This window comes from Stegostoma tigrinum, chromosome 4 (genome assembly GCF_030684315.1).
Source record: "Stegostoma tigrinum isolate sSteTig4 chromosome 4, sSteTig4.hap1, whole genome shotgun sequence".
NCBI classification, from domain to species: Eukaryota; Metazoa; Chordata; class Chondrichthyes; order Orectolobiformes; family Stegostomatidae; genus Stegostoma; species Stegostoma tigrinum.
Window position 1 is genome coordinate 1518341 of NC_081357.1, and position 71244 is coordinate 1589584.

Sequence of the window (71244 nt, forward strand, 5' to 3'; positions counted from 1 at the left end):
GATGCTTAATATCAAATAATGTTAATTACTCTAGGGTTCTTATTCCTGGTCCTATATCACTATAGAATTTAGTCCTTACAAACTATAAGCCACAGACAACAAAAAAAAAATCAATTAAAGCACCTCCCCTCACCCCAGCACTGAATTCCCATTGTGCTCCAATATCCCAGAAATACACACGCACCGTCTATCTGGTAGTCTCTCACTGAGGATGTGTTCTCTCCCAACTGTACCTGCTACCCATGTCCCTCGAGATAGAAGTGGTCACGGGTTTGGTAGGTGCTAAGGAACCTTGGTGAATCCCTGCACAGCATCTTGTAGATGATCCACACTGCTGCTACTGAGTATTGGTGGTAAAGGGAGAGAAGAGGTGAGCTGCAGGAATCCTAACCCCTCACTTCAGCAATTAAGAATGCACAATATCCATCAACTGGGGGGGGGGGGGGGGGGGGGAATTAGCACAAATATCAATAATAATCATTCTAAATTATAACAAAAACAAGTAGGCAACTGTTGAAATTAAATTTGGATGTTAGCCGTCATATTGATATTTCCTTGTGAATCTTTCAGTGCTGACATCTAGATGGTGACAGACACAAGCAAGCAGTGGATGTTTGACAAAACAAAAGTTCGCTCAATTCCAATTGAAAAGTTGTTTTGCTCTCTGTACAGATGCTGGCAAATGTGATGAGATTCTACACTTTTGTTTGTACCTCAGCTCTCCAGCATCTCCTGCAGTGTTTTGCCTTTGTTTTACATCAGTGGAGTTTGCAGGCTCACATTCCAAGGGCCATAGATAGCTAGGCTGAATGAACCCTTTGGTCAAAACATTGAGAAAACTGTGCAACTTGCTTGTGTCTTGAAGGCACTGTGTGGTCAGTGAGCAGGAGCCATGGGGTATGGAGTGCAACTCAAAGCTGAGCTGCTGGGCCTTCGGTGATCGAAGACCTGAACATGGATTGGAGGAGATGCAAGATCTGGGTCTGGTAATGGATAGGGACTGGACATGGGCACAGATTGCAGGGGGAGCTCTGTCCCTGGCAATGTTGGGAGGGTTGTGGGGTAGGGCTGCAGGCTGAGCCTGGAGGCAGCTTTCACTCTCTCTGAAGGGCCGAGGGTTCCCTCTCTGGGAGGGGATCGGGGTCTCTCTTTCTCCATCCCCATCAGGACTGGGCTCAGGATCAATCTCCCTCACTCAGGTGGGCGGGTGGGGCATCAGATCTCTCCGTCTCTCTCTCAGGAGAAGCCATGGTCGTCTGTCTGTCTCTCTTTCTCTCTCTCTCTCTGGAAGAGGGGGATCAGGATTCCTCCATCTCTCTCTCTCTCTCTCTGGGAGAGGGGGATCAGGGTTTCTCACTGTCTCTCTCTGGGAGAGGGGTATCAGGGTTTCCTCTCTCTCACTCGGGGAGAGGGGAATCAGGGTTTCTCTCTCTCTCTCTCTGGGAGAGGGGGGTCAAGGTTTTTTTTTCTCTCTCTCTCTGGAAGAGGGGGGTCAGGATTTCTCCATCTCTCTCTCTCTCTCTGGGAGAGGGGGATCAGGGTTTCTCTCTCCGTCTCTCTCTGAGAAGGAGGGATCAGGGTTTCTCTCTCCCTCTCTGGGAGGGGGATCAGGAATTCTCTGTCTCTCAGAGAGGGGGATCAGGGTTTCTCCCTCTCTCTGGGAGAGGGGAATCAGGGTTTCCCGCTCTCTCTCTGGGAGAAGGGGATCAGGGTCTCTCACTCTCTGGGCTGGGAGAGGGGAATCAGGATTTCTCTCTCTCTCTCTGGGAGAAGGTGATCAGGGTCTCTCACTCTCTCTGGGAGAGGGAGATCAGGGTTTCTCACTCACTCTCTCTCTGGGAGAGGGGGATCAGGGTTTCTCTCTCACTCTCTCTCTGGGAGAGGGGGAGCAGGGTTTCTCTCTCCCTCTGGGAGGGGCGAATTAGGGTTTCTATCTCTCTCTGGGAGGGGGATCAGGGTTTCTCTCTCTCTCACTCTCTGGGTGGGGGAACAGGGTCGCTCTCTCTCGGGGAGAGGTGGATCAGGGTTTCTCTCTCTCTCTCTCTGGGAGAGGGGGATCAGGGTTTCTCTCGCTCTCTGGGAATGGGGATCAGGGTTTCTCTCTCTCTGGGAGAGGGGGATCAGGGTTTCTCTCTCTCTCTCTCTGGGAGAGAGGGATCAGGGTTTCTCTCTCTCTCTCTCTAGGAGAGGGGGATCAGGGTTTTTCTCTCTCTCTCTCTGGGAGAGGGGGATCAGGGTTTTTCTCTCTCTCTCTGGGAGAGGGGGATCAGGGTTTCTCTCTCTCTCTCTAGGAGAGGGGGATCAGGGTTTTTCTCTCTCTCTCTCTGGGAGAGGGGGATCAGGGTTTTTCTCTCTCTCTGGGAGAGGGGGATCAGGGTTTTTCTCTCTCTCTCTGGGAGAGGGGGATCAGGGTTTTTCTCTCTCTCTCTGGGAGAGAGGGATCAGGGTTTCTCTCTCTCTGGGAGAGGGGGATCAGGTTTCTATCACTCTCTGGGAGAGGGGAATCAGGGTTTCTCTCTCTCTCTCTCTCTCTCTCTGGGAGAGGGGGATCAGGGTTTGTCTCTCTCTCTCTCTGGGAGAGGGGGATCAGGGTTTCTCTCTCTCTCTGGGAGAGGGTGATCAGGGTTTTTCTCTCTCTCTCTGGGAGAGGGGGATCAGGGTCTCTCTCTCTCTCTGGGAGAGGGGGATCAGGGTTTCTATCAGTCTCTGGGAGAGGGGGATCAGGGTTTCTATCTCTCTCTCTGGGAGGGGGAACAGGGTTTGTCTCTCTCTCGTGGAGAGGGGGATCAGGGTTTTTCTCTCTCTCTCTGGGAGAGGGGGATCAGGGTTTCTCTCTCTCTTGTGGAGAGGGGGATCAGGGTTTCTATCAGTCTCTGGGAGAGGGGGATCAGGGTTTCTCTCTCTCTCTCTCTGGGAGAGAGGGATCAGGGTTTCTCTCTCTCTCTCTCTCTAGGAGAGGGGGATCAGGGTTTTTCTCTCTCTCTCTCTGGGAGAGGGGGATCAGGGTTTTTCTCTCTCTCTCTGGGAGAGGGGGATCAGGGTTTCTCTCTCTCTCTCTCTAGGAGAGGGGGATCAGGGTTTTTCTCTCTCTCTCTCTGGGAGAGGGGGATCAGGGTTTTTCTCTCTCTCTGGGAGAGGGGGATCAGGGTTTTTCTCTCTCTCTCTGGGAGAGGGGGATCAGGGTTTCTCTCTCTCTCTCTGGGAGAGGGGGATCAGGGTTTCTATCTCTCTCTCTGGGAGAGGGGGATCAGGGTTTCTCTCTCTCTCTCTGGGAGAGGGGGATCAGGGTTTCTCTCTCTCTGGGAGAGGGGGATCAGGGTTTCTCTCTCTCTCTCTCTGGGAGAGGGGGATCAGGGTTTTTCTCTCTCTCTCTCTGGGAGAGGGGGATCAGGGTTTCTCTCTCTCTCTCTCTCTGGGAGAGGGGGATCAGGGTTTCTCTCTCTCTCTGGGAGAGGGGGATCAGGGTTTCTCTCTCTCTCGTGGAGAGGGGGATCAGGGTTTCTCTCTCTCTCTGGGAGAGGGGGATCAGGGTTTCTCTCTCTCTCTCTCTCTCTGGGAGAGGGGGATCAGGGTCTCTCTCTCTCTCTGGGCGTCTTCCCGCCGCCATCACTTTTGCCTGCCGTCTCCTTGGTAACAAAGGCCCCGCCTTCCCCGCGACGTCCTTACGTCACCGCATAGAAAGTGCTGGAACAAACTGTGTAACCGCCCGCCCCCGCAGCATCTCCCTCCGCTCTAAGTAAATATCCCGCTGTTCCAGCCACCTTTCTGGGGCTTTGTGTGTCCCCCCCGGTTTGGTGTCGGGGACAGGGCCCTGTGCGGGTTGTGCTTGTGCAGTATAGGGAGGGCCACTTCCGGAGGTCCAGGTCTTACCGCCATAGCCCTCCACCGCGGATTGATCTGTTCATCCGCGTGGGCGGTCCGGGTGTGATCCGGTCAGGACCATCAGGCCTAGCGTCAGCTTCGGCATCGTGTCCGGTCACCGGTAAATCCTGTCAGAGAGAGAGAGAAACACGGTAATTATACCCGGTATCGTGTCCGGTCACCGGTAAATCCTGTCAGAGAGAGAGAGAGAAACACGGTAATTATACCCGGTATCGTGTCCGGTCACCGGTAAATCCTGTCAGAGAGAGAGAGAGAAACACGGTAATTACACCCGGTATCGTGTCCGGTCACCGGTAAATCCTGTCAGAGAGAGAAACACGGTAATTATACCCGGTATCGTGTCCGGTCACCGGTAAATCCTGTCAGAGAGAGAGAGAAACACGGTAATTATACCCGGTATCGTGTCCGGTCACCGGTAAATCCTGTCAGAGAGAGAGAGAGAAACACGGTAATTATACCCGGTATCGTGTCCGGTCACCGGTAAATCCTGTCAGAGAGAGAGAGAAACACGGTAATTATACCCGGTATCGTGTCCGGTCACCGGTAAATCCTGTCAGAGAGAGAGAGAAACACGGTAATTATACCCGGTATCGTGTCCGGTCACCGGTAAATCCTGTCAGAGAGAGAGAAACACGGTAATTATACCCGGTATCGTGTCCGGTCACCGGTAAATCCTGTCAGAGAGAGAGAAACACGGTAATTATACCCGGTATCGTGTCCGGTCACCGGTAAATCCTGTCAGAGAGAGAGAGAAACACGGTAATTATACCCGGTATCGTGTCCGGTCACCGGTAAATCCTGTCAGAGAGAGAGAGAAACACGGTAATTATACCCGGTATCGTGTCCGGTCACCGGTAAATCCTGTCAGAGAGAGAGAGAGAAACACGGTAATTATACCCGGTATCGTGTCCGGTCACCGGTAAATCCTGTCAGAGAGAGAGAGAGAAACACGGTAATTACACCCGGTATCGTGTCCGGTCACCGGTAAATCCTGTCAGAGAGAGAGAAACACGGTAATTATACCCGGTATCGTGTCCGGTCACCGGTAAATCCTGTCAGAGAGAGAGAGAGAAACACGGTAATTATACCCGGTATCGTGTCCGGTCACCGGTAAATCCTGTCAGAGAGAGAAACACGGTAATTATACCCGGTATCGTGTCCGGTCACCGGTAAATCCTGTCAGAGAGAGAGAGAAACACGGTAATTATACCCGGTATCGTGTCCGGTCACCGGTAAATCCTGTCAGAGAGAGAGAGAGAAACACGGTAATTATACCCGGTATCGTGTCCGGTCACCGGTAAATCCTGTCAGAGAGAGAGAGAAACACGGTAATTATACCCGGTATCGTGTCCGGTCACCGGTAAATCCTGTCAGAGAGAGAGAGAAACACGGTAATTATACCCGGTATCGTGTCCGGTCACCGGTAAATCCTGTCAGAGAGAGAGAAACACGGTAATTATACCCGGTATCGTGTCCGGTCACCGGTAAATCCTGTCAGAGAGAGAGAGAGAAACACGGTAATTATACCCGGTATCGTGTCCGGTCACCGGTAAATCCTGTCAGAGAGAGAGAGAGAAACACGGTAATTATACCCGGTATCGTGTCCGGTCACCGGTAAATCCTGTCAGAGAGAGAGAAACACGGTAATTATACCCGGTATCGTGTCCGGTCACCGGTAAATCCTGTCAGAGAGAGAGAGAGAAACACGGTAATTATACCCGGTATCGTGTCCGGTCACCGGTAAATCCTGTCAGAGAGAGAGAGAAACACGGTAATTATACCCGGTATCGTGTCCGGTCACCGGTAAATCCTGTCAGAGAGAGAAACACGGTAATTATACCCGGTATCGTGTCCGGTCACCGGTAAATCCTGTCAGAGAGAGAAACACGGTAATTATACCCGGTATCGTGTCCGGTCACCGGTAAATCCTGTCAGAGAGAGAGAGAAACACGGTAATTATACCCGGTATCGTGTCCGGTCACCGGTAAATCCTGTCAGAGAGAGAGAAACACGGTAATTATACCCGGTATCGTGTCCGGTCACCGGTAAATCCTGTCAGAGAGAGAGAGAGAAACACGGTAATTATACCCGGTATCGTGTCCGGTCACCGGTAAATCCTGTCAGAGAGAGAGAGAGAAACACGGTAATTATACCCGGTATCGTGTCCGGTCACCGGTAAATCCTGTCAGAGAGAGAGAGAAACACGGTAATTATACCCGGTATCGTGTCCGGTCACCGGTAAATCCTGTCAGAGAGAGAGAGAGAAACACGGTAATTATACCCGGTATCGTGTCCGGTCACCGGTAAATCCTGTCAGAGAGAGAGAGAGAAACACGGTAATTATACCCGGTATCGTGTCCGGTCACCGGTAAATCCTGTCAGAGAGAGAGAGAAACACGGTAATTATACCCGGTATCGTGTCCGGTCACCGGTAAATCCTGTCAGAGAGAGAGAGAAACACGGTAATTACACCTGGTATCGTGTCCGGTCACCGGTAAATCCTGTCAGAGAGAGAGAGAAACACGGTAATTATACCCGGTATCGTGTCCGGTCACCGGTAAATCCTGTCAGAGAGAGAGAAACACGGTAATTATACCCGGTATCGTGTCCGGTCACCGGTAAATCCTGTCAGAGAGAGAGAGAAACACGGTAATTATACCCGGTATCGTGTCCGGTCACCGGTAAATCCTGTCAGAGAGAGAGAGAAACACGGTAATTATACCCGGTATCGTGTCCGGTCACCGGTAAATCCTGTCAGAGAGAGAGAGAGAAACACGGTAATTACACCTGGTATCGTGTCCGGTCACCGGTAAATCCTGTCAGAGAGAGAGAGAGAAACACGGTAATTATACCCGGTATCGTGTCCGGTCACCGGTAAATCCTGTCAGAGAGAGAAACACGGTAATTATACCCGGTATCGTGTCCGGTCACCGGTAAATCCTGTCAGAGAGAGAGAGAAACACGGTAATTACACCCGGTATCGTGTCCGGTCACCGGTAAATCCTGTCAGAGAGAGAGAGAAACACGGTAATTATACCCGGTATCGTGTCCGGTCACCGGTAAATCCTGTCAGAGAGAGAGAGAAACACGGTAATTATACCCGGTATCGTGTCCGGTCACCGGTAAATCCTGTCAGAGAGAGAAACACGGTAATTATACCCGGTATCGTGTCCGGTCACCGGTAAATCCTGTCAGAGAGAGAAACACGGTAATTATACCCGGTATCGTGTCCGGTCACCGGTAAATCCTGTCAGAGAGAGAAACACGGTAATTATACCCGGTATCGTGTCCGGTCACCGGTAAATCCTGTCAGAGAGAGAGAGAAACACGGTAATTATACCCGGTATCGTGTCCGGTCACCGGTAAATCCTGTCAGAGAGAGAGAGAGAAACACGGTAATTATACCCGGTATCGTGTCCGGTCACCGGTAAATCCTGTCAGAGAGAGAGAAACACGGTAATTATACCCGGTATCGTGTCCGGTCACCGGTAAATCCTGTCAGAGAGAGAGAAACACGGTAATTATACCCGGTATCGTGTCCGGTCACCGGTAAATCCTGTCAGAGAGAGAGAAACACGGTAATTATACCCGGTATCGTGTCCGGTCACCGGTAAATCCTGTCAGAGTGAGAGAGAAACACGGTAATTATACCCGGTATCGTGTCCGGTCACCGGTAAATCCTGTCAGAGAGAGAGAAACACGGTAATTATACCCGGTATCGTGTCCGGTCACCGGTAAATCCTGTCAGAGAGAGAGAGAGAAACACGGTAATTATACCCGGTATCGTGTCCGGTCACCGGTAAATCCTGTCAGAGAGAGAGAAACACGGTAATTATACCCGGTATCGTGTCCGGTCACCGGTAAATCCTGTCAGAGAGAGAGAGAGAAACACGGTAATTACACCCGGTATCGTGTCCGGTCACCGGTAAATCCTGTCAGAGAGAGAAACACGGTAATTATACCCGGTATCGTGTCCGGTCACCGGTAAATCCTGTCAGAGAGAGAAACACGGTAATTATACCCGGTATCGTGTCCGGTCACCGGTAAATCCTGTCAGAGAGAGAAACACGGTAATTATACCCGGTATCGTGTCCGGTCACCGGTAAATCCTGTCAGAGAGAGAGAGAAACACGGTAATTATACCCGGTATCGTGTCCGGTCACCGGTAAATCCTGTCAGAGAGAGAGAGAGAAACACGGTAATTATACCCGGTATCGTGTCCGGTCACCGGTAAATCCTGTCAGAGAGAGAGAAACACGGTAATTATACCCGGTATCGTGTCCGGTCACCGGTAAATCCTGTCAGAGAGAGAGAAACACGGTAATTATACCCGGTATCGTGTCCGGTCACCGGTAAATCCTGTCAGAGAGAGAGAAACACGGTAATTATACCCGGTATCGTGTCCGGTCACCGGTAAATCCTGTCAGAGTGAGAGAGAAACACGGTAATTATACCCGGTATCGTGTCCGGTCACCGGTAAATCCTGTCAGAGAGAGAGAAACACGGTAATTATACCCGGTATCGTGTCCGGTCACCGGTAAATCCTGTCAGAGAGAGAGAGAGAAACACGGTAATTATACCCGGTATCGTGTCCGGTCACCGGTAAATCCTGTCAGAGAGAGAGAAACACGGTAATTATACCCGGTATCGTGTCCGGTCACCGGTAAATCCTGTCAGAGAGAGAGAGAGAAACATGGTAATTACACCCGGTATCGTGTCCGGTCACCGGTAAATCCTGTCAGAGAGAGAAACACGGTAATTATACCCGGTATCGTGTCCGGTCACCGGTAAATCCTGTCAGAGAGAGAAACACGGTAATTATACCCGGTATCGTGTCCGGTCACCGGTAAATCCTGTCAGAGAGAGAAACACGGTAATTATACCCGGTATCGTGTCCGGTCACCGGTAAATCCTGTCAGAGAGAGAGAGAAACACGGTAATTATACCCGGTATCGTGTCCGGTCACCGGTAAATCCTGTCAGAGAGAGAAACACGGTAATTATACCCGGTAGTAATGTTGTATATTCAATACCTGGGAGAGGTTCACGCCAGCATTACACCCCTATCCCAGGCCCCAAGATGACATTCCACATTAAGCAGAGGTTCACCTGCACATCTGCCAATGTGGTATACTGCATCCACTGTACCCGGTGTGGCTTCCTCTACATTGGGGAAACCAAGCGGAGGCTTGGGGACCGCTTTGCAGAACACCTACGCTCGGTTCGCAACAAACAACTGCACCTCCCAGTCGCAAACCATTTCCACTCCCCCTCCCATTCTCTTGATGACATGTCCATCATGGGCCTCCTGCAGTGCCACAATGATGCCACCCGAAGGTTGCAGGAACAGCAACTCATATTCCGCCTGGGAACCCTGCAGCCATATGGTATCAATGTGGACTTCACCAGTTTCAAAATCTCCCCTTCCCCAACTGCATCCCTAAACCAGCCCAGTTCTTCCCCTCCCCCCACTGCACCACACAACCAGCCCAGCTCTTCCCCCCCACCCACTGCATCCCAAAACCAGTCCAACCTGTCTCTGCCTCCCTAACCGGTTCTTCCTCTCACCCATCCCTTCCTCCCACCCCAAGCCGCACCCCCATCTACCTACTAACCTCATCCCACCTCCTTGACCTGTCCGTCTTCCCTGGACTGACCTATCCCCTCCCTACCTCCCCACCTATACTCTCTCCACCTATCTTCTTTACTCTCCATCTTCGGTCCGCCTCCCCCTCTCCCTATTTATTCCAGTTCCCTCTCCCCATCCCCCTCTCTGATGAAGGGTCTAGGCCTGAAACGTCAGCTTTTGTGCTCCTGAGATGCTGCTTGGCCTGCTGTGTTCATCCAGCCTCACACTTTGTTATCTTACACCCTTACATCTTAACCCTTGTGTGGAGGCAGGCCGTTTGGCCCATTGAGTCCGCTCTGACCCTCCCACGCAGAGCCACCCCATCGCCGGCACTCTGTGGGGGTAATTTCCCATGGCCAGTCCAGCCCAACCAGGACATCTTTTGGACTGAGAGTCACCCCAGGATAGGACTGAACCTGGATCCCTGCCGCCGTGGGACAGCGGTGCTAACCACTGAGCCATTCCAAAATAATCAGTAGCATCGACCAGGGGGAGACCCGGGATTGAAACATTTAACTCAAACGCAGCCAGGGATGGGGAGTGCGGGGGAAGAGGTCGGCAGCTTGATGGTGCCAGAGACAAGGTCACTGTACTCGCGGGGTGAAGAGACAAGGCCGGCAGCGAGGATGGGCCCTAACCCCTGCACGGTGTTTGTACCGGGAGGAGATACAGAGAGAGAGAGAAGGTGATCAGTGATACAGCGGGGTGCTTTACCCCCGGGAATAGTGAGCACTGTTCATGTCTGTCTGACCCCCTCCCCCATCGGGTGGAGGGCGGCTCTTTTGTGTCTCCCTGCAAGCCATGTGCGGAGGGCGCCGCCATTTTGTGACGGAAGCGGAAGTGCTCTCATCGCCTCGTTTCCGGTTACGTTTAACTGAACGTTTCCTCCGCAAGATTCTGTCTTAATTCACCTCCACCCGCTGTGTAAGGGGCAGTTTGTCGAGTTGCCCACCCAGTGTGCTCTTTTCCCCCAAATAAATAACTGGAGCTGATCTCTCTTCTTCAGGCAAAGTGGAATAGCTTCTTCATATGTACTGGCCATCTCATTGTCAACTGATAGCCAGTGGTCAGTGAGTTGGCAATTAACTGCTCTTTCTCATCTCTGCTTAGTTTTATGATCCTTTTCGAGTTTTCTGCTGATTAATCTGAATTGTGATATTTTTTGGGTATGTCCATTGGGGTGTTTACTGTGTTTATAATTTGGAGACGGAGGGCTTTGCTGGCATCAAAGTGTACCCATTCCACAGGTTTAGGGTTGTTTTCAGGTGACAGGTACCAAGAGCATTGTTTCGATGTGATAGTACTGCATTCTAATATGTGCTTCTTTAAAGTTCACAGATTTTGCAATTTGGAAAGTGTTCTCTGTTCATTTACTTACTAAGACCCTGGGTTAGTGAAGTATGAGCTTCTGATGTAGGATCACAGTTCTACAGAAGCTAAGCAGAGAGATGAGAAGACGGTTTTGAATGGAATGTTTTCAGCATTGTGTTCTGTTTTTCATCCAGATGCCTGAAGAAATTCGCACCATTGACGATGAGGTGGAAACCTTTGCCTTTCAGGCTGAGATTGCACAGCTTATGTCCTTGATCATTAACACCTTCTATTCTAACAAAGAAATCTTCCTCCGAGAACTGATCTCCAATGCTTCTGATGTGAGTTTCTTCACACGTTTGCTGTTTTGTTCTGAATTCTTGACAGAATGTCTTTGTCCTGGGAAGGAGGTTTTTCATCCCATTGTGTTCACAATTCTCTTCAGCTCCCGCTACTCTGCAGTTGTCTTCCTCTTTTGATTGTGTAGTTCCTTTTTTGACAGTGATGACTGAATCTGCCTCCATCAAAGTGCTTTCCAAATCCTAATCTTAGTTACCTGTTGCTACATGTTAAGTCTGACTCATCACGGTTTGTTACTATGTACTTTCTATACGCATCTATAAATCTGGAACCTTGAAACTGTGTTACCTTTGGCCTTCATGTTGTATTTGCTATCCTCTAGTTTTTAGAAATGATTCGTGTTTTAGACCAAGTGATGTAAATCGTTTTAACTCCCTTCACAGGTTGCTTTTAAGCTCTTGCTGTGCCAACAAAGCTGGCTTATGCTTTTGAGTTAACTTTTATTCTCTGTAGTCTCTCACTTTGTCTCTCCAAAACTGCATAAGTACTACCAACGGCGTAGTGGTCATGCCATTAGATTCTAGCAGTCCTGAGGCCCTGGTTAATGTTCTGGAGGTGGTGGTTTGGAATCCCACCATGGCAAAAATTAACTTTGAATGCTGTAAAATACGGAATTAAAACCTGTCTTAATGGTATCCATGTAACTACATGATGCCCATTTAGGTAGAAAATCTGCTGTCCTTTCTTGATTTGGCCTACCTGTGATTATCTGTTAACTATCCCCTGAAATGAACCAGCAAGCCACTTGGTATCATGCTGCTACAAAATGTAAAACAAATGAAATTAGACGGACCAGAGATGATGGGAACTGCAGATGCTGGAGAATCCAAGATAATAAAGTGTGAAGCTGGATGAAGGGTCTAGGCCCGAAACATCAGCTTTTGTGCTCCTGAGATGCTGCTTGGTCTGCTGTGTTCATCCAGCTGCACACTTTTTATTATCTTGAAATTAGACGGTCCGCCTGCAATCAACTTTGACATTTGAAACAGTGGCAACAGCCTGATACAGATACAATTGCAAATCATGCATGTCCTGTACACTCCTGTCACTGCCCCCAGACCCTCAGTTGTCAGTATTCCACAAATTTCATTCACTTGACATCTAAAAAGACCTTGCAATATCTAACGTCTTCAGCCTGTGACAACACTCTGGAAATAGGAGGAGGCTATTCCACCCATTGAGCCTGTTCCCCATTCAGTACAATCATGGTTCTACCCACACTATCCCCATAATCCTTTGTGCCTTTGGTAATCAAAAAAACTTGTCAAATATATTTTAGACATACTCAAAATACATTTCCACAACGCTCTGGAGTGGAGAATTCCTAAGATTCACCACCCTGTAATTTTTTTGAAAGAGAATATGTCCATTTTGGGATCTAATTGGCAACCCCCTTGTAAGTTTTAATGAGATTGTCCCTCTTTCTGTAACCTTATAGAGAATACAGGCCCAGTTGGCCAATCTCCCGTCATATGTTCCTGCCATTCTGGGAACAAAGTTGATGAGCCTTTGTTGCACTCTCTCAATGGCAGTGGTATACTTCCTGAGCTAACAGAGCAAAACTGTACATTGTGTAAGTGTGGTTGAGTCGTAACTGCCCTCTGGACAGTTAGGAACAGCAATAAATGGTGACCTAGCAGGCATTGATAACATTCAGTTAATAATTTTTTTTTCTTTGTAAAAGATGCAATCTAACCAAGCCTCTAAGTGGAAGCAAGGCTTCGCTCCTGTTCTTGAATCCTCTTGCAAGAAAGGCTAATGTTCCATTAGTCTTCCTAGTAACATGCTCAACCTGCTCTGCCTTTCTAAATGGCCTACTCAGTATCTGGAGACTGTGACCCCAGGTCTGGCTTGCTGTTCATGGGATAACCACAGGAAGGGTTTTGCCAGCCTCGTCTCTTTAGAATTTTGCAGGTTCCTATGTGAGTCCCAACCCCCATTCTGCTAAACACCAGTGAATATAGCCCTACCCGACCCAGTCTGTTTTCACATTTCTCCCATCTGTAGGCCTGCTTTCTGTAGCATCCGTTTGTTTTGGGGGTGAGGGTTATGATCTTTCTGTTTCTGCGCTGTACATCAGTTAACCCATCAGACTTGACCTGGAGCTTAGTCTCCTGTCCTCCACCGTTGGTAGGCTTGAGCACATCCCAAATTTGTCATGACTCATTTGCAATTGATTTCCTACTATTTACGCAATTCTCAGTTGCTTTTATTGACTTCTGTTCCCTGATTCCAGATCTGTGACTATTCACTATAAAAGTATTGAGTCAGCCTTTAGAGTGGTTCGCACAAATTCTGCCCCAAAAGTACTTGACTCTAATCTTGTTGAAGGTTGCTTTAGGAAGAGGAGTTTAGAGGAGCTACTGCTTTTTGCATAAAATGTTTTGAAGTGTTCCATCATTTCAGGAGAGCTCCAAGTACTGACACATACATGTAATATGCCACCTGATGTCTGTTGTTCAATTTTGATGCCTGATTTATGGTTGCATTTTAATTCATAGGCTCTGGATAAGATCCGATATGAAAGCTTGACTGATCCTTCAAAATTGGAGAGTGGCAAGGATCTGAAGATTGAAATCATCCCCAATCAGCATGACCATACTCTCACCATCATTGATACTGGGATTGGAATGACAAAGGCTGACCTGATCAACAACTTGGGCACCATTGCCAAGTCTGGTACCAAGGCTTTCATGGAAGCTCTGCAGGCTGGTGCAGATATTTCAATGATTGGCCAGTTTGGTGTTGGCTTCTATTCTGCCTACCTGGTTGCTGACAAGGTTACCGTCCTTACTAAGCACAATGATGATGAGGCATATGCCTGGGAATCTTCAGCTGGTGGCTCCTTCACAGTCAAAACCTATACTGGTAAGTCATGAATGGGGAGCCTAGTGACCGTTGCTGTTCAGAGGGAGAGCAGGCCAGGTTATTTTCTAATGGGAATTGAGATGTAGTCTGCAACTCTGAAAGGGTGCAAGGTAGTGCTGATCCCAATCGAAACAGTTGTTGCTTTGACTTCATTAGTTACAGGACAGCTTTCCTGTTGTGCTTGATGTTGGAAATGGGCTGTAATTTATTCTCCGTTTTACGTGCAGCACACGCACGCATGCGATGCACCACAGGCATTTTGAAGGTTACTTGAGTTGTACTGCAGTGCAAGAATCAACTCTTTGGGTAAATAAATTAGTTCAAAAGCATGTATGATCATAAATTAGGTGTGAGGTTTTTAAAACTGTCCCTTTTGTGTCAACTTGGCTCACTAGTAACACTGCGTAGAGTGTTTGGAATATATGACTACATGACCACAAGTAAACTATTTCCTTCCCAAATAATAACATTGTTACTGATGTATTTTACCTGCACTTTTGCTGCCTGCTGCTCATATCCTTCAAATCCCTGGGAGATCAAAATCTGTCATCCATGGTCTTCAATATACTCCATTATGGAGAACTCTCAGATTGTATTGGTGTTTTATAGCTGCATGTGTAGTGTGATGGTTGTATCCTTTAGCACTTCACTGAATGAGCTGCAAAAATGTTATGTAGATCTGCACTTTGCAAAGCTGGATTTTGAGGTTTGTCTTGAAATCTCATGTGCTGTGGAGAACCTCGATTCAATGCAAGAAGCAAGTAGACAAACTTTGGAGGTGATTTCGAAGTGGTCTATGATTAAAGAATGAATTTTTTTTAAAAATTCAGTTACAGGTCTAGTCTTTGGGTGGAGTATGTAGCATTTGTGATTTTGAATATGTCATCATGTGTTGCTGACAGGTGAAATCCCTTTTGATCTTATGCATTTTCCTTTAGCCTTATGTTATGTACTGGGTGCTGATCAAGTCTAACAAAAACAGTATTTTCTTAAATCTTTCTTTTATTTTTTTTATGAATTTAGTCAGTACAGTTCTTCATGGTTAAACACAGTAAGCACCACATAGGTTAACAAAAGTACTTGACTCTAATCTTGTTGAAGGTTGCTTTAGGAAGAGGAGCTACTGCTTTTTGCATAAAATGTTTTGAAGTGTTCCATCATTTCAGGAGAGCTCCAAGTACTGACAAAATATTTTAACTTGCAGCTAATAAACTTTTATTACTTTGTAACTCTTTCTGTCAGTCCAGTGGCACAGCACCAAGATGACAGCAGAGTAGCAGGGCTGCATGTGGGCTCTTGCCCAAAACTGATCCACTCCCATTTGCTTGCTGCCTTTTTAACTGTTTATTTTCTAAGACAGTTTTGCCTTAAAACGAAGGCAATATACTTATACGTTTGAAGATTAAACTCATTCTTCAATATTTTGGGGCAGGGTTAAGAAATTGAAATTGCCAGTGAGCTAATTTCCAAACAATAACTGGATCATGAGGCATTGAGTAAAGTGATCCCACCTGCTATCTTTGTTAGGGTTGTGTTCAGGACAAAAAAATACCATGCATGTTTACAAGGTCCTCATGCTAAAATATATATTGGAGTGCAATCAGTTTGTTAGTGACAGTAAATCTGCCATTAAAACTAGAAATTGTCACTTGTTGATGTTTTAGTGTCTGTATTTAAAGATCAATTGATGAAGTGATAGATTAGAAACTTAATGCATGAAGGAGTTTGCAGCTCACTTGGCAAAAGTCACTTCTTCCATAATCTGTGGTCCTGCTGTAATGTATTTTGTGCTGGCTGCATAGAAAACATGGTCTGGATCAGGGCTTGTAGTTGAATGACACTACCCTAAGGACTTGAAGCTTTGAAGACAGTGCAGAGAATGTTCACCCAGGATTTTGCCTGTCTTGAGGGCATTGTCTGAGAAAAGGTTAAAAAGACTAAAAGATTGCTTTCAACCAGAAAGACAGGGAGGGGAGATCTGATGGTTCTTTCTCACCCCCCCACCCCGTTTGAAGTTTCAATTATAAAGGGGGCACAGGTTCAAAACGTGAGGGGAGAGCAACTTAATGGAGATATGTCAGGAAATATGTCATGCAGAGTGTGGTAGGAGCCTGAAATGCACTGTCAGAAGAGGTGGAGGAAACATTGCATGCATAGGGGCAGAAGGCTTGGCTTGTTTTTAGTTTAGAGCATAATGATTCATACAGGCTTGGGACTGAAGGGCCTGTTCCTGTGCTGTACTTCTCTTTGTTTTGGCACTAAGCCAGAAAACAAACATATTCAGATTTTTTGTTTGTTTGCTGCTGATTGAACCTTGGGAAGTGTGATGACTGAATGGAGTAATTCACTAGCTCTGAAGTGGGAGAGTCTTACATTAAAAGATAACTGGAAGGTATATTTTCAGATATGGCTGGGACATGCATGAGAAAAATCCAGTAGTGGCTCTTGCAGTGTGAAGTCGCTGGTTGTTTTTTCCCCTCCTGTGCAGTTTAGAAGCACTACTGATATCCTATTGCAAGACTGTCGTCGTAGCAGGTCATTGAGAGTGTTTACCATTATGGGTTGTGTGTTGCAGGTTGCTGTGTTTGAGCTGTTGGAGTCTCTCATTGAAGTAATCTTCCAGAGTCTTGTCATTGAATTGTCCTGTGTTTTTATTGGAGTTTAGAAATGTGCTGTCGCCAGCCAATCCTGCAATGCTTTGGAATTGGAGACTCCATTGAACAAGGGATTGAATGGCTACTCTGTTCTCAGATTTTGGAGATGTGTTTTTCTTCCAGCTGGAGGTATTAAGAGCTGGGCTGGAATGAAGTCTTCCTGGTAAACACCTTGCAGACTGCAGTTAGGAATAGAATTAGGTCAGAATTAGTTAGCATGCCTTTGTATTTCTGAAGGGAGTCTTAGTGTGGAAGCTGCAAAGATTTCTAAAAAGTGGTAGCTGGAACAGAACAACCAGACAACTGTGGGATTTTCTTACATATTACAGTATCCCATTACGTGCCAAACCTCATGCTGTTGTTCATCAACAACTGTACAAGTCAGTGGGAGAGACTAGGTTACAGGGGTACAGACAATACTGTACATTGAGATTGAGCGGAATGTTTTTAGTCTAGTGACACTGGTGGTTAACTACTGGAGGTGGCAGTTAGTCATAAAAGATCAGTATTAGGCGTTTGACTGCGCTGTTCAGTTTTATTGACACCTTGCACTGAAGCAGCTGCAATCTTCTGCAAAGCCTGGAGAACATTCAGGCTTAGGCTTTAGCTTCTGGTGACATGTGCCTGGAAATGACCTTTTTTATTCGTGGGATAAGGGCGTCACTGGCTATTCCAGCATTTATTACCTGTCCCTGGGCAGTTAGGAGTCAACCACATTGCTGTGCGTCTGAAGTCACAAGGTATAGGAGCAGAAGTTAGACCATTCAGCCCGTAGAGTCTGCTCTGCCATTTAATCATGGATGATAAGTTTCTCAACCCCATTCTCCTGTTTTCTCCCCATAACCCTTGACAATCAAGGCCCTATCTATCTCAGTCTTAAATGTACGCAATGACCTGGCCTCCACAGCCTTGTGTGGCTGTGAATTCCATAGATTCACCACTCTGGTTAAAGTTTCTCCTTATCTCTGTTCTAAGAAGGTTTTCCCTTTACTCTAAGGCTGTGCCTTCAGGTCCTAGTCTCTCCAATGAAATGCTGTTCAGGCCACTTAGTATTCTGTAAGTTTCAATTAGATTCCTCCTCATCCTTCTAAACTTGAGTATAGACCTAGGGTCCTCAAATATTCCTAGTGTTAAGCTTTTCATTCCTGGGACCATTCTGGTGAGCCTCCTCTGAACCCACTGCAGGGCCAGTAGGTCTTTACTGAGATATAGGGCCTGAAACTTGCCACAATACACCCAAATGTGGCCTGACCAGAGCCTCAGAAGTCCATTCCTGTTTTTATATTCTCAATAAATTCCAACATCGCATTTTTCCTTCTAAACTACTGACTCAACCTGCATGTTTACAGAGAAAATTCTGGACTAGAATGTCCAAATCTCTTTTGCACTTTTTCTTCAGACTTCTGAATTTTCTCCCCGTTTAGAAAATAGTCCTTTCCCCACTCTACAAACTTGTCCAAATGCTACTTCAGCCTCCTCACATCTTGAGTACTACCTGCCCCTGTATTGTCTGTAGACTTTAACCAGAATGCCCACAGTTCCTTCATCTAGAAGAATACAAGAAAAGAAAAGTAGTGGTCCACAAGAGTCAGTGTTGGGAACACCCCTTGTCACCAACTGCTATTTTGAGCAAGACCCTTTTAACCCCATTCTCAGCTTTCTGCCAGAAAGCAACGTCTGCTATGCATGCTAGTATCTTGCCTCCAGCACAGTGGGCCCTTACTTTGCTCAGCAGCCTCTTGTGCAGCACCTTGTCAAAGGCCTTCTTAAAGTCCTGGTAGATAACATCTTTTGGCTCTCCTTGGTCTAACCTGCTTATTTCCTGAAAAGTTTCTAACCAATGCATGATCTCCCCTTGGTGAAGCTGTGCTGACAGTGCGCTATTTTACCATGTGGGTCAGACCAGGTAAGGTTGATAGTTCCCTTCCCTTAAGGAAGTTAGTGAACCAAATGAGTTCCTCCCTCCACCCTGATCAGAAACTTTACTTGGCCAAGCCTGTAAAATGAACCTAATCCCTTAGTTGTACTGCCAATTAAACTGAGACAGTCAGACACTGTTAGCTAACCAAGTGCAACAGTGCACATGAGAGCTATCATTTCGGAAGCCAATCTCAGGCATTCCAGATAGCTAGAGCACAGGAACAAGCCCTTCGGTCTATCATGTCTGTGCCAATTATGACACTTAACTAATCCCATATGTCTGCACTTGGGCTGGATCCCTTTATTTTCTGCCAATTCAATTGTCTGTCTAAAGGAATCAGACTGTGCTGTCATAAAAAAACATGCCTTGTTTATCTCCTTTAAACTTGCCATAAACAACCTAATTTGTCCAACCTTTCCTTATAGGTAGTGTGCTCCAATCCTGGTAGAGCTCCTCGGCACTCACCGAAGCCTTCCCTGTAGTGTGGCAACCAGATCTGCACATAGTATTCTGAATGTGGCTGAAATAAAAGTGTCTTGCACAGCTGCACTCTGGCATTTGCTTTCTCAAGTTTCCTTCAAGAGCAGTTGTTCTTTGGGAAGTTACTCCTCTAGTTAGATTCTAACCAGCATCTTTAAGTACTTTCAGCATTTTCTCCAAAAGCAAGCCACGTCTGCAACATAGTTGTTGGAGATAGTAAAGAGGGTTTGTAGCTCTAGAGTAAGTGAGTAAAACATGAAACCTACCTTGAGATCTTGGTAGCCTGGATACTCAGGAATGCTGGGCATAGGATCCATGCTAATGCTGTTGGATCGTCGCCTTGCTGAAGTTCTCTGTGAGTATGTAGAAACAGACTCGTTGTCTGTGCCACTCATGTTGAAAGCTGGTGTCCCTTGGAGCTAGTGTCTTTATCAATGCTATACTCAGCCTTGCCTTATATTGAAGATTTGTGGCATGCACGTGGTATTGCTAATCAGGAGCAGGTGCCTTAGCATGCTAAACCTGTTAGCTAATGGGATTAATTGCTGCTGTCCTGCTGGATAGGAGATTTGACTGAGATAAAACTCTTAATCCTTTTAAGGCTTCCTAGCAGGTAGGAGGTTTCATTAAGTAAATGTCTGATGACGCTGAATTGACAGAATAAGCCATCTGTATTGGGATTAACTCTGCATCTGCTGTCTCAAAAGTCTAAATATGAACAGGAAAATTTCAAATGTGTCAAACTGATAGTGGCTGAAATTCAAAGCATCATGGAGCATACTTGAATGTTCATTTGCTCAGCAGTATAACTCAGTGCTACTATGATATTCTTTTCTTCTCACCACCTTTATACTTGGTACTCACTGGTGTTGGCAGGCTGGAGGTAGACTTACGTTATTGATGTATTGCTACTGGCAGTGCAGCTGTTGTTTTTCACTGTATAATCCCAAAGTGTTTAATGCTGTTACTTTGCAGCAAGGTTCTCTAACTGCTGTTGTCTTAATTTAGCAGCTTTGGGTCATATCAGAAATGAGTTTGCTTCTGGTCGACATGCTTTCTGCTTTCACGTGGCATATTCCTGTTGGCTTTTACGTTGACAGTAAGTTCTGCAGCCACCAACATGGTGTGCTATAGCCAATTGACTCAAAACCTGACGGAGCATTGTTCTGGCTGAATATTAGCAGCTTTCATACAAATGCTTTCTGTTGAAATTGAGAGCATTCCTGAGCAGATTTATGCTGTGGTTTGTATTGAAATCCTTCCTTTTGGGGAGATGTTTCAAACTCCTGGCTAGACAGTATATTTGTCATTCAATGAATGAAGGACTTCTATGGGTTACAAAAATGAATCACATTTATTGAAGTGACACTACTTTGAAGTGCTTGAGTCAGCCTCCCCTTGACCTGTTCTGTTTGAATCCTGTTTCGTTTGTTTGTTTATTTTCCTGCTGTTTTTAATATTTGTCAGTCTGGAAAATTATACACTGTTTCATGAAACGGCAGTGTTCTTCGGTTTAAAAAAAGAGATTGGGGATCTTGGTTTGGGATAAATCTAATCAGTCAGTTATTGCATATTGGAACACTTTAAACCAGTACCTTCAGTATTACATATTCTTTAACCAGCACTGTTAGCTAATCTTGGCAGAAAGGATCTCCAGGAGAGAGAATGCTGGCTGTTGAGTGGTCAGGTATTTGACTAAACCTGTCTCTGGATACTGGAGTGACTTTTAGCTCTGAACTCATGTTGCCAAGACCGGTCACCCAGATTCCTCCTCAATCAGGATTAATGTGGGCACTAATAAAAACAGACCCGAAATGTTAACTCTGGTTTTTTTACTTCACGGGTGCTGCTAGACCTGCTGAGCTTTTGCAGCAACTTCAGTTTTTATTCCTGATTTACAGCATCCGCAGTTCTTTCAGTTTTTAAAGTGCGTTTTTATAGATGGTGCTGACATTGCTAGTAATGTTGATAGAGTGGCTGTTTCCTAATTTTTTTAACATTGCTTAGATAATTGTGAAATTATGGCTCTGAGAACAGGCTGTTTAGGGACCTTTTATTTCCAGTTATTAATCCCTTTTATGTTCTTGCCTTCAGGAAAGGGTGATGGGGACAATGCTACTGATGCAATCAGTCGTGGTACAAAGGTAGTCCTGCACCTGAAGGAAGATCAAACTGAGTATCTGGAGGAAAAGAGAATCAAGGAGATTGTGAAGAAACACTCTCAGTTCATCGGTTATCCCATCACACTCTTTGTAAGAACTGAAATGTCAATTCTACTCTTTAAATAATACCTGTTTTTATAAGTTTCCCTTCAAGGGATGGCATAGTCTGAGAAATAGTTGTTATTATTATGGCATTGTCCTTAGTGGAGTTCAGGGTGGATTTTACAGCTCTAGTAGTTGTATCGAAGCACCGGATCTTGGGTTGGGGTACAGAGACAGGGGTGAGAGCGAGAGAAAGAGGTGATTAAGCCTAGGTTGCCTTGCAGTATCGCTAATGACTTATTCTGAGAACGTGAGACCTGGCTTATATGGTGTAGTCTTGAGACATTTGCTGACTGTGATCACCTGTAGCACCAAACTTATTAGCTCATGATTATGACCATAGGTTACATTTTGCTTTGCCCAGTTAAATGGTCACACTTGATGCGGCTTTTGTGCCATTAGCTGCTTGAAACAGGTATAATTTTGCCTGGGCGCATGTTGCTTGTAGGCTTTTGGAAGAGGAATTGGTGGGCCCTATTCAACTAATCCAATCATTTTTCTTCAGGTTGAGAAGGAACGGGAAAAGGAGATCAGTGATGATGAGGCAGAGACAGAGGAAAAGCCTGAGAAAGAGGAAGGTACAGATATGGACGAAAGCGAGAGGCCCAAAATTGAAGATGTCGGGTCTGATGAGGAAGAAGATGGTGAAAAGAAGGACACAAAGAAGACTAAGAAGATCAAAGAGAAATATATAGATCAGGAGGAACTGAACAAAACAAAGCCCATTTGGACGCGTAATCCCGATGACATCACGCAGGAGGAGTATGGCGAGTTTTACAAGAGTCTTACTAATGATTGGGAGGATCATCTTGCTGTAAAGGTGAGTTGTTAATGGTCACTTGTGGAAGTGAGCCAAAGAATAAATGCTAGGTGAAGAGTGACATCTGCGCAAGCAAGACTGCTTTAGTACTCTCCCATGTAACTTTAATTCTGGGTCCCAGTTTTCCTCCCTCTTGTCTTATACCTAATTTACTTCTGCATTCAACTTCCCAGGACTTGAAAGGTTCGTTTTAGAACGGCTCATTCTACTAATTATCAAAGGATCTTACTTTCTTCATTGACACCTTCCCAACCTGTGACTTCTGCCACCTAGAACATGGGAGCACTGCCACTAGCTACCCCTTCAAGCCACATTTTCTGACTTGAAAAGATATTTTGTCATTCACTAATATATTCCATTGAACACTTGAATATTCCCAAATTTCTGGGAATTGTCCTATACTTATTTGCTTTTCAATAAGAGATCAGTGAGATTTAATCTGTGATTTTTTTTTTCCCCTCTTTAGCATTTCTCTGTAGAGGGCCAGTTAGAATTCCGTGCCCTTTTGTTCATTCCCAGACGTGCCCCCTTTGATCTGTTTGAGAACAAGAAGAAGAAGAACAATATTAAACTCTATGTTCGCAGAGTCTTCATCATGGATAGCTGTGAGGAGCTGATCCCAGAGTACCTCAGTGAGTATCTATTAATACAGCATGGCCTTTGGTTATTTGAGGTGACAGGAATTCTTGCACTGCATACTGTCCATGAGGCTCTTGCATTGGCTGCTGGGAATACCCTTCTGTTCTTGGGTTCGCTTGTGTTTTTAGTATTCTGTAGCTGCCTTTTGTTTTACTTCCTGCTTCATTGGAGTCTTGGGGTTTCTGCATTGCACGTGTACACTTGCAGTGCAGTGTATGGGCTCATTCTGTGTCCCACAAGCAAACTGCTGCTCATCCCACCAAATGTACTCTGCTTTTGTTATTGTATCCGGTATGATGTAGTAATTTTTGAGAATAAGCTCCTGGATGAACCTTACATGAAAGCTTCTGTGTCAACCCAGGATGTGACACTAAGGATAATTGGCAGAGATAACAAAGTGTGGAGCTGGATGAACACAGCTGGCAAAGCAGCATCTTAAAATAGATGCTTGATGACTGGCGTAGACACAGTGGGCCAAAAGGCGTTCAGTAGAACATAAAACAATACAGTGCAGAACAGGCCCTTTGGCCCTCTAAAGCTTCAAGTGTCCATTCACGTAGTGTTAGTAATTGTAAAGGAGGTCATTCTGTTTGTACTCAAGTTTGCCTTGATACTCTCATCTAGCCTTTTCTCCACAGCCCTGCCACACTTTTTTCTATTTCTGTAAATCACCCGTGTGCTCTTGAGTGCCTCCGTTGAAGGCGTCTCTTGTGTTCCAATGGTAATGTCCCTGCACCTGAGATGAGAGGCCCAGGTTCAAATCCCACCTGCTCCAGAGTTTGTAAATAACATCTCTGAACAGGTTAATTAGAAAAATAGGTTGAATTAAAACTTTTTATTTGTTTTTGATTTGAAATTGCCTCCAGCATGCTTCCAGGTAGTGCATTCCAGACCCAAATCACTTTGTCTAAAAGTGGCACAATTGGATTAACATGTCTCCTTTTTCTCAAGACCCTTTTCATTTCACATTTCTCCAACTTAGACTTTGTTCGTGGTGTGGTCGACTCCGAGGATCTGCCCTTGAATATTTCTCGAGAGATGCTGCAACAGAGCAAAATCTTGAAGGTTATCCGCAAGAATATTGTCAAGAAGTGCATGGAGTTGTTCTCTGAGCTGGCAGAGGACAAGGAGAACTACAAGAAATTCTACGAGCAGTTCTCGAAGAACCTGAAGGTAAGGTTAAAAGCAAGAGAAAGCTGCCGCATATGTAGCGGAGAAGGCTGTACACACATTGTTGGACTGTTCTAAGCAGAATCACATGGCGATCCTGTTTTTCAACAGGATTTTTCTGGGATCATAAAGAAACTTTGGAAATTTATTGTAAAATGGCTTGATTTCCGGGTACTTTTACTTTTAGAATGCATTTCCAGTAAAAGTGCTGCTGATTTGGTCCATTAATGTGAGACTGATACTGCTGTAGCTAGAGTGGAGCCAGCTAGGCCTCATACAGTGGGTTTCCTGGTGGAGGCTGCAAGAGATTAACAGTTGGAGAGCCCAGGCTGGCATATAGTGTGTCAGAGATACAGATACTCTGGTGCCTGACTGAGGTAGTACTAAAATCATGGACTGTTCATTTTGTAAATAAAAGCTAACTTGGTGATGGATACTGGGCTGTGTGGGTTTATTTCACTAGCCCTGCACATATTCATCATAGCCTGTGTGCTAATGCAAATGTGTCCTCTACATGCACTTATACTAGCGGCATCTTGTATGTTATTTTCTCTTCAAAAACACAGGCCCTAAATGTATGCTGTTTTAAGAAAGATTGAAATGCCCGGGGCGGGGGGGGGGGTGTATCACTACATCAAACACTAAAGAAGGGCAGCAGATGTGGGTTTGGATTAACCCTTTTCAGTGCATTGTTGGGAGAGGTTTGCCTCTGAGCTTGGGTAGACTTGAATTGTGCTGGAACATTGCCCTGGAAAGTTGAATAACCAAGGTTGCAAGAGAGGGCTTTAAACTCATTAGAGCAGCGAATGCTTTGGGAGAGGGGATGTGTAGGCTTCCAAAGCAAAAGGATATTGCAACATTGCAGGGCTGCTGTTCATAAAGTAATGATATCCGAAGTGGGATAAGTGTGCACATCTTTTAAAGCACCAAACAATCAAAGGGGAGGAAGAGAGGCAAAAATGCAAAGTGAATGCCTAATAGCTGTAGCTGTACTTAAGGACTAGGAGCAGGACTATGCCATCTGGCCCCTTGAGCCTGCCCTGCCATTTAATAAGATCATGGCTGATCTTTTGGAGACTCAGCTCTACTTACCTGCTCACTCACGATAACCCTTAATTCCTTTGCTGTTCAAAAATTTATCTCCCCTTGCATTAGAAACATTCAGTGAGGTAGCTTCAGTCACTTTACTGGGCAGGGAGTTCCACAGATTCTCAACCCCTTTGGGTGAAGAAGTTCCTCCTGACCTCAGTCCCACATCTGCTTCCCTTTATTTTGAGGCACTGCCCTCTAGTCCTAGTTTCACCTGCTAGCGGAAACAACCTCCCTGCCTCCACCTTATCTATTCCCTTCAAAAACTTCTATGCTTCTGCAGTGTAGATCAGAGAATAAATTAGTTAAAAATGGGGGTTTGTGAATTGGTGATGTATTAGTCACGGGTGACTTTAATCATAGTCTGTCCACAGTGCAGATGAATTTGGTCATTGGGAAAATCAAATTTGCAGAGGTGTTTTTTTTCTATTCATTTGTGGGATATGGGCATTGCTGCTTGGCCAGTTCAAATTGCCCGTGAGAAGGTAGGGGTGAGCTGCTTTCTTGATTCGCTGCAGTCCTCCTGCTGTGGGTTGACCCACATTGCCATTAGGGACAAAATTTCAGGAGTTTGACCCAGTGGCAGTGAAGGAACGGCGATATATTTCCAAGTCAAGATGGTAGGTGGCTTGGAGGATATCTTGAAGGTCGTAAGACATGGGAGCCGAAGTTAGGCTATTTGGCCCATCGAGTCTGCCCCGCCATTCAATTATGGCTGATAAGCTCCTCGAGCTCATTCTCCTGCTTTCTCCCCGTAACCCTTGATAATCAAAAACCTATCTATCTCTGTCTTAAATGTACTCAGTGACCTGGCCTCCCCAGCCTTCTGTGGCAGTGAATTCCACAGATTCACCACTCTCTGGCTGAAGAAGTTTCTCCTTAGCTCCATTCCAAAGAGTCTTCCCTTTACTCTAAGGCTGTGTCCTCGGTTCCTGGACTTGCCTACAAATGGAGCATCTTGTCAACATCCACTCTGTCCAGCCCATTCAGTATTTTGAAAGCTTCAATTCGATCCCTCCTCATCCTTCTAAACTCCAATGAGTATAGTCCCCAGACATTCCTCATATGTTAAGCTTTCCATTTCTGGGACCATTCAAGTCCTCTCAAAATAAATGCTAACGTTGCAATTGCCTTCCTGACTGCTGACTCAACCTGCAAATTTACCTTGAGAGAATCCAGGACTAGCTGGGTAATGAGCTGCTTTCTTGAACCATTGTAGTCCTCCCAGAGACTCGCAAGTCTCTGCACTTCAGACTTCTGAGTTTTCTCCCCATTTAGAAAATAGTCCATGCTTTTGTTCTTCTCACCAACGTGCATGATCTCACACTTTCCCATGTTGTATTCCATCTGCTGCTTCTTTGCCCACTCTCCTAAACCCGTCTAAGTCCTTCTGCAGCCTCGCCACCACCTCAATACTACCTGACTTCCCCTCTTTCTACCACCTCCAATCTGCACTCTTAGCCAGAATGCCCTCAGCCCCTTCAACTAGCTTGTTATTGTACAACATGAAGCGTTGTCATCCCAGCACTGACCCTTGTGGAATACCATTCGGCTGCCTTCCAGAGAAAGACCCCTTTATCCCTACTCTCTGCTTTCTGCTATAACTCAATCCTGTATCTATGCTAACAGCTTGCCTCTAACGCCATGGGCCCTTATCTTACTCAGCAGCCTCCTGTGCGGCACCTTATCACAGCCCCCCTTGAAGTCCAGGTAGAATAAGATTGATTGGCTCTCCTTGGTCTACCCTGCCCATTACTTCCTCAAAGAATTCAAGCAGATTTTTCAGGCATGACCTTCCCTTAATGAAACCATGCTGACTTTGCCCTATTTTACTGCACGCTTCCAAATATTCAGAAATCTCATCCTTTACAATGGACTGCAAAGTCTTGCCAATCGGCCTGTAATTTTGCCTTTTGCCTTACTCCCTTTTTAAACAAGGGTGTCGTGTTAGCGATTTTCCAGACCTCTGGGACCCTCCCTAACTCTAGTGATTCCTGAAAGATCACCTCTAATGCTTCCACTTTCTCTCCTTTAGAACTCTGGGGTGTAGTCCATCTGGTCCAGGTGAATTGTCTCCCTTCAGGCCAATCAGTTTTACTAGCACCTCTTTCCTTGGTGATGTCATGGTGTTCCCATATGTCTGCTGCCCTTTTCCTTCTAGATGAAAATGGCCTTGGGTTTTGGAATGTACTGTCTGAGGAGCTTTGGTGAATTTCTGCAGTACATGTGGTAGATTGATACTCAGTAGGAGCAGTGTGTACTGTGGTGGATGGAGTGAGTGCTTGTGGATGTGGTGCCAATCGAGCAGACTGCTTTGTCTTGGATAGTGTCAAGCTTCTTGAGTGTTGTTGGGGCTGCATCCATCCAGGCAAGTGAAGAATCCATGAAGAAGTAGTCATACCATATTCAGGACAGCTGTAGAACAGTATACTGTGGATTCAACCAGGGATCGGGCTATTTTGAATCTGGTAGTCACTAGGGAACAGTGACCGTAATGCAGACTTTCACATGCAGTTTGAAAATGACAAACTTGAATTGGAAATAAATATTAAACTAAAATTTTGAGGGTAATAACATAAGAATCAGGGTAGTGTGGACTGGGAAAGGAATTCAGAAAATTTGGTTGAGAGGGGACAATGGCAGATACTTAAGAGAATAACCCATAGCTCATTGCAAAGATGCATCCCAGTAAAGGAGGAGAATTTTGGGAATAAGATAACAGGCCATGGTTAACAGGGGGGAGTTACAAATAGTATCAGATTGAAAGGGAAAGAAAAATGCAGTGTGGGAAAGGTTAGTTGTGAGAACAAGGATTTGGGCAAATTTATTGAAACACATCAGAAAAAAGGAAGTGAAAATAAACCAGACTAAAGGTAAATCAGGAAATAACATCAAGATGGGTGACACAAGCTGCTTTAAATGTATGAAGAAAGAGGTGCTAAAATGAACATAGGCCCACTTATATTAAAGTTGAAGAAGTAATAATGCTTAGCCAGGAAACAGCAAAAAGAGTTAAATATTTTGCATCTCATGCAAAATGATAAATAGCTTTTCAAAATACTAAGTTTTTAAGGGAAAAAAGGCAGGGAGAAGAAAGCTTTCATGTAGGAATCAAGGGTTATAAAGGGAATGCAGGAAAGTGGAGTTAAAAATGATCAGATTAGCCATGATTTCATTGGCTTGCTTCTGCTCCCCCACCTTATGGTCTGTGCTTTGTGTTCTGTGTGAGGGTTTAAAAACTTTTTTTCATGTTTTGCTTTTACAGCTTGGTATCCATGAGGATTCTCAGAATCGCAAGAAGCTGTCTGAACTGCTGCGTTATCACACCTCACAATGTGGAGATGAACTCACTCCATTGGCAGACTATGTCTCCCGAATGAAAGAAAACCAGAAAAGTATCTACTATATAACTGGTAAGTTGTAGCTTAGTGCAACCCAGCTGAGTATTTGCAGCCCCTTTGGAAGACAGCATTCTTTCTAACTTTGGTACTGTATTTTGACCACGATTATAAAATAATTCTTCTGCCTATGATCATGACCCCACCCCCGAGCACCATACCATCATCTCCAACACCATTCATGACCTCATCACCTCAGGGGGCCTCCCACCCACAGCCTCCAACCTTATTATTCCCCAACCCCGCACGGCCTGTCTCCATCTCCTTCCCAAAATCCACAAACCTAGTTGACCCATTGTCTCAGCCTGTTCCTTCCCACCGAACTCATCTCCACCTATCTGGACTCCATTTTCTCCCCTTTGCTCCAAGAACTCCCTACCTACGTCCATGACACCACCCACGCCCTCCGCCTCCTCCAGAACTTCCAATTCCCTGGCCCTCAACACCTCATTTTCACCATGGACGTCCAGTCCCTATACACCTGTATTCTGCATGCAGATGGCCTCAAGGCCCTCCGCTTCTTCCTGTCCCGCAGGCCCAACCGGTCCGCCTAGCCGAACTCGTCCTCACCCTCAACAACTTCTCTTTCGATTCCTCCCACTTCCTACAGACAAAGGGGGTGGCCATGGGCCCCAGCTATGCCTGCCTCTTTGTAGGTTACGTGGAACGGTCCCTCTTCCGCACCTACACAGGCCCCAAACCCCACCTCTTCCTCCGTTACGTTGATGACTGTATCGGCACCGCCTCTTGCTCCCCAGAGGAGCTCGAACAGTTCATCCACTTCACCAACACCTTCCACCCCAACCTCAAGTTCACCTGGGCCACCTCCAGCACATCCCTCACCTTCCAGGACACCTCAGTCTCCATCTCAGGCAACCAGCTTGTAACTGATGTCCATTTCAAGCCCACCGACTCCCACAGCTACCTAGAAAACACAACCTCCCACCCACCCTCCTGTAAAAATTCCATCCCCTATTCCCAATTCCTCCGCCTCCGCCGCATCTGCTCCCAAGATGAGGCATTCCACTCCCGCACATCCCAGATGTCCAAGTTCTTCAAGGACCGCAACTTTCCCCCCACAGTGGTCGAGAACGCCCTTGACCGCATTTCCCGCAACACATCCCTCACACCCTGCCCCCGCCACAACCGCCCAAAGAGGATCCCTCTCATTCTCTCACACCACCCCACCAACCTTCGGATACAACGCATCATCCTCTGACACTTCCGCCATCTACAATCCGACCCCACCACCCAAGACATTTTTCCATCCCCACCCTTGACCATTCTCTCCCTGACTCTCTTGTTCGCTCCACACTGCCCTCCAACACCACCACACCCGGCACCTTCCCCTGCAACTGCAGGAAATGCTACGCTTGCCCCCACACCACCTCCCTCGCCCCTATCCCAGGCCCCAAGATGACTTTCCATATTAAGCAGAGGTTCACCTGCACATCTGCCAATATGGTTTACTGTATCCATTGTACCCGGTGTGGCTACCTCTACATTGGGGAAACCAAGCGGAGGCTTGGGGACTGCTTTGCAGAACACCTCCGCTTGGTTCACAATAAACAACTGCACCTCCCAGTCATGAACCATTTCAACTCCCCCTCCCATTTTTTAGACGACATGTCCATCATGGGCCTCCTGCAGTGCCACAATGATGTCACCCGAAGGTTGCAGGATCAGCAACTCATATTCCGCTTGGGAACCCTGCAGCCCGATGGTATCAATGTGGACTTCATCAGCTTCAAAATCTCCCCTTTCCCCACCGCATCCCAAAACCAGCCCAGCTCTTCCCCTGCCCCCACTGCATCCCAAAACCAGCCCAGCCTGTCTCTGCCTCCCTAACCTGTTCTTGCTCTCGCCCATCCCTTCCTCCCACCCCAAGCCGCACCTCCATTTCCTACCTACTAACCTCATCCCACCCCCTTGACCTGTCCGTCCTCCCTGGACTGACCTATCCCCTCCCTACCTCCCCACCTATACTCTCCTCTCCACCTACCTTCTTTTCTCTCCATCTTCGGTCCGCCTCCCCCTCTCTCCCTATTTATTCCAGAACCCTCACCCCATCCCCCTCTCTGATGAAGGGTCTAGGCCCGAAACGTCAGCTTTTGTGCTCCTGAGATGCTGCTTGGCCTGCTGTGTTCATCCAGCTCCACACTTTATTATCTTGGATTCTCCAGCATCTGCAGTTCCCATTATCGCTTCTGCCTATGAGTGGTCAGTTTTGGTTTAATTGTAGTTTGCCTCTGATTTCTGCTGGATATGATGCTAACAGCCTGCTGTTTACATGTTTGATGAGTTCACTGCTATAAAGCTGCATCCTGGGCTGACATCTCCAGTGGTATCTTGTGTTCTTCGTTTTAAACCATGAATCATGGTGCTCCTCTGACACGGACCACCTTCCACCTTCATAAACTTGCTTCATTTTTGAGATGCTGGAGAATTTGAGATAACAAGGTGTAGAGCTGGGTGAACACAGCAAGCCAAGCAGCATCAGAGGAACAGGAAAGCTAACGTTTCAGGCCTAGACCCTTCTTCAGAAAAATCGCTTCATTCCTGGCTGTTTTCATCATGGGGCCAAAGCAGGCTTGTTCTTGCACTTCTTCAGTTCCTGGATGTTTGGGATAGCTTATACATATTGCATCTATTTGGCTAGTGCATTTCCAAATAAATATTGTAACTATGATTTTTACACAATTTTCAGATACAAGCATTTGCTGGGTTTTTTAATCACTAGTACTGAGCAGCACAGGTTACATTCCCATCAGCACTGTTTTCAGTATCTTGAGGCATGCTGGTGATATTAGTCCTTGCTTAGAGTGTGATGCAGAACAAGCCCAGCCTCACAAGTTCAGTCCCTGTACCAGCTGTGGTAATTCAGCAGCTCACTCCTTGTCACATGCTCATGAAATGGTGCCACTTAGACGATGTATAACCAGGATCTCACTTGGAGAGATGCCAGTGGTCCTTGTATGGTCTAGGGCTAATCACTCATGATCAACTTAGTATTTTTTTGAGCTGTTCTATTGTGGTGGTATTCTAGTTCATCTTTACTACCATTCTACTAATGGACACTTCTAACAAATCTGGCATTTTTAATATACCTTTAACATGTCCCAAATACTTGAGTGCAGTGTTACAAAGCAAGAGAGCGTCCTAATTGGTTATGAGTACAGGTACTAAGCCAAGAGCTTAGTCAGAAAGCTCTCTTTCTGAGGTGCATTTTGGAGATTTGGGGAGGGAATTGGAGTTCTCAGCCCAAGCTACTGGGGTTGTGGCTGCCATTGGTGGGAATGCTGCAGGCCAGAATTAGTGAATACCAGTGCTGTGGGGTGAAAGAACTCTCTATGAAGAGTGCAGAGGTTTGAAAATAAGCTCCAGTATTTGATCCAGGCCACCATGAGTAAATCAGTGCAGGCGCGAAGGGTGAACACAACATGGATAGCACTGTTCTGGATGGTGATATCTATACAACTTAGTTTGTGATTAGGCAACAAAATATAAAATCTCTAAGTTTTCTGATTACACAAAGCTGGGGAGTGAACTGTGAGGAGGATGTAGAGATCCTTCATTCTGATTTGGAAAGGCTGAGTGAATAGACAAATGCATGGCAGATGCAGTATACTCTGGATGAATGTGACATTATCAACTTTGGTAACAAATAGGAGGGCAGATTATGATCTGAATGATGATGGGATTGGGAAGGTGGGAGGTGTAATGTGACCTGGGTGTCCTTATACACCAGTTGCTGAAAGTAAGCATGCAGGTGCAGCAGGAGGTGAAGAAGGTAAGTGGGATGTTGGCATCCATTGCGAGAGGATTTGAGTACAGGAGCAGGGATGTCTTGCTGCAGTTATACAGGGCCTTAGTGAGACCATACCTGGAGTACTGTGTGCTGTTTGGTCTCCTTTATCTGAGGATGGATGTTCTGGCATTACCAGACTGATTACAGGGATGGCAGCACTGATGTATGAAGAGGGAGTGGATTGGTTAGGACTATATTCACTGGAATTTAGAATGCAGGAAGAGTGTTCCCAATGACTGGGGAGTTTAGAATGGGCGGGGGGGGGGGCATTGTTTAAGGATATGGGGTAAGCCGTTTAACATTGAGGAGAAGCATCTCACCCATAGTGGTGAGCCTGTTGAATTTACTACCAGTGGTTGAGGCCAAAACACTTTGGGGGGAAAAAAAACTGTAGTTCTTTGGGTTTAAAGGGAGGAAGGGAAGAAAGCAGAAATAGGGGTGCCCACAGCAGTCAGTGTCACAGGTTCTAGAGGCTAGGACTATAGGACAAGTTGTCATGGCTCTAGAATAACCTATTGAGCAATTCCATCCCCATGTAGGTAAGTAAGACTGCGTATATCATTTCCTTTTCCTTCAGGTGAAAGCAAAGATCAAGTAGCTAACTCTGCCTTTGTGGAGCGTGTGAGGAAGCGGGGCTTTGAGGTGGTTTACATGACTGAGCCGATCGATGAATACTGTGTGCAGCAGCTGAAGGAGTTTGATGGTAAGCAGCTTGTCTCCGTCACAAAGGAGGGCCTTGAACTGCCTGAGGATGAGGAGGAGAAGAAGAAGCGTGAAGAAGACCGGGCCAAGTTTGACAACTTGTGCAAGCTCATGAAGGAGATCCTGGACAAGAAGGTGGAGAAGGTAAAGCTTTTTTCTGTGAGCAGCATTTGGGGATAATTTTTTTATTTGACTCGTGCCCTGTGCCATGTGTTGCTGGCCTCATCTGTCTGGTGTTTTCACCAGTTAAGATCTTCAGTTATCTCTCTCACTTATGCTGGAAGTACCTAAATTTAATTGCTGGTACAGATGTAAACTGTGCGGAAATTGTAATCAAATTATTTGATTTGGGAGAGAGAATTGAAATAGGCCTCATTGCCCAGTAACTCCTGGATAGTGTTTCCTCAAACTGGTTATTAACATTAAACTCTGAAAGAACTGCGTATGCTGTAAAGCAGGAACAAAAAGAAAAGTTGCTGGGAAAGCTCAGCAGGCCTGGCAGCATCTGTGGAGAGAAATCAGAGTTAATGTTTTGGATCCAACTCTGCGAAAGGGTCACTAAACCTGAAATGTAAACTTAGGACAATTCCTTGGCAAAGTGGAGACCCTTGGGAATTGTTAGTATTGTTCAGGGGGATACCAGCAGATGATTTACAACCTTGTTTAGCAGCAGCTATTAACTGCAGAAGCAATGTAAAATTGATATGTTTACTTTCTTCCCCGGTCTCCAGGTGACTGTTTCCAACCGCCTTGTATCGTCCCCATGCTGTATTGTGACCAGCACCTATGGCTGGACTGCAAACATGGAGAGGATCATGAAGGCTCAGGCTTTGCGAGACAACTCAACCATGGGTTACATGATGGCCAAGAAGCATCTGGAGATAAACCCTGACCACCCAATTGTGAACACCCTGAGGCAGAAGGCTGAGGCAGACAAGAATGACAAAGCTGTGAAGGACCTTGTGATCTTGCTGTTTGAGACTGCGCTTTTATCCTCAGGGTTCTCATTGGATGATCCTCAAACACATTCAAACCGTATCTACCGAATGATCAAGCTGGGTCTTGGTAAGTGGCTGTGAGTAAGTGGTTGAATCAGTTTACCGCCATGTTAGCTGTGGTTCACAGGAGATTGAAGCAACCTCTGTTGCAACTCCCCAGTAATCATTTTGATAGATGGTGCTGGTCTACCCCTGTCCACTGAGGTACTTAACCATCAAATCAGCTTACAACACAAGCTAGGATAGGGCAGTCCTGAGCAGCTGCCCTGGGAATTGAATCTGTTTCTGTGGTCTGTTGGCCTGAATAAGTTTTCCCCAAAGTTAGTTCCTGATAAAGCAGTGTTGGCTTTCAGATGGTGTTCCATCTCTGCTTTCAAGTGAAATATACTGGTACTTAGGCTAGAGGGAGGAGGGCTAGTGCATTGCTGAGTGTGTGTGCTTGAGGAGTCACAGAAAACCATTGTTGGAGGATCTGGATGTTGTGTATGTAGAGGTTGTGGACCCTTCTTCCTCTGGTCCCTACCTGAAACGCCAACTTTCTGTTCCACTGATGCTGCCCGACCTGCTGTGCTCCTCCAGCTCCTCGCTCTGTTATCTCTGGTACTTAGGCTGATGGCATTTGACATTTTGCAAAGATGTTAAATTTGTTTGTTTTTTGAAAGGCATTGATGATGAGGGATCGTTGGAAGAGACCAGCCCACAGGCTGTTGAAGAAATCCCACCTCTAGAGGGAGATGAAGATGCATCCCGCATGGAGGAAGTGGATTGAAGCTGCTCTTTTGCTTTGCTGTATTTGGCCTTGGTGTATTCAATTTGGACTGCTGTATTTAATTTGGACTGTTGTGCAGTATATGTAAAGTAATTATCTGATTGGATTCATACAGATTGGGCTTGGTTCCTTTTTGGAGGAACGAGCCTTGCACTTCAGCCATTATCAGATGTTATGTCCTTTTTTTTATTTTTAAAATGCATGTAATTTTTACTTTTACAGCTAAGTTCTGTAAAATAAAATCCAAAACCACTGGTGCAAATGCGGATCTGGTTGTGTTGAAAAGTTATTGAACAATTTTTAATGACTAAAGTTTCCATTCACTCCAAATCCACTGCAATTCAAATTGTGTTTCTCCTGTCTGCTATAGTCTGATTGGGAATTTTCAGTCCGGGCTGAATTTTGTGAAGTTGAACTACAGACATGGCTAATGAGCAAAATATTTAGTTGTGATGGCTGTTAACAGCTGATCATTTATTCTAGTTCACTATCTACCCTGGGAAACTGTTTGCAGCATCAACTTGATTTGAGCCCTCTTCAAATGAGATCACTTCTGAACTAGAGAATTGTGCTCATTTTACTCTGTCTCTCCTCCTAGAGCAAGGTTCTGACTGTAGAAGTGACTGGGGTGAGATTATAATAGTACCATCTCCAAGATGTGTGCATCTTTTGTTTGGGACAAGTAAGGAGAGCTGCTCAGTGCTTTTAAATGTGAGCCCACCAAAGTTCTGTATTATTACAGCAAGTCCTTATTCTTCTCACATTCAATCCCCTCCCTTCCCCCAGCAAGCTCCAAACAAATCATGTTTCTACTAGGGCTTCTGACCTAGGATCATAAATGAGGTAGCTGCATTTTTTAAAAGTGGTCTTCCCTAAATGTGACGTTAAGAAACTGAGGGTTAAAAGAAATACAGGCACTGGCTTGCTGCTTCCGTTAGAAGGCAATGGTGTAAGCCTACCACATGATGAGCAGGAACCTGTGGAGTGTTTCTGCTGTTTTTATATTGCCTCTCGAATGTGGAAAACTGAATGTAATGCAAACACCAGCACCTAGCTGAACGCCTAGTTACCATTACCACCACTATCAGCCAAATGGAAGGCTTTTTAGAGCAAGTAGCATATATGTAGTTGCCCCTTATAATGTATTGAATGTGTTCCTGGAAAGTGATATGCTTAGTCACGATAGTTTATGGTGCAGGAGACCATACAGCCTCTTTATGTCCACACTAGCCCAGAGATAACCTCGTGCATCTTCTCACTGCATTGGACGAGTGAGAGAGAACCAAATGCCTAAATTGAACCTGCCCCCACCACACGTGCTAATTTATTCCAGACCCTACTTGTATGAAAAGGTTTTCTTTTGCAGAACACGGTGCTGTCTGGTTTTTGATCAATTTTTGAGAGGAAATAATTTTTCCCTATTCGGGCACCTTCTATCAATTCTCCAAAGAAACCTGTCCCACCTTCTGTAATCTCAAAACTGAGGTGTGTCATCCCACAAACCATTCGAGTAAACTGTAGAAATTTTTAAAAATATTTATACTTAACTAATAATGAGACATGACTCCAGCTCCTGTTCGAAGCAGTTTATTTTCTTACCTGGTACCAAGGAGAGTGACTGCTGATCTCCACTGGCACACGACTCCACTGATACCGAGTATAACAATATCCTTTTATACCATTAACTTCAGAGCAGGGTGTTCCTGTGACATCTTGTATTTGTTGATTCATCCATTGCAAGTTTAAAGAAAACAGATGCTGCTGGAGGTAACAGGAATGCTGTTACAGATACCTTAATTATTATTTCTTCAAATGACCTTCAGCCTGCAGCTCGCATAGGGAGTGATATACAATTAGTTGAAGCTCTAGCTTATCAGTAACTAGGCTCCACAGGGATACAAGAGACATCTCTAATTCAGCCTAAAACCTTGCTATGGTGACATTATATCAAGAAATCCTCTAGTAGCTAAGATAACGTGCACATAGTGATAATACAGTCTGAGTAATTACCTCCTAACTTCAGCTCAGCTCATTCAAACCCCACATGCTAAACTAATTAAAAATTATTTTTCTGTGCCATTTGTTTCTTCCATGTCTGCCCAGTCTGTCTTGGCCTGAATTCCCATTTACCTTCGTGATGTAAAATATTTCTTCCACATAAACATATAGGCAGCACCGTCCTCAATCATCTTTATCACTCCCTCAATTCTCCACTCTCCCCCCCAACATACACACACACACATGATGACTATCCCTCACAAGTCCAGCTCTCTCTGCCTATCTGCCATCTTTAATTACTGGACTCCCTTCAGAACAGCACTCTATGCTGGCCCTCCATGCACTTCACTCCCCCTGCATTAAACTTTACCTGCTACCTAATTGCCATTTACACAAACATGTCGATGTTCTTTGCAAACTATGAAGACACTTTTTCAATTAGCCCAAGTTTTATGTCTTCCACAAACTTAGAAATTGTTCCCTGCGCACCATGAACATGTCAATAGTGACCTCTGGAGAACTGCACTAAAAACCATCCTCTGGCCTGAAAAATACACGTTTAAAAAAAAAACCATTTCTCATGGATAAAGACTTCAATCCCAGGAATCTGAACAACTGGTCAAATACTTCTGGGATTTCACTCATGGACTGCTTTCTCTAGCTGTTGTTTCTGTTGTCACATTGTCTATGGCCTCCATCCCACGTTCCCCTATGTCTGTCTGTCTCTCTCTCTCTACCACCTCCTCTTTCTCATTCACCCCTCCCTCTAGCATTCATTTTCACATCCTGCCTAAAAGCCCCACATTTGGCCACCCTCACACTGAAGGGTGTTTTTTATATATTTCCTAACCAGAAAGTCTTCCCACTTGCTTCCTTCACTAACAGAAACAGAAAAAGCCTTTAGGCCCATCAATACATCACCAAAACTACACTAAATCTCCACTAATCATATGTTACAGCACTCATTTCAACAAGAAAAGCACGAACTTAAAACAACCTAACAAAATAGTTATTGTTGTCAGCGTATCAGTTAGGCTGCAGCAACTCACTAAGGCTCCTCAGACAGCACCATTCAAACCCACGACCACTTCCATCCAGAAGGACAAGGGCAGCAGATTTGTACAAACAACAATCCCTGCAGTTCCCCTCTGAGTAATTCTCCATCCTGATATGGAAATATATCACTGCTCTTTTGCTGTTGCTAGGTCAAAATCCTGGAATACCACAGCACTGACCCTCCAACAGTGCGGCGCTCCCTCGGCACTGACCCTCTGACAGTGCGGCGCTCCCTCAGGACTGACCCACCAACAGTGCCCACTCCCTCAGCACTGACCCTCCGACAGTGCCTGCTCCCTCAGCATTGACCATCCGACAGTGCAGCGCTCCCTCAGCACTGACCCTCCGACAGTGCCGCTCCCTCAGCACTGACCCTCCGACAGTGCCCGCTCCCTCAGCACTGACCCACCGACAGTTCCCGCTCCCTCAGCACTGACCCTCTGACAGTGCCCACTCCCTCAGCACTGACCCTCTGATAGTGCGGCGCTCTCTCAGCACTGACCCTCCAACAGTGCGGCGCTCCCTCAGCACTGACCCTCCGACAGTGCGGTGCTCCCTCAGCACTGACCTTATGACAGTGCCCACTCCCTCAGCACTGACCATCCGACAGTGCCCACTCCCTCAGCACTGACCCTCTGACAGTGCCCACTCCCTCAGCACTGACCATCCGACAGTGCCTGCTCCCTCAGCACTGACCCTCCGACAGTGCGGCGCTCCCTCAGCACTGACCTTCCGACAGTGCCCACTCCCTCAGCACTGACCCTCCGATAGTGCGGCACTCCCTCAGCACTGACCTTCCGACAGTGTGGTGCTCCCTCAGCACTGACCTTCTGACAGTGCCCACTCCCTCAGCACTGACCATCCGACAGTGCCCACTCCCTCAGCACTGACCCTCCGACAGTGCCCACACCCTCAGCACTGACCCTCCGACAGTGCCTGCTCCCTCAGCATTGACCATCCGACAGTGCGGCGCTCCCTCAGCACTGACCCTCCGACAGTGCCGCTCCCTCAGCACTGACCCTCCGACAGTGCCCGCTCCCTCAGCACTGACCCACCGACAGTTCCCGCTCCCTCAGCACTGACCCTCTGACAGTGCCCACTCCCTCAGCACTGACCCTCCGACAGTGCGGTGCTCCCTCAGCACTGACCTTCTGACAGTGCCCACTCCCTCAGCACTGACCATCCGACAGTGCCCACTCCCTCAGCACTGACCCTCTGACAGTGCCCACTCCCTCAGCACTGACCCTCTGACAGTGCCCACTCCCTCAGCACTGACCCTCCGATAGTGCGGCGCTCTCTCAGCACTGACCCTCCGACAGTGCGGTGCTCCCTCAGCACTGACCTTCTGACAGTGCCCACTCCCTCAGCACTGACCATCCGACAGTGCCCGCTCCCTCAGCACTGACCCTCTGACAGTGCCCACTCCCTCAGCACTGACCCTCCGATAGTGCGGCGCTCTCTCAGCACTGACCCTCCGACAGTGCGGTGCTCCCTCAGCACTGACCTTCTGACAGTGCCCACTCCCTCAGCACTGACCATCCGACAGTGCCCACTCCCTCAGCACTGACCCTCTGACAGTGCCCACTCCCTCAGCACTGACCCTCTGACAGTGCCCACTCCCTCAGCACTGACCCTCCGATAGTGCGGCGCTCTCTCAGCACTGACCCTCCGACAGTGCGGTGCTCCCTCAGCACTGACCTTCTGACAGTGCCCACTCCCTCAGCACTGACCATCCGACAGTGCCCACTCCCTCAGCACTGACCCTCTGACAGTGCCCACTCCCTCAGCACTGACCCTCTGACAGTGCCCACTCCCTCAGCACTGACCCTCCGATAGTGCGGCACTCCCTCAGCACTGACCTTCTGACAGTGCCCACTCCCTCAGCACTGACCATCCGACAGTGCCCACTCCCTCAGCACTGACCCTCCGACAGTGCCCACTCCCTCAGGACTGACCCACCGACAGTGCTCACTCCCTCAGCACTGACCTTCCGACAGTGCGGTGCTCCCTCAGCACTGACCTTCCGACAGTGCCCGCTCCCTCAGCACTGACCCTCCGACAGTGCCCGCTCCCTCAGGACTGACCCTCCGACCGTGCAGCACTCCCTCAGGACGGACCCACCGACAGTGCCCACTCCCTCAGCACTGACCCTCAGACAGTGCTCACTCTCTCAGCACTGACCCTCCAACAGTGCGGAGCTCCCTCAGCACTGACCCCCCGACAGTGCGGCGCTCCCTCAGCACTGACCCTCCAACAGTGTCCGCTCCCTCAGCACTGACCCTCTGACAGTGCGGCGCTCCCTCAGGACTGACCCCCCGACAGTGCGGCGCTCCCTCAGGACTGACCCACCAACTGTGCCCACTCCCTCAGCGCTGACCCTCCGACAGTGTGGCGCTCCCTCAGCACTGACCCTCCAACAGTGCGGCGCTCCCTCAGGACTGACCCACCGATAGTGCCCACTCCCTCAGCACTGACCCTCCGACAGTGCTCACTCCCTCAGCACTGACCCTCCGACAGTGCGGTGCTCCCTCAGCAATGACCCTCCGACAGTGCCCGCTCCCTCAGGACTGACCCACCGATAGTGCCCACTCCCTCAGCACTGACCCTCTGACAGTGCTCACTCCCTCAGCACTGACCCTCCGACAGTGCCCGCTCCCTCAGCACTGACCCTCCGACAGTGCGGTGCTCCCTCAGCAATGACCCTCCGACAGTGCCCGCTCCCTCAGGACTGACCCACCGATAGTGCCCACTCCCTCAGCACTGACCCTCTGACAGTGCTCACTCCCTCAGCACTGACCCTCCGACAGTGCCCGCTCCCTCAGCACTGACCCTCTGACAGTGCCCACTCCCTCAGCACTGACCTTCCGACAGTGCGGCGCTCCCTCAGCACTGACCCTCCGACAGTGCCCGCTCCCTCAGCACTGACCCTCTGACAGTGCTCACTCCCTCAGCACTGACCCTCCAACAGTGCGGCGCTCACTCAGCACTGACCCTCTGACAGTGCCCACTCCCTCAGCACAGACCCTCTGACAGTGCTCACTCCCTCAGCACTGACCATCCGACAGTGCCCGCTCCCTCAGCACTGACCCTCTGACAGTGCGGCGCTCCCTCAGCACTGACCTTCCGACAGTGCCCACTCCCTCAGCACTGACCCTCTGACAGTGCCCACTCCCTCAGCACTGACCTTCCGACAGTGCCCACTCCATCAGCACTGACCCTCTGACAGTGCGGCTCTCCTTCAGCCCGGACCCCCCGACAGTGTAGCTGTCTATCAGTTCTGACTGGTTGCGTGCCCTTTCTACACTGATGCTCAAACACTGTTAATGGTTTGAAGACAAACATTGAAGTACAATTTAATCGCCATTTCAGTCCTCGAGAGTGTGGCCATGATTGGGAACTGACTATTCCAGGATACTTGATTTAAAAATGACAGTAAGGAGAAAAGGTGCAGCAGCTTAGCATTGCTGGATAAGTTGTGTTTTAATGCATTACATTGTCGGAAACAGAGGTAGAAGCAGTTTAGATGGATCTAAGAAACAGCAGGGGGCTGCAAAAATTGTTGGGAGTGTGTACGGTCTCACAAACTATTGTTGCAATCTGTATTGTATTCGTCCCAAAATAGACCTGTATCTAACTGGGTAATAGGCAACTTCAGTTCACACTCAGACTGAGCAAATCTAATCAGAATGAATTCCTCCGATGTGTTATGTCTGAATTATGTTATTGTGAGGAAGCGACTTGGAGCAGGCTTTACTCAAATAAATATCTAATCAGAAATGTCTAATAAGGCACTTCAACAAAACAGTGACCACAAAATGAATTTGACATTAAGTTTGCATCATTCTGAAATTGGGTTTTAAATCAAAACAAAGGAAAGAATTAGAACAATTTACAGATCAGGGAAATAGTTAAAACCTGAACTCAGAGAAGTAGGAAAAGCAGAGGACGTAGCCTAGAAGTAAGAAAGAACTTCAGAGAGAAAATGGAAAGATAAAGAGCATTTATGAAGTTGGACTCGAATTGTAGAGAGAAAGAATGAAGCTGGAGAAAGGCATGGAGACGGGCAGAGAGAGAGGACAGTGGAGAGAGAGAGATAGAGAGACGCAGGGAGTGGGAGGTAGAGAGAGGACAGGGGAGAAAGAGAGAGAGATAGGGAGATGCAGTGAGTGGGAGGGAGAGAGAGAGAGAAAGAGAGAGAGAGAGAGAGAGAGTTCCAGCTTATAAGGCCTCAGCGCCAGGGAAAGAACATAGAACATAGAACATTACAGCACAGTACAGACCCTTCGGCCCTCGATGTTGTGTCGACCTGTCATACTGATCTCAAGCCCATCTAACCGATACTATTCCATGTACGTCCATATGCTTATCCAATGACGACTTAAATGTACCTAAAGTTGGCGAATCTACTACCGTTGCAGGCAAAGCCTTCCATTCCCTTACTACTCTCCGAGTAAAGAAACTACCTCTGACATCTGTCCTATATCTTTCACCCTCAATTTAAAGCTATGCCCCCTTGTGCTCACCATCACCATCGTAGGAAAAACACTCTCCCTAACCACCCTGTCTAACCCTCTGATTATTTTATATGTTTCAATTAAGTCACCTCTCAACCTTCTTCTCTCTAATGAAAACAGCCTCAAGTCCCTCAGCCTTTCCTCGTAAGACCTTTCCTCCATACCAGGCAACATCCTAGTAAATCTCCTCTGCACCCTTTCCAAAGCTTCCACATCCTTCTTATAATGCGGTGACCAGAACTGTACACAATACTCCAAGTGCGGCCGCACCAGAGTTTTGTACAGCTTCACCATAACCTCTTGGTTCTGGAACTCGATCCCTCTATTAATAAAAGCTAAAACACTATATGCCTTCTTAACAGCCCTGTCAACCTGGGTGGCAACTTTCAAGGATCTGTGTACATGGACACCGAGATCTCTCTGCTCATCTACACTACTAAGAATCTTACCATTAGCCCTGTACTTTGCCTTCCGGTTACTCCTACCAAAGTGCATCACGTCACACTTGTCTGCATTAAACTCCATTTGCCACCTCTCAGCCCAGCTCTGCAGCTTATCTATGTCTCTCTGCAACCTACAGCATCCTTCCTCACTATCCACAACTCCACTGGCCTTAGTGTCGTCTGCAAATTTACTAACCCATCCTTCTACGCCCTCATCCAGGTCATTTATAAAAATAACAAACAGCAGTGGATCCAACACCGACCCTTGCGGTACACCACTAGTAACTGGTCTCCAGGATGAACATTTCCCATCAACTACCACCCTCTGCCTTCTTTCAGCAAGCCAATTTCCGATCCAAACTGCTATATCTCCCATAATTCCATTCCTCCGCATTTTGTACAATAGCCTACTGTGGGGAACCTTATCGAACACCTTGCTGAAATCCATATACACCACATCAACCGGTTTACTCTCATCTACCTGTTTGGTCACCTTCTCAAAGAACTCAATAAGGTTTGTGAGGCACGACCTTCCCTTCACAAAACCATGCTGACTATCCCTAATCAATTTATTCTTTTCCAGATGATTATAAATCCTATCCCTTATAACCTTTTTCACCCCTTTGCCAACAACTGAGGTAAGGCTCACTGGTCTATAATTACCAGTGTTGTCTCTACTCCCTTTCTTGAACAGGGGAACCACATTTGCTATCCTCCAGCCATCTGGCACTATTTCTGTAGACAATGATGAGTTAAAGATCAATGCCAAAGGCTCGGCATTCTCCTCCCTGGCTTCCCAGAGGATCTGAGCATAAATCCCATCCGGCCCAGGGGACTTATCTATCTTCACCCTCTGTAGGATTTCTAATACCTCTTCCTTGTGAACCTCAATCCCACCTAGTCTAGTAGCCTGTATCTCAGTATTCTCCTCGACAACATTGTCGTTTTCTAGAGTGAATACTGTTGAAAAATATTCATTTAGTGCTTCCCCTATCTCATCTGACTCCACACACAACTTACCACTACTATCCTTGATTGGGCCTAATCTTACTTTCGTCATTCTTTTATTCCATAAATGCCTATAGAAAGCCTTAGGGTTTACCCTGATCCTATCCGCCAACAACTTCTCATGTCTCCTCCTGGCTCTTCTGAACTCTCTCTTTAGGTCTTTCCTGGGTACCTCATAGCCCTCAAGTGCCCTAACTGTGCCTTCACATCTCGTCCTAACATAAGCCTTCTTCTTCCTCTTGACCAGAGATTCCACCTCCTTCGTAAACCACGGCTCCTGCGTTCTACAGCTTCCTCCCTGCCTGACACGTACATACTTATCTAGGACACACAGGAGCTTTTCCTTGAATAAGCTCCACATTTCTAATGTGCCCATCCCCTGCAGTTTCCTTCCCCATCCTATGCTCCCTAAATCTTTCCTAATCTCATCGTAATTGCCTTTCCCCCAGCTATAACTCTTGCCCAGTGGTATACACCTATCCCTTTGCATCACTAAAGTAAACATAACAGAATTGTGATCGCTATCACCAAAGTGCTCACCTACTTCCAAATCTAACACCTGGCCAGGCTCATTACCCAGTACCAAATCTATTGTGGCTTCGCCCCTTGTTGGCCTATCTACATACTGTGTCAGGAAGCCCTCCTGCACACACTGGACAAAAACTGACCCATCTATAGTACTCGAACTATAGTGTTCCCAGTCAATATCTGGAAAGTTGAAGTCCCCCATGACAACTACCCTGTCTCTCTCACTCCTATCGAGAATCATCTTTGCTATCTTTTCCTCTACATCTCTGGAACTATTCGGAGGCCTATAGAAAACTCCCAACAGGGTCACCTCTCCTTTCCTTTTTCTAACCTCCGCCCATACTACCTCAGTTGACGAGTCCCCAAACATCCTTTCTGCAACTGTAATACTGTCCTTGACCAACAATGCCTCACCTCCACCCCTTTTACCATCTTCTCTGTTCTTACTGAAACATCTAAATCCCGGAATCTGCAACAACCATTCGTGTCCCTGCTCTATCCATGTCTCCGAAATGGCCACAACATCGAAGTCCCAGGTACTAACCCATGCTGCAAGTTCACCCACCTTATTCCAGATGCTCCTGGCATTGAAGTAGACACACTTCAAACCAACTTCTTGCTTGCCGGTGCCATCTTGCGTCCCTGCAACTTTATTTCAGACCTCCCTACGCTCAACCTTTTCTATAGTTGAACTACAATTTTGGTTCCCATCCCCCTGAATTAGTTTAAACCCACCTGAATAGCCTTCGCAAATTTCCCCCCCCCCAGGATATCGGTACCCCTCTGGTTCAGGTGAAGACCATCCTGCTTGTAGAGGTCCCACCTACCCCAGAAAGAGCCCCAATTATCCAAGAATCCAAAACCCTTCCTCCTGCACCATCCCTGTAGCCACGTGTTCAACTCCTCTCTCCCTATTCCTCGCCTCACTAGCAGTTGGCATGGGCAACAAACCAGAGGCAACAACTCTGTTCATCCTAGCTCTCAGCTTCCATCCTAGCTCCCTATATATCTGCCTTAAATCCCCATCTCTCTTCCTACCTGTGTCGTTGGTGCAAATGTGGACCATAACTTGGGGCTGCTCCCCCTCCCCCTTAAGTATCCCAAAAACACGATCAGAGACATCACGCACCCTGGCACCTGGGAGGCAACGCACCAACTGTGAGTCTCTCTCGTCCCCACAGAACCTCCTATCTGTCCCCCTAACTATGAAGTCCCCAATGACTACTGCTCTGCTCCTCTACCCCCTTCCCTTCTGAGCAGCAGGGACAGACTCTGTGCCAGAGACCTGTGCCCCACTGCCTTCCCCTGGTAAGTCATCTCTCTTCTCTTTCTCCCTCCCCCCTGCCCCTCCCAAACTGTGTCCAAAACGGTATACTTATTGTTGAGGGGAATGGCCACAGGGGATCCCTGCACTGCCTGTCAGTTCCCTTTCTGTCCCCTGACCGTAACCCATCTGCCTTTTTCTTGTACCTGAGGAGTGACTACCTCCCTGTAACTCCTCTCAATAACCCCCTCTGCCTCCCGAATGATCCGAAGTTCATCCAGCTCCAGCTCCCGTTCCCTAACGCGGTTTTCGGAGCTGGAGTTGGGTACATTTCCCGCAGCTGTAGTCAGCAGGGAACACTAGTGGTGACCCTTACCTCCCACATTCTGCAGGAGGAACATCCAACTGCCCTGACCTCCATTCCCATTATTCTAAATTCCCAAGACTTAAAAAATAAAGAATAACCACACAAATATATTACCTCACTCACTCACCAGTCCCGTGTCGGCTCCTGCTGAGCGTACCTCCGCCTATTCTTGAGGTAAGCTTTTCATAAATTCAAAAACAGTGACTCACCTGCTTCCCGACAGGCCCTTGCTCCAAGCTCCCGCTGCTGCTCAACCAGAAATGGATAGTCTGAATAGAAAACCTTCTGTTCAATTTGTACACATCCTGATGATAAAGTTATGGAGTGTTTCTTTGTGTCATTCAAGAAGGGAGCTAAACTAAGTTAGAATTAGAATAAGTTTTTTTTAAAAGGAGCAAAGAACAAGGAAAGATAAAGTGGACAAACAAAACATTACCTCTGATTCCTTTCCACAGATGCTGCTCGACCTGCTGAGCTTTTCCAGCAACTTCTGTTTTTCTTCCTGTTTTGCAGCGCCCGCAGTTTTTGGGTTTTAATTGACTGCACATGCAGAACAAGTTGACAGGTCACATTGATGGGATAATCAGAAGAGGTTTCTGTGCACTGTGATGCAGCAAGATGATGGTTCTGAGCGCGAATGTGTTCATGGCTGAAGCAATCAGATACAACTTTTGGAAGTTAGGCACAGAGTCTGGGCTGACATGCTTTGAGTCTGAAAGGTTGATGTGCATGTAGGCATTAGGCCTGAAAGCAACGTATGAAGGCCTCAGGGATAGTATTCTCTTTGGAAAACTTACAAATTCACTTCCTCAAGAATTAGGGTCCCTGCTGAAATCCAGAGGGTTATAAACTGCAGCGGAAGTGGCTGATAGTCATGAAAAATAAAACCTTTTGGCTGTCATAAGCTTAAGTCACAAAGTAAACAAGATGGGAGTGTGGAAGAAAAGCAAGCAGGGAGGGTCACAAAGAGACCGCTACTAATGTTCAGCAAATTCTATTCCAGCCTGGAAAGTGTGATCAGGAGACCAGCAGCAGCGAGGTTCCCAAACCGAAACGGCAGCTTTCCTGCTCCTCTGATGCTGCCTGGCCTAATGGGTCCCTGCAGCTCCACACTGTGTTATCTTTGACTCTGGCACTGAGAGTTCTTACTCCCTCTCAGAAATGGCTACAAAACTGGCTCAGAGCTACAACCAAGCATGCTGGGAATTTCGATCCAACTAGTTTTAACTCAATATCAATTAAAACTGCAGCCAGGTCATGTTGTGACCAGCCGTTTCCTGTGTTGACCAAAGAAGGCGAGTTGGCAAGACAAGGGATAACGAGTTGTAGAGTTGAGTGAACATAGCAGCATCAGAGGAGCATGAAGGCTGACATTTCGGGCCTAGACCCTTCTTCAGAAAATAGACAGACTGGCACCAAATGACCTTATATGGAGCATGGAATGTGGCAGTTTTAACATTTGGGAGCTGTTTACCAGTCAATTCATCGGCCGAGTGCCAGAGAAATTTCTGGGACGGAGCACATTTTGTGGTACAAGTTAGCAGGATTTTGCAGGAGTGAGCCTCGAGGCCAACATTCGAGAAGCACAAGCCATGAAGTGATCTTCCGTGAAAGCAAAGAAGAACGAGACAAGGGTCTATACTGACGCCAAAGTTGGCCACTTCATTCAAGCCAAACATACAGAGTTTAAGTTAGAGTTAGCATTAATTGTGAATTAAAGTGAAGTTAAATGAAGTGAAGTTGAATTGAAGTTAATTCAGATGAAGTAAGAAGGAAAAGTTACAATGAATGGATGTTTTATATTGAGTGTTGAAACCTAAAGGGTCAATAAAGGAGGGTTTGTTTAATTACATTCTGAGTTGAATTCCTCCCTTCTATCTGTCACACAAGAGAAGAACACCAACTAGGAACGAGGGTCATAGAACACAGAAAAGTACAGCACAGTACAGGCCCTTCGGCCCACGATGTTGTGCCGTGGAATAATCCTAATCCAAAAGTAAAATAACCTAACCTACATTCCCCTCAATTCACTGCTGTCCATGTGCACGTCCAGCAGTCGCTTAAATGTCACTAATGACTCTGCTTCCACGACTACCACTGGTAAACTATTCCATGCGCTCACAACTCTCTGGGTGAAGAACCTCCCTCTGACGTCTCCTCTATACCTTCCTCCTAACACCTTAAAACTATGACCCCTCGTGGCAGTCAGACCTGCCCTGGGGAAAAGTCTCTGGCTATCGACTCTATCCAGCCGCTCATTACCTTGTACACCTCGATCAGGTCACCTCTCTTCCTCCTTCTCTCCAGAGGGAAAAGTCCGAGCTCAGTCAACCTCTCCTCGTAAGACAAGCCCTCCAGTCCAGGCAGCATCCTGGTAAACCTCCTTTGCACCCTCTCCAAAGCCTCCACATCTTTCCTATAATAGGGCGACCAGAACTGGACACAATATTCCAAGTGTGGTCTCACCAGGGTTTTGTAGAGCTGCAGCATAACCTCGCGGCCCTTAAACTCGATCCCCCTGTTAATGAAAGCCAAAACACCATATGCTTTATTAACAACCTTATCCACTTGGGTGGCAACTTTGAGGGAACTATGCACTTGAAAACCAAGATCCCGCTGTTCCTCCACACTGCCGAGAATCCTGCCTTTAATTCTATATTCAGCATTTAAGTTCAACCTTCCAAAATGCATCACTTCGCATTTATCCAGGTTGAACTCCATCTGCCATTTCTCAGCCCAGCTCTGCATTCTGTCAATGTCTCGCTGAAGCCTGCAATAGCCCTTGATACTATCAATGGCACCTCCAACCTTTGTGTCATCAGCAAACATACTAACCCACCCCTCAACCTCCTCATCCAAGTCATTTATAAAAACTACAAAGAGCAGAGGCCCAAGACCAGAGCCTGCGGGACACCGCTCAGCACTGACCTCCAGGCAGAATACTTACCATCTACAATCACTCTCTGCCTCCTGTCAGCCAACCAATTCTGAATCCAGACAGCCAAATCACCCTGTATCCCATACCTCCTGACTTTATGAATGAGCCTGCCGTGGGGAACCTTATCAAATGCCTTGCTGAAGTCCATGTACACCACATCCACTGCTCGACCCTCGTCAACCTGTCTCATGACCTCCTCAAAGAACTCAATAAGATTTGTAAGGCATGACCTGCCCCTCACAAAGCCATGCTGACTCCCTTTAATCACGCTATGCTTTTCCAAATAGTCATAAATCCTATCCCTCAGAATTCTTTCCAAAACCTTGCTGACCACAGACGTAAGACTGACTGGTCTGTAACTCCCAGGGATTTCCCTATTCCCTTTCTTGAAAAGAGGAACAACATTTGCCTCTCTCCAATCTTCCGGTACGACTCCCGTGGAGAGTGAGGAAGCAAAGATCTTCGCCAGCAGCTTAGCAACCTCCTTTCTCGCTTCCTGGAGCAATCTAGGATAAATTTGGTCTGGCCCGGGGTCTTATCAATCTTAGTATGTCTGGACTTGATGGGTCAAATGGTCTGCTTCCACACCGTCGGGATGGAACAAACGCCTTGCTCTGAGACACAGAGGGAAGGCACTGAAGGTGAAATTGAGAATTCAATGCCGTGGTGTTTCTATTGTAACAATGTGGGATATGTTCATTCAGAAGGTTCACACAGGGAGTTCACATCAGCCTTCACTGTAGAGGATTTGAGTAATGTCCCAACATTAGTGGTGAATCAAGAATTGGAGGGAGGAACTCAGAAAGCTCATCATCAAAAGAGAAGTGGAACTGAATACAATGGGATCTGGCTCCTGATTTGTTTCGATCTTGGGTCTTCAAGAAAGGGCTGGTGAGATCAGTGATGCATCGGCTTCTATTTTACGAAACTGCCTTGATTCAGGGAAAGTCCCGTTAGATCAGAGAATAACCAACATGAGGGAGGGAGACAGAATGCAGGAAACTATAGGCCAATTAGCTTCACAGCTGTCGTAGGGAAAACATTCAAGTAGCCTGTTATAATGTCTTTCACATGAATGAGTTTAAGGGGATCAGGCAGATCCAATGTGGGTTTGTGAAAGTAAGATCATATTTAACCAATCTGTTGGAGTTATTTAAGAAAGTAGCATGTGCTGTGGATAAAGGGGAACTGCTGGATGTACTGTATTTAGACTTTCAGATGGTATTCGATAACATGCCATAGCAAACATTACTGTGGAAATTAGAAGCTTGGGCTGTAGGGGATGGCACATTGACGTGGATAGAAGATCACAGGAAGTGGAGGGTAGGTATAAATAATAAAAACTGGTCAAGATGTGTCACAGGGATCAGTGCAGAGCCCTCACTTCTGACAGTTTATATAAAGGGCTTAGGCGAAGGACAGAAGGTCTGGGTGAGAAATGCTCTGATCAAACAAAAGTAGGAAAGGAAGTTGTTCAGAGGATATAAGAGGGCTGTAAAAAAGGTATTGATAGGTTAAGTGAGTGGTTAAAGATGTGGCAAATGGTGAATGTGGGGAAATGTGAAATTGTCCATTTCCATTTGATTCCTGTGTGGGAACGGGGTGTTGCTAGGAAGGCCAGCATCTGCTACTGTTCTTTTGGTGGAGATCGGGTTCCCTCTGAAATTGAATTTAATATGCCCTCAGTAAATACCACGGACATTGAGATTTTGTTTCTTGCAGAAGTTGCTAACTTTCCAAATGACTGTAATTTAAAAATAAAAGGACGGAGGTCATCGTGCCCCACTGAGCTAGGTCAGAATTCGCATGATACCAGGCACCAGTCCAACAGGTTTAATTAAAATCACATGCTCACACTAGATTAGATTAGATTCCCTACGGCGTGGAAACAGGCCCTTCGGCCCAACAAGTCCACACTGCCCCTTACAGCATCCCACCCAGACCCATCCCCCTATAACCCACACACCCCTGAAGACGACAGGCAATTTAGCATTGCCGATCCACCTAGCCTGCACATCTTTGCACTGTGAGAGGAAACTGGAGCACCTGGAGGAAACCCCCACAGACACGGGGAGAATGTGCAAACTCCACACGGACAATCATCCGATAAGGGATTGAACACGGGTCCCTGGCGCTGCGAGGCTGCAGTGCAAACCCCTGGGCCACCGTGCCGCCGCTAGCCGGAGCACAGCTGGAATACTGTGAACAGTTTGGAGCTGTTTGTATCTAACCCTGTGCTGTCCCTGCCCCGGTGGGAGTGTTTGACAGGAGGGGGCAGTGCAGTGGCAGGATTACCTGCATGTGTAAACGAATGGAGTGCAATGGATGGGGCCCTACGCTGTGCCCCTTCCCGATACTGTCACTGGTAATGGGAAGTTTAGCAACAGGGACATCCTCAGGAAGCAGGAGGTTCTGGGACAGCAGCGGCGGTTGGCAGAGTCAGGGCAAGGAACTGCTGCTGCACTGTTTCTCACGGCGCTCCCTCAGTACTCTCTCACGGTGCTCCCGCAATACTCTCTCACGGCGCGCACTCAGTACTCTCTCACGGCGCGCACTCAGTACTCTCTCACGGCGCGCACTCAGTACTCTCTCACGGCGCGCACTCAGTACTCTCTCACGGCGCGCACTCAGTACTCTCTCACGGCGCGCACTCAGTACTCTCTCACGGCGCGCACTCAGTACTCTCTCACGGCGCTCCCTCAATTCTCTCTCACGGGGCGCGCACTCAGTACTCTCTCACGGCGCTCCCTCAATTCTCTCTCACGGCGCTCCCTCAATTCTCTCTCACGGCGCTCCCTCAATTCTCTCTCACGGCGCTCCCTCAATTCTCTCTCACGGCGCTCCCTCAATTCTCTCTCACGGCGCTCCCTCAATTCTCTCTCACGGCGCACACGCAGTACTCTCTCACGGCGCACACTCAGTACTCTCTCACGGCGCACACTCAGTACTCTCTCACGGCGCACACTCAGTACTCTCTCACGGCGCACACTCAGTACTCTCTCACGGCGCACACTCAGTACTCTCTCACGGCGCACACTCAGTACTCTCTCACGGCGCACACTCAGTACTCTCTCACGGCGCACACTCAGTACTCTCTCACGGCGCACACTCAGTACTCTCTCACGGCGCACACTCAGTACTCTCTCACGGCGCACACTCAGTACTCTCTCACGGCGCACACTCAGTACTCTCTCACGGCGCACACTCAGTACTCTCTCACGGCGCACACTCAGTACTCTCTCACGGCGCACACTCAGTACTCTCTCACGGCGCACACTCAGTACTCTCTCACGGCGCACACTCAGTACTCTCTCACGGCGCACACTCAGTACTCTCTCACGGCGCACACTCAGTACTCTCTCACGGCGCACACTCAGTACTCTCTCACGGCGCACACTCAGTACTCTCTCACGGCGCACACTCAGTACTCTCTCACGGCGCACACTCAGTACTCTCTCACGGCGCACACTCAGTACTCTCTCACGGCGCACACTCAGTACTCTCTCACGGCGCACACTCAGTACTCTCTCACGGCGCACACTCAGTACTCTCTCACGGCGCACACTCAGTACTCTCTCAGTTCTACCTCAGTACTCTCTCTCTCACTGCTACCTCAGTACTCTCACGGTGCTCCCTCAGTACTCTCTCACAGTGCTCCCTCAGTACTCTCTCACAGTGCTCCCTCAGTACTCTCTCACAGTGCTCCCTCAGTACTCTCTCACTGCTACCTCAGTACTCTCACAGTGCTCCCTCAGTACTCTCTCACTGCTACCTCAGTACTCTCACAGTGCTCCCTCAGTACTCTCTCACAGTGCTCCCTCAGTACTCTCTCACAGTGCTCCCTCAGTACTCTCACAGTGCTCCCTCAGTACTCTCTCACGGTGCTCCCTCAGTACTCTCTCACGGTGCTACCTCAGTACTCTCACGGTGCTCCCTCAGTACTCTCTCACAGTGCTCCCTCAGTACTCTCTCACAGTGCTCCCTCAGTACTCTCTCACAGTGCTCCCTCAGTACTCTCTCACAGTGCTCCCTCAGTACTCTCTCACAGTGCTCCCTCAGTACTCTCTCACAGTGCTCCCTCAGTACTCTCTCACGGCGCTCCCTCAGTACTCTCTCACAGTGCTCCCTCAGTACTCTCTCACAGTGCTCCCTCAGTACTCTCTCACAGTGCTCCCTCAGTACTCTCTCACAGTGCTCCCTCAGTACTCTCTCACAGTGCTCCCTCAGTACTCTCTCACAGTGCTCCCTCAGTACTCTCTCACTGCTACCTCAGTACTCTCACAGTGCTCCCTCAGTACTCTCTCACGGCGCTCCCTCAGTACTCTCTCACGGCGCTCCCTCAGTACTCTCTCACAGTGCTCCCTCAGTACTCTCTCACAGTGCTCCCTCAGTACTCTCTCACAGTGCTACCTCAGTACTCTCACGGTGCTCCCTCAGTACTCTCTCACAGTGCTCCCTCAGTACTCTCTCACAGTGCTCCCTCAGTACTCTCTCACAGTGCTCCCTCAGTACTCTCTCACTGCTACCTCAGTACTCTCACAGTGCTCCCTCAGTACTCTCTCACGGCGCTCCCTCAGTACTCTCTCACAGTGCTCCCTCAGTACTCTCTCACAGTGCTCCCTCAGTACTCTCTCACAGTGCTCCCTCAGTACTCTCTCACAGTGCTACCTCAGTACTCTCACGGTGCTCCCTCAGTACTCTCTCACTGCTACCTCAGTACTCTCACAGTGCTCCCTCAGTACTCTCTCACGGCGCTCCCTCAGTACTCTCTCACAGTGCTCCCTCAGTACTCTCTCACAGTGCTCCCTCAGTACTCTCTCACAGTGCTCCCTCAGTACTCTCTCACAGTGCTCCCTCAGTACTCTCTCACAGTGCTCCCTCAGTACTCTCTCACAGTGCTCCCTCAGTACTCTCTCACTGCTACCTCAGTACTCTCACAGTGCTCCCTCAGTACTCTCTCACGGCGCTCCCTCAGTACTCTCTCACAGTGCTCCCTCAGTACTCTCTCACAGTGCTCCCTCAGTACTCTCTCACAGTGCTCCCTCAGTACTCTCTCACAGTGCTCCCTCAGTACTCTCTCACAGTGCTCCCTCAGTACTCTCTCACTGCTACCTCAGTACTCTCACAGTGCTCCCTCAGTACTCTCTCACGGCGCTCCCTCAGTACTCTCTCACGGCGCTCCCTCAGTACTCTCTCACAGTGCTCCCTCAGTACTCTCTCACAGTGCTCCCTCAGTACTCTCTCACAGTGCTCCCTCAGTACTCTCTCACAGTGCTCCCTCAGTACTCTCTCACAGTGCTCCCTCAGTACTCTCTCACAGTGCTCCCTCAGTACTCTCTCACAGTGCTCCCTCAGTACTCTCTCACAGTGCTCCCTCAGTACTCTCTCACAGTGCTCCCTCAGTACTCTCTCACAGTGCTCCCTCAGTACTCTCTCACAGTGCTCCCTCAGTACTCTCTCACAGTGCTCCCTCAGTACTCTCTCACAGTGCTCCCTCAGTACTCTCTCACAGTGCTCCCTCAGTACTCTCTCACAGTGCTCCCTCAGTACTCTCTCACAGTGCTCCCTCAGTACTCTCTCACAGTGCTCCCTCAGTACTCTCTCACAGTGCTCCCTCAGTACTCTCTCACAGTGCTCCCTCAGTACTCTCTCACAGTGCTCCCTCAGTACTCTCTCACAGTGCTCCCTCAGTACTCTCTCACAGTGCTCCCTCAGTACTCTCTCACAGTGCTCCCTCAGTACTCTCTCACAGTGCTCCCTCAGTACTCTCTCACAGTGCTCCCTCAGTACTCTCTCACAGTGCTCCCTCAGTACTCTCTCACAGTGCTCCCTCAGTACTCTCTCACAGTGCTCCCTCAGTACTCTCTCACAGTGCTCCCTCAGTACTCTCTCACAGTGCTCCCTCAGTACTCTCTCACAGTGCTCCCTCAGTACTCTCTCACAGTGCTCCCTCAGTACTCTCTCACAGTGCTCCCTCAGTACTCTCTCACAGTGCTCCCTCAGTACTCTCTCACAGTGCTCCCTCAGTACTCTCTCACAGTGCTCCCTCAGTACTCTCTCACAGTGCTCCCTCAGTACTCTCTCACAGTGCTCCCTCAGTACTCTCTCACAGTGCTCCCTCAGTACTCTCTCACAGCGCTCCCTCAGTACTCTCTCTCTCACTGCTCCCTCCGTACTCTCTCACAGTCCTCTCACTCTCTGCTACCTCAGTACTCTCTCTCACAGTCCTCCCTCAGTCCTCTTGCTCTCTGCTACCTCAGTACTCTCACAGTCCTCCCTCAGTTCTCGGTCTCTCTCGGCTCCCTCCGTGCTCGCTCTCTCTCACAGTCCTCCCTCAGTACTCTCTCTCTCACTGCTACCTCAGTGCTCGCTCTCACTGCTACCTCAGTACTCGCTCTCACTGCTACCTCAGTACTCGCTCTCACTGCTACCTCAGTACTCGCTCTCACTGCTACCTCAGTGCTCTCTCTCACTGCTACCTCAGTGCTCTCTCTCACTGCTACCTCAGTGCTCTCTCTCACTGCTACCTCAGTGCTCTCTCTCACTGCTACCTCAGTGCTCGCTCTCACTGCTACCTCAGTGCTCGCTCTCACTGCTACCTCAGTGCTCGCTCTCACTACTCCCTCAGTGCTCTCTCTCACTGCTACCTCAGTACTCTCTCTCTCACTGCTCCCTCAGTACTCGCTCTCACTGCTACCTCAGTGCTCGCTCTCACTGCTACCTCAGTGCTCGCTCTCACTGCTACCTCAGTGCTCGCTCTCACTGCTCCCTCAGTGCTCGCTCTCACTGCTCCCTCAGTACTCGCTCTCACTGCTACCTCAGTACTCGCTCTCACTGCTACCTCAGTACTCGCTCTCTCACTGCTACCTCAGTGCTCTCTCTCACTGCTACCTCAGTGCTCTCTCTCACTGCTACCTCAGTGCTCTCTCTCACTGCTACCTCAGTGCTCTCTCTCACTGCTACCTCAGTGCTCTCTCTCACTGCTACCTCAGTGCTCTCTCTCACTGCTACCTCAGTGCTCTCTCTCACTGCTACCTCAGTGCTCTCTCTCACTGCTACCTCAGTGCTCTCTCTCACTGCTCCCTCAGTGCTCTCTCTCACTGCTCCCTCAGTGCTCTCTCTCACTGCTACCTCAGTGCTCTCTCTCACTGCTACCTCAGTGCTCTCTCTCACTGCTCCCTCAGTGCTCTCTCTCACTGCTACCTCAGTGCTCGCTCTCACTGCTACCTCAGTGCTCTCTCTCACTGCTACCTCAGTGCTCTCTCTCACTGCTACCTCAGTGCTCTCTCTCACTGCTACCTCAGTGCTCTCTCTCACTGCTCCCTCAGTGCTCTCTCTCACTGCTACCTCAGTGCTCTCTCTCACTGCTCCCTCAGTGCTCTCTCTCACTGCTCCCTCAGTGCTCTCTCTCACTGCTACCTCAGTGCTCTCTCTCACTGCTACCTCAGTGCTCTCTCTCACCGCTACCTCAGTGCTCGCTCTCACTGCTACCTCAGTGCTCTCTCTCACTGCTACCTCAGTGCTCTCTCTCACTGCTACCTCAGTGCTCGCTCTCACTGCTACCTCAGTGCTCGCTCTCACTGCTACCTCAGTGCTCGCTCTCACTACTCCCTCAGTGCTCTCTCTCACTGCTACCTCAGTGCTCTCTCTCACTGCTACCTCAGTGCTCTCTCTCACTGCTACCTCAGTGCTCTCTCTCACTGCTACCTCAGTGCTCTCTCTCACCGCTACCTCAGTGCTCTCTCTCACTGCGACCTCCGTGCTCGCTCTCTCTCTGCCACCTCAGTCCTCTCTCACTGCTTCAGGAAGAGAGAGCTCTCTATTCTCAGAATAGCCTGAAAAAACACCTTCTCTCCTCACGATTGAAAGCCCTCTTTTTCTGAACAATAGTTTAGTTGTATCGCACCCGCTCAGAGCAGCCTCACAGGCTGAGTGACGGTTACTGTTCTGTGTGCTGCAGTATAAACAGGCTGCTTCTGTAAAACCACTGGCTTTAGCTGTCCTGAATCGCTCTAAGGTCCCTTCCTTGAATTTCCTCTTTGACTCTCCAACCCCACAACATGCATCGCTGTGAGCTTTACACAGAGACTTTTTTATATGGTCACGATCAATGGGTAAAAACTACTGCCACTATATGAGTAATTACAAAGGTAGCAGCTTATATTACAGCTACACACATCTGAGTATAGCCCACCGCCAGGCAGGGCATTGCAAACAACTCGAGTAGCAAAAAGCCATTCAGCCCATCACGTACATACTAGGTCTTTTGATTTACTCCCACCCCACCATTCTGGATACCCAATCCTCCTCTCAGAGCTCTTATTGACCCAGTACCCTGCCATCTCTAAGGGAATCCACTCCAAATCTCATCCCTTACACAAACTGCAAACGTCGCCTGGGATTTTGCTGTCAGTCACATTAAACATGAACCCGAGATCTCAGTCGTGCACTCTGGGGGTCACAGGCAGTCTCTGACATAGAGTCAGACCTCAGTGAACTCAGGGATCCCACAGCTTTCGCCTTTATCAGGAGGATGGTAACGGTGCAACTTGAGACAATTGGGCCCCATGCTCCAGCAGAAATAGATACAACTATTCTCACTGGGGTTTCTGGAACTAGGGTCATGGTCTCAGTATTAGGGGAAGACCTCTCACGAGAGATGCATTTCTACAAACAGTGGTCAGGGTGTGGAACTCTCTTCCACAGAGGGCAGTGGGTGTGCGATCAGGTGTTAACTTTAAACAGCAGATTTTTTTAAGCCAAGATATTAAGGGTGATGGGCCTAAGGCAGATATACGCAATTACATAACAGGTCAACCACCATATCATTGAACAGCAGAACAGGCCTGAGGGGCTGAATGGCCAGCTCCTGATCCTGTTTCAATCAGTGCTTTTTTCTGCTTTAATAGCTCACTGTACAGGAGTGCTAGTGAAAGAGGAGGCAGCAAAATAAACCACACAGAACTACAAGAGTGAGGGTGAGAAGAGAACAGGAAGCACAGATACACGAGGAGGGGTTTTAGAAACAAAGGGGCAGAGTGAAACAGGGATGGAAAAACAGAGTAGGAGAGTGTGATCAAGGCAGAGTTCTGTTCGTTCATTCACACCATGTGAGCATCTCTGGCCATCCCAGCATTTACTGCCCTGTCCCTAGTTTCCCCTTGAGAAGGTGGGGTAGAGCAGCCTGCTTGAACCACTGCAATCCATATACTGTAAGATTGACACACAATGCCCTCATGGAGGGAATTCCAGGATTCTGAGCCAGTGACACTGAAGGAGCGGCGATATATTTCCAAGTCAGGACGGTGAGTGGCTCAGAGGGGAATTTACAGGGGGTGACGCAGAGACTTTTCCAATTCCCAAAGATTCCGGCTTTGCTTGGACTTCTTGATGCCACATTCAGTAAAAGGGTAGCACCGATGTCACGTAAATGAGAGAAAGAGGGGGAGAGACAAACACACACAAAGTGGTACAAGGGAAGAGTGTTTGAAACCAGAGTAAAATCAGGATGAGAGCAAGAGAAATGCCAAGCGGAGGATAAAACAGTGTGCGCGTATTTGGCTGGAACACCCAGGAGTGTTTTTATGAACAGACTGACAGCTTCTGGGATAATACAATAGAGAACTGCAGATGCTGGAAATCTGAAACAAAGCAGAAATCGCTGGAGAAACTCAGCAGGTCTAGCAGCATCAGCGGAGAGGGAGAGAGAGGGAGAGAGAGAGAGAGAGAGAGAGAGAGAGGGAGTTAATGCTTTGGCTGCAGTGCTCCTTCTTCAGAACAGTTCTAAAATGTCAGCCCTGCTTTCTCTCCAGAGATCTATGCAGGCAGGCGGTTTCAGGGTCGGTGCTGTGGTTAAGAGTAATGAAATAGTTCCCAATTATCTGTTCCCACATTGTGTCAATGTTACTCCCACCAGGCACAATAACAGTCTCAGTGGTTTAGCTTCAGCTGAACTGCAGCATGTGGCGCGTTGAACTACTGCAATAACAAACAGACTTAGACAGGCTGGTAGCTGGATGTTTTCAGCAACTTTTCCAGCTCAGCAGAGCCTTGTTTATAACAATGTTCCTGCTAAATGATCTCAGCAATGATGCTCAAGTGTTGGAGGTCTATAAAAATTACAGTGCACTGCTTAAAAAAATATTGCGGAAGGCTGCACTAGATCAGAGACTATGAAAGGATCGTCTGACAACCATTGGTGCTTCTATTGCTCAATACTATTAGAGAGAGCTGGTCAAGAGGTTGATTATTAATTATAGAATTAGTTATTGGCACAGCCGAAATGACCCAAACGGCCTCCCATAATAACCAAATTGAAAACAAAAGAACTGTAGATACTGTAAGAGAGACAGCAGGACCTGCCGATGCTGGATAACCCGAAATAACAAGGTGTAGAGCTGGATGAACACAGCAGGCCAAGCAGCATCAGAGGAGCAGGGAAGATGTTGCTTGGCCTGCTGTGTTCATGCAGCTCTACACCTTGTTATCTCGGGTTCTCCAGCATCGGCAGGTTCCAACTATCTGCTGGAAAAGCTCAGCAGGTCTGGAGGATCTGGCAAGGAAAAACCAGAGTTAACGTTTTGGGTCCAGTGACCCTTCCTCAGAACACCTGCGTTCTGAGGAAGGATCACCGGACCCAGAACGTTAACTCTGCTTTCTTCTTCACAGATGCTGCCAGGCCTGCTGAGTTTTTCCAGCAACTTTGTTTTTGTTCTGTAATAACCATTCCAGTTTTGTAAGCTCTTTTCAAACACTGAGGAGCCATGATCAGTCACAAGGAATTGTAAAAGATGAAGTAAAACATTTCATAATATTTTATTGAACAATGATTCCAACTCATTCTTCACTGTACACAACAGAGCACTCAGTATCTTCCCCCCTGTGTGTACACCACAGGGCATTCAGTATCTGTTCCCCTGCGTGTACACCACAGGGCACTCAGTATCTGTCCCCCTGCGTGTACACCACAGAGCACTCAGTATCTGTCCCCCTGCGTGTACACCACAGGGCACTCAGTATCTGTCCCCCTGCGTGTACACCACAGGGCACTCAGTATCTGTCGCCCTGTGTGTACACCACAGAGCACTCAGTATCTGTCCCCCTGCGTGTACACCACAGGGCACTCAGTATCTTCCCCCCTGCGTGTACACCACAGGGCACTCAGTATCTGTCTCCCTGCGTGTACACCACAGAGCACTCAGTATCTTCCCCCCTGCGTGTACACCACAGGGCACTCAGTATCTGTCTCCCTGCGTGTACACCACAGGGCACTCAGTATCTGCCCCCCTGTGTGTACACCACAGGGCACTCAGTATCTGTCCCCCTGCGTGTACACCACAGGGCACTCAGTATCTGTCCCCCTGCGTGTACACCACAGGGCACTCAGTATCTGTCTCCCTGTGTGTACACCACAGGGCACTCAGTATCTTCCCCCCTGCGTGTACACCACAGAGCACTCAGTATCTGTCCTGCTCTGTATACACCCAACCAAAATTCAAACAGTCAGAGTACTCATCGTCCTCATATCCTGGAGGGTAACACTCCAATAACTGGAGCGGTGGATGTCTGAACTGACTGAGACACGCACATACACAGATGACTGAGATGTCGTCAAACATACTTAAAAAATTAACAAGACTAGGGCGATGTTAGCATTCGAACCAGAAGTCTGGAAATATAAACAAGAGGATCTAAGCAATACAAAGAACTAGTCTGTCCCCATTTGGAGCACAGCTTACAGTTTGGGGTACCATACCTTCGGGAATATTGACTGACCTCAGAAACTGGTGTTTTTAGTGTAGCCAGGGCTGCAAGAGTTAGACCAATATTTTGATCAGTTAATTTTGGGGAAAGAGAAAAGGTCGGATTTGAGTGAAGAGTAACAGAATTTGCAGGATGCTGAGACAGTCACTATGCAGATGGCTGTCCCACTTCAAACCGGAGGCACCTACACAGGAGGGAGCTGAAATGAATCCTCTCCACAAACTCCAGGAAATTTGCTTCCAACAAAAGTGACTGAATCACAGAGAGTTAAATTAGGGAGCAGGAAATTCACGGTGTGAATGGGAGGGATGGCCACGGGGTGGCAAATGACTAACGATGGACTGGGTGGGGAGGGACTTTGTCACTACGAGGGGGGATCTCAGTTAGCATGGTGTGGGGGGGGGGGGTCCCAGTCAGGGTGGGGGGGCGGGGAGCGGTCCCGGTCAGGGCCGGATGGGGGGGGGGAAGAGAGCATGGTCCCGGTCAGGGCCGGGGGGTGTCTCTCGTTCAGGGCTGGGGTCGCGGTCGGCATCTTAGTCAGGACCGGTGGGGAGAACTCGGTCAGGGCTGGGTGGGGGGGCGGGGGGTGTCTCTCGGTCAGGGCAAAGGTGGGTGGGGGTGGGGGCGTGGTCCTGGTCAGGGCTGGGGGGGGGGGGGTAAGAGAGCGTGGTCCCAGTCAGGGCGGGGGGGGGGGCGTGGTCCCGGTCAGGGCGGGGGGGGGGGGAGAGGAGCGGTCTCGGTCATGGCCGGGGGAGGGTGGGGAGCGGTCTCGGTCAGGGTGGCGGAGGGGTCTTTGATTCAGGGCTGGGGGAGGGTCTCTCGTTCAGGGCTGGGGGGTGGGACGGGGGTGTGGCATCTCAGTCAGGGCCGGTGGGGAGAACTCGGTCAGGGCCGGGTGTGGGGGGGGGGGGGTGTCTCTCGGTCAGGGCAAAGATGGGGGGGCGGTCCCGGTGTGGGGGAGCGGTCTCGGTCAGGACGTGTTGGGGGGGGGGGGGGTCTCGTTCAAGGCTGGGGAGGGTCTCGGTCAGGGCTGGGGGCAGCAGTCCCAGTCAGGCGGGGGAGTGCGGTCTCGGTCAGGGCGGGGGAGGGGTCTCTCGTTCAGGACTGGGGACGGCATCTCAGACAGGGCCGGTGGGGAGAACTCGGTCAGGGCCGGGGAGAGGGGGTGGTGTCACTCGGTCAGGGCAAAGATGGGGGGGTCCCGGTCAGGGCGTGGGGGAGCGGTCTCGGTCAGGACGTTGGGGTGAGGGTCTCGGTCAGGGCTGGGGGGAGCGCTCCCGGTCAGGGCGGGGGTGGGTGAGCGGTCCCAGTCAGGGCCGGGGGTGGGTCTCTCGTTCAGGGCTGGGGTGGGGCGCGGTCGGCATCTCAGTCAGGGCCGGTGGGGAGAACTCGGTCAGGGCTGGGGGTTGTCTCTCGGTCAGGGCAAAGGTGGGGGGGGGGGGGTGTGGGGGCATGGTCCCGGTCAGGGTTGGGGGCGGGGGGAGCGTGGTCCCGGTCAGGGCGGGGGGTGAGGGGGAGAGGAGGTGCGGTCTCAGTCATGGCCGGGGGAGGGTGGGGAGCGGTCTCGGTCAGGGCGGGGGAGGGGTCTCTCGTTCAGGGCTGGGGGGGGGGGCGGCATCTCAGTCAGGGCCGGTGGGGAGAACTCAATCAGGGACGGGTGGGGGGTCTCTTGGTCAGGGCAAAGATGGGGGCGGTCCCGGCATGGGGGAGCGGTCTCGGTCAGGACGTGGGGTGGGGGGTCTCGTTCAAGAATGGGGAGGGTCTCGGTCAGGGCTGGGGGTGGTCTCTGGCAGGGCTGGGGGGAGCGGTCCCAGTCAGGGCGGGGGAGTGCGATCTCGGTCAGGGCGGGGGAGGGGTCTCTCAGTCAGGGCCGGTGGGGAGAACTCGGTCAGGGCCAGGGGAGAGGGGGTGGTGTCTCTCGGTCAGGGCAAAGATTGGGGGGGGGGGGGGGGGGTCCCGGTCAGGGCGTAGGGGTGCGGTCTCAGTCAGGACATGGGGGGGGGGGGGGGGGGTCTCATTCAAGGCTGGGGAGGGTCTCGGTCAGGGCTGGGGGGGGGGGAGCGCTCCCGGTCAGGGCGGGGGGGGGGGGGGTCGCGGTCGGCATCTCAGTCAGGACCGGTGGGGAGAACTCGGTCAGGGCCGGGGGGGTGGGGGGTGTCTCTCGGTCAGGGCAAAGGTGCGGGGGGGGTCCCGGTCAGGGCGTGAGGGAGCGGTCTCGGTCAGGATGTGGGGGCGATCTCTGTCAGGACGTCGGGGGGGGGGGGGGGGGGTCTCGTTCAAGGCTGGGGAGAGTCTTGGTCAAGGCTTGGGGTGGTCTCCCGCAGGGCTGGGGAGGGATCTGGCTGACAGCGGAGGGTGGTGAGTGGAACATGAACACAGTTTGGATCCCGGTCACTCTTCCCGATGGTGAGCCAGGACGGCCATGTTTGGAAATCCAACGGTGCACCTCCGTTGCAACGTCCTCACCTCGCATCACCCTGTTTTTATTTATGAAAACGCACTCCCTGGCACACCGACCGGCTGTCGGGATAAAAGCTGCCAGCTGAGGGGTTCTGCCTCACACCTTCTGCACTGGTGCCTGGGATTGGCCTGCCCTTTTCTTACTCTTCATCCGGCTCCGAGCGTAGACCCGCAGGAAGAGGGACAGAAAGACCGTGGCTAGTCCCAGGGCACCCACCACCGTGACCGAGTGGCCATAGATGAGGCAGGACAGCAAGATGGCAAAGGCTTGTCGTAGAGTCATAATGATGGTGAAGACAGCAGCCCCAAACTGGCTGATGGTGTAAAAGATGAACAGCTGCCCACAAGCAGAGCAGATCGACAGCAGCCCGGCATGAGCTGCAAACTCCGGGTGCTGTATCATGAAGGTTAGATTCTGGAAAAAGGCTCCCTGCTCCAGGAGAGAGCCAACAGTGAAGAGGCAGGAGAAGAGATTTACACCGAACATCATCTGGATTGAGGACATCTTGTACCTGAAGAGAGCGTCTTGCCAATTGGAGGTGAAGCTATCGAAGAGGATATAACCTGCGAGGATTAGGATGCCTGAGAAGGTGGTGACAGTGGATGGATGCTTGTTCTGAGAGTTTGAAAGCAGGAACATACTGACCCCAGCAGAAATGAGGATGGCCGTCAGATACTCCCAGTATTCGTAACTCTTCCGGGACACAATCTTACCCATCAGCATGACGGGAATAACCTTGGACGCTTTCGCCAGCACCTGGGTGGGAAAGCTGATGTACTTCAAGGCCTCGTACTGGCACCAGCTGCTGAGAATGTTGGAGATGGAAGCGAAGGAGTATTTGTACATGGGAGCTCCATGGCGGGGCTGCTTGCTGAGGGCACAGCACAAACCAGCAACCAGGACAGCCAGGATCCGATTCATAAAAACCAGGAACTGCGAGTCACGAAATTTCACTCCGGGATCAGTCTCTGTCTTCCCGTAGGTCTTGGTCATCACTCGTTCCTGGACGACCCCCCAGGTGAGGTAGGAAGCCTGGAGAAGACATAAGTGACCGTTGAATGGCGGAAACATCAAAACAAGGCAGAGGTCACAGCCGGTTGACTGTGGACCACAGACTCTCTCCTCACATTGTTCTTATCACTCTTCAGAGGACTGTTCTACTGGGGGCTCAGTGTTGAGGTCTGTAAACGGACCCCTGTGACCTTTACCATCTGCGATGGGATGTGGGTATCACTAATAAGACCAGCATTTGTCGCCCATCGCTGAGTGCCCTTGAACTGAGTGTCTGGTTTGGCCATTTCACAGAGGATTGAACAGTCACACACCTTGCTGTGGATCACAGTGCGCCAGGCTGCTCTCCCTATCTGGGAGGAATCATGGGTTTTTATGACAACCGATGGTCGCCATCAACGAATCTAGCTTTCAATTTTAATTCTATTTAAATTCTATTTAAATTCCACCAGCTCCTGTGTTTGGATTTGAACCCTCAGTCCCCACAGCATGATCCTGGTCCAATCAATTTCCAGTCCGCTGACATTACCACGATGCCACTGCTCCCCCAGCTACTACTCCCTGGGTGTTAGGAGCCAGGGGCTGTGACAATCAGATGCTCTTGCTGCGCAGGTTCTGGGTCCACATGCACACAAGCCCAATCCCTTCCCAAAATCATCTCTCACAAAGACACAGATTGAACAAGTGTCGCGTACTTACAAATTTGTTCACGGTGAGACATTACAACCAGCACACAAACCAACTTGACCATGTCAATGAGGGAGAAATGGTTCCCACGGGAGGAGGATTCGGTAGTTGTAGGGTTTGAAGGTGACTGGGAAAACCAGCGGAGGGGACACGAGGAGATAGCAATTTTACTGAATGAGTTCTTGTACAATGAAAACAAATTCACTCAGAATTTCCAACAGGGATCTGGAGAAATTCTTGAAGAGGAGAAAGCTACAATGTCATGGGGAATGAAGAGAAATGTGTCACCGACCTGCAGGAAGAGCAGGCACTGACTTTACAGGCTGAATGGCCTCCTTCAGGTGCACCTGCGTCAGTGTAACTGAGCAGTGAGGCTGTCCAAAACTCCACTGGGGCTGGCAATCGCAGGGGAGGGGGTTGGGAATGAGGGAAGTGACAGAGGCACAGAAGGTGAGCCCGGTAGCGCCAGGCAGTTTTGGGAAGGGGTTAATGGTGGTGCCTGTAGCAAATGCGGCGACTGCCAATCACCTGGAGTCCAACGACACAGGCCAGCAGCTTGATAGTCTGTCTGGTGAAGGATGGTTCTGGCGTCTCTGCTCGGGAAGATGCAGAAGGTTCTTCCTGTACTCCAGCTTTCAGCTCACTCCCAAACACACATGTTTTAACAAGAGGGAAGCAAATCCCTCGGCCTGCAACACAACAAAAAAGATAAACCCAGGGCACACACATGAAGCAATAAAACACTGCCATTAAATACATAAAGCTCCGCTCACAGGGTTAAACATCCAAACAGCTTCCATCAAAACTACCCACATGGCGAGAAAGCTTGGGAAAAGTGTGAAGACAGAGAGTGAGAGCTGCCAGGATTCAGGGAGAGTATCCCACACCTAAGGGACAGGCAGCTGATGCCCCCACCACCCACCAAAACTGGGGCAATTAAAACCAGGCACAACAAGAAGCCAGAATTGGAGGAAAGATTACGTCTGAGAAGACTGCAGCGTGTGTGCTGATTATAAACGGCAGGCTGCAAGGGACAGTAACTTTAAAGGAATTTGAGTTGGTCACTGTGATTTGACACATCAGAATGAACAGGTAGCACAGAATCCAGCGCACAGCACACACAGGAGCTCAGCGGCTCCACTCCATCAGCCTCAGGGCCACAATCAGAGAGGGGAGAACATCAGAAGTGGAAGAGGGCACCAATCCAGATTAAAAGGGAACCACAGACTGATAGGAAGGAGACGATACAGGCCCTGGCAGGTACCTTCCAACAAGCCGAAACAAAACAAACCAGAATGAGGGGCAGTGGGCAATCCAGGGGCTAGTAACAAGGGAAGGGGATATGCGATACAGATTGGGCAAAAATCAGGTCAGAAACAAAAAATAAAGCAAGAGGAAAGTGAAGAGAGAACCTGAGAGTACAGGAAAGCACAAATATAAAAGATAATCCAAAAAGCTCAACTAGCAACTGAAACAGTCATAAATGCCTCAAGGCAGGGCAAGGCTAGAATACTTGAAGCAATCTTTGCATCATGTTTGTAAAGGGAAACGTTGCTGCAGACTCATTCTGAGTCAGAGCGTAAATGGCAGAGATACTGAGAGAGCAGGTTATACTGGAAAGGTGGGGCGTTGTATAATGAGAATGCATTGTCCACTGATCCGGAAGACTTATTTTCCACAGTCTGAAAGAGAATGCGGAGGCGATAGCAAAAACCTTCTCATAACTTTCAAATTTCCATGAGCTAGAGAGGGGCAAACGTGACAGACTTACTGAAGAAGGGACACAGGACAGTCCGATGAATGAGTTGGTTTATTGTCAATGTGAGGCAAAGTTCTAGCAAAAATAATCAGGGAGGAAAGCCAACAAGCTCTCGGAAACGTTTGTGTTAATTAAAGAGAAGCCATGTGGATTTGTAATGGGCAGCATGCTTTTCTGAAGTGAATATATTGACGAAGGCATGTTATGTGCAGGCTGGGGGGACAGAGGATTTTAAGAAAGCCTCACAGTTAAAAGCTGATGAATGAAATGAATCCTCGTGAGAAAGGAGGAGCTGGGGGCAGACTGGTCAAAGTACTGCCTTCCCGGCAAGAAGCAGCAAAAGAGGGGCTGGGAAACAGATTCCCAATGGTAAGTGCTGGGATGACAGCCCTCTCTGCTGGATATAAGTATTGTGGAACTGCATACAAAAACCTGCCAAAGGTACTGAACTAAACAGCAAACAGTAAGGATAGCACCACGCCACCGTGCCAGGGCAACCTGGGCTGAACAGCAGCTTCGGGGCAATTCACGTCTTCCCAGAAAACGTTTAATACAAAGGACCTGTGTAGGGTGGGAGTAAACAAGAAGGAGTGTGATCCATTGGGACTGGACAGGGTGGGAGTGAACAGGAAGGAGTGTGATCCATTGGGACTGAGTAGGGTGGGAGTGAACGGGAAGGAGGGTGATCCATTGGGACTGTGTAGGGAGGGAGTGAACGGGAAGGAGTGTGATCCACTGGGACTAGGTAGGGTGGGAGTGAACGGGAAGGAGTGTGATCCGCTGGGACTGTGTAGGGTGGGAGTGAACGGGAAAGTGTGTGATCCAGGAAGGCTGTGTAGGGTGGGAGTGAACGGGAAGGTGTGTGATCCAGGAAGACTGTGTAGGGTGGGAGTGAACGGGAAGGAGTGTGATCCACTGGGACTGTGTAGGGTGGGAGTGAACGGTAAGGAGTGTGGTCCATTGGGACTGTGCAGGGTGGGAGTGAACGCGAAGGAGTGTGATCCATTGTGACTGTGTAGGGTGGGAGTGAATGGGAAGGAGTGTGATCCACTGGGACTGTGCAGAGTGGGAGTGAAAGGGAAGGAGTGTGATCCATTGGGACTGTGTAGGGTGGGAGTGAACGGGAAGGAGTGTGATCCACTGGGACTGTGTAGGGTGGGAGTGAATGGGAAGGAGTGTGATCCATTGGGACTGTGTAGGGTGGGAGTGAACGGGATGGAGTGTGATGCGCTGAGACTGTGTAGGGAGGGAGTGAACGGGAAGGAGTGTGATCCGCTGGGACTGTGTAGGGTGGGAGTGAATGGGAAGGGGTGTGATCCACTGGGACTGTGCACAGTGGGAGAGAAAGGGGAAGGAGTGTGATCCATTGGGACTGTGTAGGGTGGGAGTGAATGGGAAGGACTGTGATCCACTGGGACTGTGTAGGGTGGGAATGAACGGGAAGGACTGTGATACATCAGGACTGTGTAGGGTGGGAGTGAACGGTAAGGTGTGTGGTCCATTGGGACTGTGTAGGGTGGGAGTGAACGGGAAGGAGTGTGATCCGCTGGGACTGTGTAGGGTGGGAGTGAACGGGAATGCGTGTGATCCATTGGGACTGTGTAGGGTGGGAGTGATCGGGAAGGAGCGTGATCTGCTGAGACTGTGGAGGGAGGAAGTGAACGGGAAGGAGGGTGATCCGCTGGGACTGTGTAGGGAGGGAGTGAACGGGAAGGAGTGTGATCCACTGGGACTGTGTATGGTGGGAGTGAACGGGAAGGAGTGTGATCCACTGAGGCTGTGTAGAGTGGGAGTGAACGGGAAGGAGCGTGATCCATTGTGACTGTGTAGGGTAGGAGTGAACGGGAAGGAGCGTGATCTGCTGAGACTGTGGAGGGAGGAAGTGAACGGGAAGGAGGGTGATCCACTGGGACTGTGTATGGTGGGAGTGAACGGGAAGGAGTGTGATCCACTGGGACTGTGTGTAGGGTGGGAGTGAACGCGAAGGAGTGTGATCCATTGGGAGTGTGTACGGTGAGAGTGAATTGGAAGGAGTGTGATCCACTGGGACTGTGCAGAGTGGGAGTGAAAGGGAAGGAGTGTGATCCATTGGGACTGTGTAGGGTGGGAGGGAACGGGAAGGACTGTGATCCACTGGAACTGTGGAGGGTGGGAGTGAACGGGAAGGACTGTGATCCACTGGAACTGTGTAGGGTGGGAGTGAACGGGAAGGAGCGTGATCCATTGGGACTGCATAGGGTGGGAGTGAATGGGAACGAGCGTGATCCACTGGGACTCTGTCGGGGTGGAGTGTCGGACTCCCCTTCTTGCCCCAATTAATGGATAAGTCTCTGTTGGAGACAGATCCCAAACATACAACACACCGACCTGTTTCCAGATAGTCACTCTTCCTGAAATACTGCACCAGGAGATATCCCGGTATGATGATAGTTGCGTAACCAGTAAGGTTAACCAAAAAACGCAGGATCCAATAATCTGACCACACTCCGTCGAGAGCAGCATCTTCTGCACAGACCGGGACGGTGACCAACAGCAGAACCAACAAGATGCTGAAATATAACCACATCCAAACATGAAACTAGTGCTCACTCTGTAACCAGACCTAATTTACCACTAGCTCACAACCCTCAGCCTTCGTGTGAAGCTGCTTTCCCCTCCCCATAGAGTTGATAGCCAGAGACTATTTCCCAGGGCAGAAATGGCTAGCACGAGGGGTCATAGTTTTAAGCTGGTTGGTGGAAAGTATAGAGGGGATGTCAGAGGCGGGTTCTTTACACAGTGTTGTGAGAGCATGGAATGCGTTGCCAGCAGCAGTTGTGGAAGCAAGGTCATTGGGGTCATTTAAGAGACTGCTGGACATGCATATGGTCACAGAAATTTGAGGGTGCATACATGAGGATCAATGGTCGGCACAACATTGTGGGCTGAAGGGCCTGTTCTGTGCTGTACTGTTCTATGTTCTATCTCCTGGTGAATCAGGGATGGGCAACAAATGCTGGCTGTGACAGTGACGCTCACAGCTCCTGGTCACGTACTGCAACATAAATAATATTCAGCTCCTCCATGTTTCCTGTCAGAAGTATACAACCTCATTTCCCCAAATATATCGCAAACACCCAAGGTGTACCACTGCTTAACCACTTGCTATCTTTGTGCAGACTCCGTGGGGCACCCTCGCCACTTGCCTTCCTACTATTTTTGAGTCACCCACATACTTGGCCAAAGTACATTCACTTTCCTCACGGGAGTCATTAACATATATTGTGAATAACTGTGAGCCCAGCCCCAATTCCCTCTGTCACTCCACTGGTTACAAATAATGCCCCCCCCCCACCCGAACACAACGCTGTTGAGCTTTTCCAGCCACTTTGTTTTTGACCCTGGTTTATAGCATCCGCAGTTCTTTTGGTTTCATCCTCTAATATGAAATGGCCAACACCACGGGCTCTTATTGAGCAGCTGAATATGTGGTAACCTGTGACAGAATCACAGAAATGTTACAGTACAGAAGACGACCATTCAGCCCATTCTGTCTGTACTATTCTATTCCCCAATGCCAATCTCGTGTCTTTACCTCTCCCCCATTACCCTGCATACCACTGGTATTCAAACAACCATCCCGTACCCTTGCAAATGCCTCAACCGAGCCTGCCTCCCCCACATTTCCAGTGTATTCCACACCCTAACTATTCACTGTGTGACAAACTCATTTTCATATCACCCTTACTTCTTTTGCACGTCCTTTTAAATCTATCCTCACAAATGAAGTTCTTTGGCCCTGGAACCATTCTAGTAAAGCTCTTCCTAAAGCTCGTGCTTTCAATAACCTGGTATTGTCTGATTTCTGATCTTGTCCAATACATTCACATCTTTGCCACAATGTGGTCCCCATCCCTACATACAATACTCCAGGTGAAGTCCAACAAAAGTCATGTACACGTTCAACATCACCCTCTCACTCCTGTACGCTGTGGCCCTGTTAATAAAGCCAAGGACACCATCTGCTTTATTCACTGATCTCTCCACACACCCTGCCACCTTTAGTAATCAGTGCACAGATACACCCAGCTCCCTCTACTCCTGCACCCCTTTAGAATTGTACCGCTGTATTTTATATTACTCTCCAATATTCTTTTGACCAAAGCACATCACCTCACACTTCTCTGCACTATACCTCAACTGCGACCGATCATTCACCCCACCATCTTGTCAGTGTACTTCTGGAGTCCCATACTGTCCTCCTTGCAGTTTACAATTCGTCCAAGTTTAGTGTCGTCTGCAAACTTTGAAACGGTCCCTGTATGCCAACTCCAGATCACTAATATATAATCAGGAAAAGCACAGCTTTAAACTAAATAGAGAGTGGGTAGGCTCAGTTGAATGAAAAATTATGGAAAATTTAAAAGTGGTCGTGGCGGGGGGGGTGTGGTGGCGTGCTCAGTAGAAGTTGTCAAAGTTTCAAGAACAAGCAATAAAACGGAGTACGAACAAGGTCAAGAACAGCAAATAAGGGGATAGCTATGAGACGGTGGGGGCTGAGGGAAGAGTGATATTCAACACAGGGCTGAGTGTTGTACTTAAATGCGCAGAGTGAAATTGGTGGTGTGATGTTGTGGGTATCACAAGAGATGTGCTGCAAGGGGACCATGGCTGGGAACTAAATATCCAAGGATACACAAGTTATCA

At 48.6% G+C, this 71244-nt stretch overlaps 2 protein-coding genes across 8 annotated transcripts in view; one reads left to right on the forward strand and one right to left on the reverse strand.

Moving 5' to 3' along the window:
• The first annotated feature begins 3906 nt into the window (after positions 1–3906).
• On the forward strand, positions 3907–35027 carry hsp90ab1 (heat shock protein 90, alpha (cytosolic), class B member 1). Of its 7 annotated transcripts, XM_059645075.1 has the most exons (12): positions 3907–3965; positions 6675–6724; positions 11016–11162; positions 13683–14049; positions 21199–21356; positions 21874–22188; positions 22655–22820; positions 23810–24000; positions 28352–28499; positions 32870–33138; positions 33726–34059; positions 34655–35027. In XM_059645075.1, exons 3-12 carry the CDS (start codon positions 11016–11018, stop codon positions 34759–34761), a joined length of 2202 nt encoding a protein of 733 aa, XP_059501058.1. In that variant the 5' UTR covers positions 3907–3965; positions 6675–6724; the 3' UTR covers positions 34762–35027. The 7 variants fall into 7 exon arrangements, with proteins under 7 accessions (XP_059501058.1, XP_059501061.1, XP_059501055.1 ...); XM_059645078.1 differs by lacking the exons at positions 3907–3965; positions 6675–6724 and adding an exon at positions 7751–7775; XM_059645072.1 differs by lacking the exons at positions 3907–3965; positions 6675–6724 and adding an exon at positions 8383–8452.
• Positions 35028–62909: 27882 nt separating this feature from the next.
• The window catches only part of slc35b2 (solute carrier family 35 member B2), a 15269-nt gene continuing 6934 nt past the window's right edge, over positions 62910–71244 (reverse strand). The window contains exons 2-4 of the mRNA XM_059645716.1: positions 68926–69107; positions 65328–65488; positions 62910–64133 (exon numbers count right to left, since the gene is read on the reverse strand). Of these exons, the coding sequence (XP_059501699.1) occupies positions 63198–64133; positions 65328–65488; positions 68926–69107 (1279 nt within the window). The 3' untranslated portion in view covers positions 62910–63197. The remainder of the gene's footprint in view (positions 64134–65327; positions 65489–68925; positions 69108–71244) is intronic.

What these genes read in the sequence shown, in the direction of transcription:
- hsp90ab1 (XM_059645075.1), top strand. Translation starts at nt 11,016, where the DNA reads ATGCCTGAAGAAATTCGCACCATTGACGATGAGGTGGAAACCTTTGCC. An exon ending in CACAGTCAAAACCTATACTG is followed by an intron (nt 14,050 to 21,198) that starts GTAAGTCATGAA and finishes TCTTGCCTTCAG; the next exon opens with GAAAGGGTGATGGGGACAAT. An exon ending in AGGATCATCTTGCTGTAAAG is followed by an intron (nt 22,189 to 22,654) that starts GTGAGTTGTTAA and finishes TCCCCTCTTTAG; the next exon opens with CATTTCTCTGTAGAGGGCCA.